The 72,089-nt window shown below is 36.7% G+C and overlaps 2 protein-coding genes and 1 long non-coding RNA gene across 6 annotated transcripts; all 3 read right to left on the bottom strand.

Moving 5' to 3' along the window:
* Positions 1-14,323: 14,323 nt before the first annotated feature.
* On the bottom strand, positions 14,324-63,305 carry aub (aubergine). 4 transcript variants are annotated; one of them, XM_014354516.2, is made up of 11 exons: positions 63,013-63,305; positions 19,021-19,372; positions 18,813-18,909; positions 18,114-18,215; positions 17,805-18,013; positions 17,495-17,680; positions 17,234-17,404; positions 16,872-17,148; positions 16,443-16,798; positions 15,887-16,295; positions 14,324-15,627 (listed from the first exon to the last, which is right to left on the bottom strand). In XM_014354516.2, the coding sequence occupies exons 2-11, from the start codon at positions 19,288-19,290 to the stop codon at positions 14,984-14,986; spliced, it is 2,721 nt and encodes a 906-aa protein (XP_014210002.2). In that variant the 5' UTR covers positions 19,291-19,372; positions 63,013-63,305; the 3' UTR covers positions 14,324-14,983. The 4 variants fall into 4 exon arrangements, with proteins under 4 accessions (XP_014210002.2, XP_089453718.1, XP_014210001.2 ...); XM_089597592.1 differs by having other exon boundaries at positions 63,018-63,305; XM_014354515.3 differs by lacking the exon at positions 63,013-63,305 and adding an exon at positions 23,136-23,450.
* Positions 63,306-67,112: 3,807 nt separating this feature from the next.
* On the bottom strand, positions 67,113-68,722 carry LOC149373272 (uncharacterized). The gene is made up of 3 exons (XM_089597586.1): positions 68,549-68,722; positions 67,247-67,592; positions 67,113-67,150 (listed from the first exon to the last, which is right to left on the bottom strand). The coding sequence occupies exons 1-3, from the start codon at positions 68,720-68,722 to the stop codon at positions 67,113-67,115; spliced, it is 558 nt and encodes a 185-aa protein (XP_089453712.1).
* On the bottom strand, positions 68,638-69,884 carry LOC149373271 (uncharacterized). Its single transcript, XR_016293424.1, has 2 exons — positions 69,486-69,884; positions 68,638-68,748 (listed from the first exon to the last, which is right to left on the bottom strand). It is a non-coding gene; the product is annotated as an uncharacterized LOC149373271 (long non-coding RNA).
* Between the last annotated feature and the right edge of the window lie 2,205 nt (positions 69,885-72,089).

Raw genomic sequence — 72,089 nt, 5'->3', positions numbered from 1 at the left:
ATGTCGTGGTATCAACGGCCATAGGTAGCAAACCAACGTGCGTAAGGAAACAGCTGTTTATTGAGATGAGTATAAGTGATATCAAGTTTGAATTCGCTTTCTTGGTTATTCCTTTGTTAACTTGTGACATGATTTTGGGAAATGATTTTCATTTAAAAAGCGGGATTATAATTGATTATTGGCACAAGAACATCTATTTTAAGGAGCAAAAGATCCCGATCGCGCTTACGTTGTTCGAGTCGGACGGGGCGGAGAGGCTGCTTCTCTCGAAAAGTAATGGCTTTACACACGTGTTTCTTCTCAAGAAAAATGAAATCTTAAATAATAACTATGATGATATAGAGCGACCCAATGACGTAATGAATAAAGTAGATAATGTAAATGACGATAAAATAGAGAAAAATTATGATGCAATGAGAAATAATGAGTTGATTAACGAATTTGAGAAAGAAATTTTAGGAAATAAGGTAGGGAACAAGTTTGATATGAAAGAAATACGTGTGAGCCTACCGCGCGAAATTAATAACAATAGCAAAGAGGGAGAGGTAAGCCTGTCCGAAAAGTTTGACTCGATCGTGAGTAATATCTCAACGTTAAGCCATGATCAAAAATCTATTTTCTCTGCCACACTTCGACAATTTAAAAAGTTGTTTTCTGATAAACCGGGCTGCGCCAAAGGTTACGTTCACGAAATAAGATTGACTAAAGCTAACCCAGTTATTAACAGAACGTACCCGGTGCCATTTTCAATTCGCGATGAAGTGGGAGAGTGTATCGCAGAGATGCTTGAGGCCGGAGTGATAGAGCGCGCCGTGAGTCCGTATTGCAATCCACTCAGAATAGTTCGTAAAGTTGACGGGGGTGTACGAGTGTGTTTAGACGCGAGATTTCTAAATCAATATGTAGAAGATGATCACGAGGCCCCCCCAATAATCTCAGACCTCATGCAAAAATTCTTTCAGTGCAGATTTTTTTCGAAGATAGATCTAACCAAGGGGTACTGGCAGATACTACTACATGAGAAGTCGCGCCCGTTAACAGCCTTTTTATTTAATACAACTATGTATCAGTTTGTCCGCGTTCCTTTCGGATTAAAAACAGCCGGTAGTGCTTTTATTCGCGCGTTAAAGTCGGCTTTCGAGTCCAAGGTAAAGATACTGAACATTTTCGAACAGCATCCGGAGTGGCGGAAGCAAGAATTCAAGGAAGTACAGGGTGACCGTGACACACAGGTCGAGATTAACAGAAATTCGTCCAATTATATAGATGATTCGGTAATAGGCACTCGGACTTTTGTCGAGCATATCACTGTACTTCAAATAATTTTTTCTAAATTAATGGCAAACAATTTTACTTTAAAGCTAAAAAAATGCGAATTTTTTAGAGATAAAGTGTTATTTTTGGGGTTTGTATTGTCTCAAAGGGGTATAGTACCCAATCCGGAGCGAATAAAAACGATATCTGAGTTTAAGTGCCCAAAAAATAAAAAACAACTGCAACAATTGTTGGGATTCTGTAACTATTACCGCCGGTTCGTGTGCCGATATAACAATTATGTTACCCCATTCCAGGATTTGTTAAAAAATGACGCGACTTGGAGCTGGACGGAGGCTCATGCACAGGCATTTAGTGAACTAAAAAATTGTTTTGTTAACACGGTTTGCTTGTCGCATGTGCTGCCGGGAGCACCATTTAAGGTCCAGACTGACGCCAGTAACCGCGGAATAGGGGGAGTGCTGTACCAAATGGATCATGAGAATAATCATAGGATTATTTCATTAGCGAGTCGGTGTCTGATACCGGCGGAAACCAGGTACATGACAACCGAGCTCGAATTGTTGGCGATCGTATATTGTGTCACGAAGTTTCGCGAGTACTTAGTAGGAGAACGTTTTGAAATCGTAACAGATCATAAAGCATTGACTTTTCTAAATTCAACTGTCTTTCATGGGTCGCGACTTATTCGATGGTGCCTAATAATGCAACAATACTCGTATACGGTGTCGTACTGCAGGGGCGCGGATAATAAGATCGCGGATTTTTTGAGCAGGAATCCTGAGGGTAAATTTTCTGAAGAAACACAGGAAAAGTTGATAATTTCGTCCTTACACCACGTTTGTTTTCCAGAGTATAGGAATGACGATATCGAAGCGAATGCATTGGTCGTGATGGCATTGTTCGGGGAACAAAGTTCATTGAAAGATATTTGCCGGAATTTGAGCCAAGAACAAGCGAATGATGAATTTTGCAAGGATGCTTATGAAATCTTGAAAGGGGATAAAAATAAATTTAAGGGAAAATTTCAAACACATAATAACGTATTGTTTCATAAAAATGACGAAGGTAATAATTGGCGTATCGTGATACCTGATAGTATGAAATGGCCGTTGATAAGTCAAATACATTCTAAGTTAGGTCACCCGGGAGTATATAAGACGCTGATGTATTTAAAAAAGTTTTACTATTGGAAACAGATGGCAAAGCATGTAAAGCAAAAAATAACCTCGTGTGACCTGTGTCAGCGTACCAAATACTTATCGATCGCGATGGAGGGGCCGTGGCGGCTTGTTGACTCTGATGCACCATGTGATTTGGTAACGGTCGATTTTTACGGCCCTCTCCCTCGCGGTCGGGGAGGGGTTGAGTACATATTCGTAGTCCTTGACGCGTTCTCGAAATTAGTCCGCTTGTACCCCTTAAAAAAGGCGACCACTCAGGCATCGTTAAGGAAGATATTCACCGAGTATATACCGGAGTGCGGAAAGCCGAAAAGAATTTTGAGCGATAACGGTAGTCAGTTCACCTCTGCCCTGTGGAAAAATCAGCTTGAAAGGGAGGGAATAAAGGTAATATTCAGCTCTGTAAGGCACCCCCAATCTAACCCTACAGAGCGAGTAATGAGGGAGTTGGGGCGTTTATTTAGGGCTTATTGCGAGAAGAAGCATACCAGCTGGGCTCAACATATTGGGGGGATTCAGGAGATGCTTAACATAACGACGCATTTTAGCACGAAATGCACGCCGATCGAGCTGCATTTTGGCACCTCTGCTGATGATGAGATAACAAAATTAATAGCTTTCCCAGAACCTCGGAAATTCGATCATGACAGAATGCTGATATTTGCGCGACAAAATATTAAGAGAAGTTTTGAAAACCGATCGAAAGGTCAGAGATGCTCACGAGTAGAATTAAAGGTCGGAGATTTAGCATTGTTGCGGGTGAGACATTTGTCCAACGCATTGGACAAAGTGACAAAAAAGTTTTTCCACCTGTTCGAAGGACCCTATAAAATCAGCAAAAGTCTGGGAAAGAACGCGTTTGTATTAGTTGCTAAAGATGACGAAAGAAAAGAAATTGGAATTTATAATCGATTGAACCTTCGTAAATATCATGTAGAGGCCGAATGATTCGTTGCCGAAGCGAAATAGTACTAATGGACACAACTATTGGGCTGTATGATATAAGCGTGCTTTTTTGAGACGATGATTAAATTCAGGGACAATCTGATAATGTGCTTATGACGAATTGTCAGCAAATATATTCATTCGGGAATAAATACAGTAAATTGACTTAGAGACGCGCTTACGGCAAGCAAAATAATTTAGTATTGTATTAACTTGTAAGGAGGCTCCATCTGTAATGTAAGATAGTTATTAAAGACTAAATATAGAGTAGAATTTATTTCGTGTAAGAAGCGAAAATGTGCGGCGAGTTTTATGTCTTAAGCGTGCGAATAATGCGGATAGTATACGTGTAATATTGCGGCGAGTTTTAGGTCTTAAGCGTGCGAATAATTTGGATAATATGTGTGTATGTATATTATATTGTTAAGTTGCGATTTTCTGTGTAATTGCGTAGAATGTAAGCTAGAATGTTTGATTTCGGGTGGTCGTTTTAGTTTGTAAGATCGTGATAAATTTGTAACAAATTGGTCATTAAGATGGTTAGCGTTGTTGGGTATGTTTGTCTTATATATATACTTGTGGAGATTCCTAGCGATCAAATCTTACAGCGCGTTTCGTTTGCTTTATCAACTTTGGACGAATTTAATCAGTCTGCTATAGCGTGCGGGCGATTTTGTTATTAAGGTGTATATGTTATCTAAGTACTTAAGTTTATGTTTGTCGCTGCGCGTTCTTCTCGTATCAGGTGCTCATGGATATTCTATAAATCTTTCATAGTTTTGTCACTTTTTTGAAAAAATGTACAAAAGGGGGAGGTAGTTGTAAGGTTTTGTGTGGTGTGCCGTGTGCCCTGTGCGGGGAAGGGGGTGGGGGCCAATAGCGAACCCCCACCTATCGTTAGAGCTACCGATAGTGGCTTGACGAAAGAGCCGCGTGGGTTCGGTCTGTCGCTCGGGGACTGCGAATGAAGGAGCATTGAAGAGGGCTGATACGCTAGCTCGACACCGTTCATATAGACTGGGCACCGACGGCTGAGTTCTGCCACGTCGTCCGGTGTATCGTCTGGAACACCACGCTGTCTCGAGATACCCTTTCATCGGGCTGAGCACCGACGGCCGAGTCCTGCTCTGTCGTTAGGTGCATCATTCTGAGGAAAAGAGGACAAAAACTGCAGCAGCGAGCGAACTACTTTGCCACTTCCCAGCCACGAGCTGCACTCTCCGACCTACAACGCTGCAACTCATCTGCCCCGAGCGCAGCAAGCCACGCACACCCGCACAAGACAAGCTAAGTAACAATAATCTCGCGGTTTGATTAAGTTTCGCCATAACTCGTCACTACCATCGAATATCGCTTTGATACGAGAACGCCGCGTGCGGCCCGATCTAATTTTTTATATTTTCTAATCCCGTGGCAAAATTATTATTGCGTCTAAATAGCGTAGCGATTTAATGTGTTCATTGGATGTAAGTTGAATGTTCATAATATACCGCTGATTTAACTATTAATTATTTAGTGTATTATTTCCATGCACGGTCCGTTTTTCACAGTCACCCGTGTCCGATCCCACTCGAAACTCACTCTGAGTATCACATCCTTAACATAAAGAAGTAAAGAATTTACAACATCTTATCCATTTTTCATCTATAAATAGTAATTTAATGAATTTTCAAGAAAGTAAGTGCTTCTGACAACTGGATAAATTATTATTTTTTTAATCAATGATTTTTAAATGCTTAAGCGAGCTAGTACCACAGAAAAAAAGCTAAATTCATTTTTAGTTCCAAAAAAATTTTATTTTTTTTTATTTTTCGGGGAGCAAGCAAAGGTGATAAAATGCTTGATGATTCTTCATAGATAAATGATAATTAAATTAATTTTTAAGAAATTGAGCGTTGGTGACGACTGAAAAACATTTTTCTAGTTACAACCAATAAATAAATTCACGCTTGGACGAGAAAGCACCGCAGAAGAAAAGCTTAAGTCTCTTTAAGATATGAATGACAACGAAATCAATTTCTGGAAAATAAGTGCAGGCGATAAGATGCTTCACTGATTTTTAATTATAAATCATAATTAACTGATTGTTTTTGCAAGTGCGTGCTTGGATGAATGAATAAACTTTTTATTTACTATAAATAATAAAAATTGAATGCTCTTTTTAATCAGTACCGCAGACGAATTTCTCAACTGTCTTTTTCTTATAAATGATACTAAATTAATTTTCCAGGTAACAAGCGCAGGCAATGAGGAACTTAACCGTTTTTTAATCATGAATAATGATAATAGCAATTCTTAAGCAATTAAGCGCTGGTAACGACTATATATTTTTTTTCTTATTATAAATACTTAACAAATTAAGCGATGTTAATCGTCTACCTCTTTTTTTCTTATAAATAATAACATCAATTTTTCGGATATCAAACACAGGTGATAAGAAACTATAAATAATAAACTAATAAACGTTCGGGCTAGCAAGCGCTGCAGAATAAGAACTCAACTGTTTTTGCGTTCTAAATATTAATTATTATAAGTAAATCAATTTTTAGGAAAACATGTGTAGGTGATAAGCAGATTTACTTGTATTTTGGTACGCATAATAAATTAACCATTTGTAACTTTATTGATGTCATTGTTATTGCATTTTTTTGTATAAAGTAATGCTTAGGTCAGCGAGGGCCTCGCTTGGAGAGCTCCACAATTTTTTAGGAATAATCATTAAACTAAAGTCATTTATCGGGAAACAAATGCAGGTGAGGAAAAGCTTAACTGTTTCTTAGTAAGAAAAGATAATTATTTTAATTTGTAGACAAATATGTGATTGGGATGACTGAATGAATTTTTTTTATTATAAATAGTAAAAAGTGTTTGAGCAAGTAAGCGCTGTAAACAAGGAGCTCAACTTCTTTTTAAGTTTTCAACAACTTAATTAATTTGTGAGGAAATAAGTGTCAGTGGTCAAAACCTTAACTTTTTTTTAGTTATAAAAAAATTAACAAATTAATTGTTATAAATGAAAACGCTATGGACGAATGGAAATTTATTTGTTTTATTATAAAGAATTGCCAAATGCATGATTCGGCGAGCAAGCGCCGTAGATGAGGTTTGAGTTATAAATAATAACTGAATTAATTTTTCGGAGAACAAGCGCAAATGAGGATAAGCTCACTGTTTTTTAGTCATCAATAGAAATGAATTAATTTTGATTTTTGCATGGTCGAGAAAGCGCTGTAGATAAGTAGCTTAATTCTCTTTTAGTTGTAAATAATAAATATATTAATTTTTCTTGCAGCAAGTGTCTGTAATGAGTAGTTGAACTCTCTTTTACTTATTAATAATAACTAAATTAATTTTTCGGTAAATACGCGCAGATAAGAAGAAGGTTAGTGTCTGTTAGTTCTGAATAAAAATTAACTAATTTTTATTCATGCTTGGGCTTGATAGTGCCGTAGATAAGAAGCTGAACTCTCTTTTATTTTTAAATAGTAACTAAATTCATTTTTCGGAAAGAAAGCGCAGGCAATAAGAAACTCAACTGATTTATAGTTATAAATGATAATTCAAAGAATTCTAGGACAAGCAAGTGCTGATGACGACTACATACATTTTTTTTGTAAATAGTAAATAAATTAATGTTTGGGTGAATAAGCTCTGTAGACGAGGTGCTCAACTCTCTTTTAGTTAGAAAAAAATAAATAAATTTTTTAAGGATTACACATAGGAAAACAGATGCTCAACTATGTTTCTTATTTATACGAAAAAATATGTCATTCTTAGAAAATAAGCACTTTGAATGACTGAATCAACTTTTTTTTATAACAATCAATGAACAATTTGATGCTTGGCGTGCAAGCGCTGTGTATGAGGTTTGGATTATAAATAATGACTAAATTAATTTTTCGGAAAGCAAGCATAGGGGATGAGAAGCTGAACTGTTTTTCAGTTATAAATAATAATAATAATAATAATAATAATAATAATAATAATAATAATAATAATAATAATAATAATAACAAATTTAGTTAGATATTTATAACGAAAACATGTATTTATAGCTAAAAATGCAATAATATCGATTAGAACCAAGATAAAATTAATTTGTTTATCATACATAACTGAAAAACAGTAAAATTTATTATCACCTCTGCCTGTATCTCTGAATATTGATTTTGTTCTTATAGTTATTATTTATGAATCAAAGAAAGTTGAGCTCTTTTCTTGTGGCGCTTGCTCACCCAAGCATTTATTAATTTGATATTTAACCCAAAAGAAAAATTTAATTCAGTCGTCACTGTCACTTACTTTTTAAAAAATTCGTTTATTTACTATTTATAAATAAAAAAACAGATGAGCTTCTCACTACCTGAGCTTGTTCCTCGAAAAATAAATTGAGATACTATTTATAACTCAAAAAAAGTTAGACTCCTTATCTATGGCGGCGCTTGCTTGCCAAAGCTTAAATTTGTTTATTATTTGTAAATAAAAAAAAATCTATGCAGTTGTCACCAGATCTGACTTTCTTAAGAATCAATTCAATTATTATTCATAATTAAAAAACCGTGAAGCTTCTCATTATCTGCGCTTGTTCTCCAAGAAATAAATTTAGTTATTATTTATAACTCAAAGAGAGTTAGACTTCTCATCCACGGCGCTTGCTCACCAAAGCATTAATTTTTTTAATATTTTCAATAAGAAAAATAATATGTGGTCGCCACCAGCGCTTACTTTCTTAAAAATTACTTTTATTATAATTTGTAACTGAAAAACAGTTCAGCTTCCACCGCATCTGCGCTTGTTCGTCAGTCAATAAATTCAACTTTTATTTATAAAAAAAAAATAGTTGAGATCCTCATCTGCGGTAGTAGCTTGTCTGAGCATTAAATATATATCATTTATAATAAATAAACAGATCATTTATTTATCCACGTACTTACTTGCATAAGCAATTAATTATTTAAATTATATAACTGATCTTCGTTTGCACTTATTTTCCAAAAACTAATTTAGTTATCATTTATGGCTATAACAGATTGGAGCACTTCTCATATGTCACTTGCTCCCTTCATTATTAATTTGTTAATTACTTATAATGAAAATTATTAAGTTGATTATTTAGTTGTCGCAAGCGCTTACTTTCTTAAAAATTCATTCAATTATTATTTATAAATAAAAAACAGTTAAGGTTCTTATCGCCTAAGCGCGTTCCCCGAAAAATTAATGTAGTTATTACTTATAACTCAAAGAGAGTTGAGATTCTCTTCTGCGGAGCTTGCTCACCCAAGCATTAATTTATTTATTATTTATCATTAGAAAAAGTTCATGTAGTCGTCATACTAGCGCGTTCTTGCTTAAAAATTCTTTTAATAGGTATTCATAAATGAAAGACAGTTAAGCTTCTTGTCACCTGCCCTTGTTTCCCAAAAAACTAATATAGTGATAAATCGATAGTAAAAGATTGTTAAGCTCCTCATCCACGGCGCTTGCTCGCCAAAGCATTAATTTATTAAATATTCATAATAAGAAAAATAAGTGTGTAGTCAACACCAGCGCTTACTGTCTTAAAAATTATTTTAATAATTATTCATAAATAAAAACAGTTAAGCTGCTCATCACCTGATCTTGTTTTCCGAAAAATTAAAGAAGTGATTATTCAAAAGTAAAAGAGAATTGAGCTCCTCCGCATCTACGGCACTATCTCGCCCATTCATTAATTTGTTTATTAATTATAATTAGGAAAAAATTTAGTTAATCATCACCAGCACTTGCTTTCGTAAAAATTTATTTAATAATTGTTTATAAATAAAACAAGTTAAGCTTCTTATCATTACCTAAGCTCGATCTTCGAAAAATGAATTTATTTATTACTTATAACTCAATAAAAGTTGAACATCATTTCTGCGACGCGTGCTTGCCTTAGCATTTATTAATTAATAATTTTTAACAAAACAAAATAATGTTTTTTTAGTCGTTACAAGCACTTACTTTCTTAAAAATTCATTGAATTAATATTAATAAATGAAAAATAGTTAAGCTTCTCATCACCTACCCTTGTTTCCCAAAAAACTAATATCGTTATTATTTATAAGAAAAAAAGAGTCAGACTCCTCATCTATGGCACTTGATTGCCCAAGCATTGATTTTTTTATTATTTATGACTAGAAAAAATTTATTCAGTCATCCCCAGCGCTTACTTTTTAAAAATAACTTTAGTTATTGGTCATGATAAAAAAACCGTAAAGCTTCTCATTATCTGCGCTTGTTCCCCAAAAAATAAATTTAGTTATTATTTATAACTCAAAGAGAGTTGGACTCCTCATCCACGGCGCTTGCTCGCCAAAGCATTCATTTGTTAAATATTCATAATAAGAAAAATAATTATGTAGTCATCATCAGCGCTTACTTTCTTAAAAATTATTTTAATAATTATTTATAAATGAAAAACAGTTAAGCTTCTTATTACCTGAGCTTGTTCCCATGAATTGAGTTATTATTTATAACTCAAAGAGAGTTAAGATTCTCTTGTGCGGAGCTTGCTCACCCAAGCATTAATTTATTTGTTATTTATCATTACAGAAAGTTTATTTAGTCGTCATAATACCGGTCACTTTCTTAAAAATTAATTTTGTTATTATTCATGATTGAAAAACAGTTAAGCTTCTTTATTACTGTTAGGAATAAGTACATTTGTGCTAGTGATGTACATGTGAACACATGATGTATGAGTAAGAGAGAGTGGAAAGGGAACTTCGGAATTATTGTTTAATATTTCTCCTTATTATAATAAATTACATTTATATAAGTACTTAATAGTGTATTTATTATTCACCATTTTAACAATTACCTGAGCTTGTTTTCGGAAAAATGAATTGAGTTGTTATTTATAACATAAGGAGAGTTCGCTTTTCATCTGCGGCGCTGGCTCGACCAACCATTAATTAAAATTAATTAAATTATGATTTATAACTGAAATATAATTAAGCTTTTGACTGTCTGCGCTTGTTTCCTAAAAATGAAGTTATTTTTTTTTACGCTAAAAGAGAGTAGAGCTCTTCAACTCTAGCGCTTGCAAACCCAAGCTTCAATGTATTGCAAAAAAAGCAATAACATCGACCACGAATTAAGTTCAAAGCTAGAAGATTCAACTAATATAAAAAGTTCTAAGTATTCCTGTAAAATAATAGAAGATCACAGCGTCCTAAATGTTATAAAGGCAAATGTTCTATGCTTGATGACATCTTGCATCTCGAAGTATTAAGCAGTCTCTCTGATCTCTTTCTCACTTCTTCCGATGAAATGGATACCTTGAATGCAGACCTGTCATATGAACTAAAAGTCATAAATCAAATTTCAGAATAAAATTAATGGAAAAAATAATTAGTTCTAATTAGTTGTAACTAGAAGCAGAACTAGTTCTAATATCAGATTAGTCAGCCAACGATAAAAAATAACTTATTCAATATCCATTCAAAAAAAAGCCAAAAATGTCTCTAGCCAGCCTAATTGTTTATGAACATTTTAAACTAGTAAATGTTTTTGATTTGATTGCTGTTCAAAATAAAAGCTAGTACAACTAAGAACTAATCATTCATTGTTATTTTGCTCAAGAATAAAAAAAAAATTTTTAAGTTTATTTCACTTTAAAATACTTTAATGCCGAATTGTGGAAAAAAATTGTCACAATTTTATAATTGATTATTTTCACCTGCATCCAGCTCTTGATGAACTAAAATGAGTCTAGAAGCTAGAAGCATTATTTATTCATCCACAGGTGACATCTTGCATTGTCAGGTTATTTAGAAGACCCTGTCACTGATGAAATTGATCCTCTGAATAAGTTGAATGCAGAATTTTAGCATTTACAAGAAATCACAAACCACATTGAAGGCTCAAGTGGATGAGGAAAAAAAAGAGCATTTCTAGTTGTAATTGCAGAGATTTATCAGTCAACAATTAAGAATATCACTATATTTAAAAATGGCCCAAAGATATTTATAGCCTGACTTAAAATTTAAGAAAACTTCTAACTTAATGTAGAACTTTTAGATTTGGTTGATATTCAGTACAACAGCTAGTGCAAAAAACTAATAAGCTTATTATTAATTGCACTTAAGCTTAAGTAAAGAGCAAGTTTTAATCCGTCCCACTAATAAATGCTTTGATGCATATTTCGAAAAAACCAAGTCATAATTTCATAGATGGTGTTGGTTCTTCTCCATGCAACTTATTATTCATTAGGATGACTCTAGAAGTTGTCATTAATCTTCGACAGATAATATCTCGCATCTCCAAGTGGGTAACCATCCTGGTCACTCCGATAAAATTGATCCTCTGAATTAACTGAATTCAGAAATTAAGTAGATGTCACGATCCTTGTTTAAGGCCTCAATGGATACAAACATGAGCATTCATAATTATGACGAAGATGAATCAGTTGATAATTTAAAAAAAATCAAAGATTGATCCAGCCTGCTTGCTTGTTTCTAAAAACACTTTATAATTCATCCCACTTAAAAATACTTTGATGCAGAATTGAGGAAAAAAGTCACAATTTTATAGATTTTTCTTCTCCATTCAACTAATGATTCATTAGAATCAGTCCAGAAGTTGCCAATACTCTTTGACAGGTGACATCTTGCATTTCCAAGTAGTTATCAGTTCCAGTCCTTCCGATAAAGTTGATCCTCTTAATAAACTGAATCCTGAATTGTAGTATACTGTAGTAGAAGTCAATATCAACATTTGAGGCCTAAGTGGGTAAACGAAATGAGCATTTTTTGGTACAATGATAGATAAATCAGTTAATAATTGAAAAGTGTCCAAATTAAAAGAAAAATAAGGTATTTATCCGGCCTGGTTGTTTGCTTACAAAAATACTTTATAATCCATTCCACTGAACATTACTTTGATGCAGGATTGAGGGAGAAAGTAACAGTTTCATAAGTCATATTTCTTTTCCAATCAACTTACGATTCATTAGAATCAGTCCAGAAGTTGCTAATACTCTTCGACAGATGACATCTTGCATCTCCAGGTGGTTAACATGCTCTGTCCCTCCGATAAAGTTGATCCTCTAAATAAACTTAATCCTGAGTTGTAGTATACAGTAGTAAAAGTCACTATCAACATTTGAGGCCTAAGTGGATGGAAAAAATAAGAATTTGTAGGTGCATAAAAGCTAGAGCAATTTATTAAACAGCCTTAATATCCATTGCACTTTTGCTCAAAAAAAGAGTATTTAGAATAATTAGCTTTACTGATGATGTTGTTTCTTTTTCAATCAGCTCTTGATTGATTAAGAAGCTGCAATTATCCTTCATTAGGTGACATTTTGGATTTTCTGGTATTGAACATTCTTTAATTCTTGCTTGGATGAAATTTACTTTTTAATTGAACAACTAAATCCACAATTTCAGTGCAAACAGTAGCCGTACTTGAGCACTCCCTTGAGAAAACTGCAGTTGATGTGGAAAGTACTGTTGCACATTACACCTGAAATGATTATTTTGAACAAAGTAAATAGATCTTAAAATGAAAAGATGACTTGTCTTTTAAGAGGATATAATGTTTATTGTGTAAAGCAATGTTTTTACTTATCTGAAATACATAGGTTAATCCATATTAACCCTGTCAAGCATCGAGTATACTAGGCACTAACTCTTCGATGACCGTATGAAACTAATTAGTTTTTATTCTCATATTATATTTAATATAAATGATTACAAATCAAAAAATTCGGTTTTAATACCGCAACACTTGCCGAAAACGTAAATAAACGTAAAGCGCGTTTTCCACTGCCCTATAGTTCAGCTGTCTGCTGGCTTGCGAGATGCTGCCAACTTTCGAGCAGCAAAATTGATGTATCACATATATAGATATACTCCAGTACATGTTTTGGATGAGCATGAAATCTTGCAATATAACATTAATTTATTAATAAATAAATCATACCTTTTATGATTTTAGAAACTTATTATAACTTTGCAAGGCCCGAGCTTATTGAAATATAGGGAAAATATTCGTTTACCTGAGGTAACATTAAATTGCCATTTATCGCTTAAATAATAGCTTAAAAATTATTTTATCACTGTAATTATGCTTATTCTAGTTTATTATAATTTTTAAATGCCTAAATTAAATTTTTTTTTAATATTACTTTTTTTCACTTTTTTGTAATTTTGAAATTCGCGGCTAATTTTCTGCGAATGCGTTCTCTCTCGCACCTTCTGACGTCCCCTCTGCCTCCCTCCCCGCTGACAGATGTTCCATTGTTCCGCCATGTTGAAGACCATAGACATATAAGAAGTTTAGACTGCTTGTTCTCATGTACGGCGGTGAAGCACAAACGTGGGTGTCCGTCTCTCTTGCACATTCCCGCGCATAGCAATTTGTTTCAGCGCCGTACATAAGAACAAGCAGTCTTTATTTTTTGTATGTCTATGATTAAACTTATTTCCGCTGTAATTCTTATTATTCCTGTTATTGACTTCCCTATCAAAAACTTCAATGCTGAATCAACGTTGATTTTAGCTTTGAATCAATGATAAATGGATGATCATAATAGTTACCCGTTTACTAAAATGTATGTATGTCCTTTCAAAATTAATAAATACTGTAAAAATATTTGCTGAAAGATCCGAAAACAGGTTATTACGCTTTGTTTTGATTGTGCTTTTTGGGCAACGCAAGTAGTTGCGTTGCCTATTTTGAAGAAAGCAAGCAGCTTGCCTGCATTGGAAAATAAAATCCATGCGGAAATGTGTATATGTATGAATTTAACTGAGTCCCTTTCCACCGCTTCTTTTACTTATATGCGGTCCCAGAAGTGGAGTCGTACGTAAATAAGAAACATGTTTGTCTTGATATTATCTAATTCATAATTTGTTTTTTTTTCTAATTTAATAGTGAAGTAGTCATGAACATCTTAGTATAAAAATTTATTTAACTTCAAATTTAATATACATATTTTTTTTCGTACAAATGTTACACCATTTTTAGTTTTTATAAATTTTATTTTAAAAAAATACTTAATAGACATGACTACATAAGAGAACAATTTTGTGATTGCCAAAGAAAAAAATTTAGCATCACCATAACCCATACTATCAGAAAAAAGTTGGCTCGTTGAATTTAATTAGTCATTCGTGTTTTTTAACAGTTATTTGTTGTATAAACATGTTATGCAATGGTATGGTACAGGTTCCTCAGAAAGCTTTTTTACTACTATGGAATTATGATTACTTAGAAATAAAAATGTAGAATGCGTAGGCATGAATGTTAAATACGTTATTACAAAAAAATAATAATAATAAAATGAAATAAATTAATAAAAAAAACACCATGGAAAAAAAGAAAACTGTTTAGACTAATTGATATAAAAAGAAGGCCACATCAGTGGATACTTTGACAATCTTACCCCAAAGTTTAAATAATTTGTGATAGAAATCTCACGTAACAAATTACAAGCTAACATATCCGCTCAAAAACATATTGAGAGCCACAAAAAATAAATGAAGCATGTTTTAAAAGTAATCTAATGATAATAATGAATGAAAAAATGGAGATCAACCAATAAGCATCAGTTACAAGAAATATAAAAGAGTTTCAAGGTAGGTACTAGGTTGTTGGTGAACAGCTTGAGACACCAAAAAAGCCAATTTATGGGCATATTGACATGGTGCAGGTACTCGTACAGTGCCACTCCAGTTAAAATACATATGACAAAGTTTATACGTCAATCTTTGAATTTTATCAACTTCCAGACCTAACGAATCTTCAATGACGTTGTAAGCTGTAGGGGTAACGGTACCTTGATTGACTTGTTGAGCTACTATAAAGAAATCATACTTTGAAGGGTCGGTTATTACATCATCCACTACTGTTCCAGGCTTCGGATTTTGTTCATTGTAAAATAGCCGCGTATTAATTTTTTTTGTTACAATGATGTAGGCCAATTTCAGATCGTCTGGATTCTCATAAATTGACTGAAGTTTAGCCTTGACTTCAGCAACTTCGTTTCTCACAACATAGTGGGTTTGTCCATCCCCAACACCATCTCTATAGATGACGATTCTTTTAGGTAGCGTATTGTTAACTTCTTTAAACTGTTTAATAGCTTTCAGCAAGTTAACAGACAAATCGTGGGACAGCTCCTCTCCAGATGTGTGACTGCTTACAGCACTAAAATACCTCCCATGGTTGGAATCCAAAGATGCTACCATTGCACCTAAAATTAATCAAATTTGAACTTATTTTTGATGAACTGAGTAATGAGCCCAAATGGTCAGACATTAAAATAATAATAAATTTACATACGGACACTGTGTCTGTATAGAGTTAGTATTAAATATATAACATAGTATTTGACAAATTTTTGTTTTTCCCCAAAATCCAAAACTGACAGTTTACATTAATCATAATTTATAGATATAAGAGCACAAGAACCATTGAAAAATGTGTAAAGTATTGTAATGAGCGGCAATTACCGAAGTCTTTGGTCTTCGAATTAGTATCATGACACACGTCGAATCCTACGACCATTAACCCATTGAGTGGTATCGCAACAGTCCATGGAATACCACCGATCTTACAATTGAGCTGTATAGCTACTTTTGTTGCAACAGACATAATCGATTTATTCTGTAAGCTCCTAGCCAGTAAAACTTGAGTGGGTACTGGCCTGTCTACGCAACATTTTTTTTTAATAGCTGCGTATCTATCCAGACGATTATTGCTTGCTATGCAAAAGATTAACAATGGCACTTTTTTACTCATGACGATTTCGAGCGTTTCAACGTAAGTGCTAGGATTATCATCCCTTAAATCAATGATTTTGGGATAGTTAATCCGAAAATTCATTCCACTAGCTGCTTTGATCAAAGAACTTATAAAATTCTGAAAGCACAAAAAAAAAAAAAAAAAAAAAAAAAAAAAAACAAATAATTATGATTAATCATACAAGAGTACTTGGTACGAAATATACATCGGCTACGTTTGGATCACAGACATCTACGTGTGATTTATAAGCAATTAGAGAATTACCTGAGCATCTCTCTTTAATCTGTTGGGTACTAATAACACCCACTCATCAAGAGAGCCGCTAACTCGCATCGAACGGTAACGTAAATCACCAGTCCAATTGGCATTGGTATTGACCGGTGTGGTACTATTGTCACCATATATTATTTTATCGCATGTCAGAACGCGAGCTGGCACATCAACCAACTTTCTGTCAAGCTCTAGGTTCCAGCTTTGAATTTCTGCAGCAATGGCTGGAACTCCATGAAGACGCTGATTAAAGTTCATAAGTTTTTTTATTCTATCAACAGGTGACACACGAGTGAACTTAGCTAATGCACTCATTAGCCTATTGTCGTTTCTCATACTGTCAGTCAACCCTAGTCAGAAAAATGTGAAATTTTTTTTAATTCAACGTGAAACAACTGACAATTACAGACAACTTTAACTTACCAGTGCATTTACAGAGCTCAGGTATAAGGTAAACCATTTCTGATTTTCCAGCTCGTCTATCTCTGGCTTTAGCTTTGGACACTAGCAATGGTTGTCTCATTTCTGTAATAGTAACATTGTACCTCGTTCTATAATACTCACTGTAGGATATTTCATCATTTTTTTTCATGAAAGTAGACTTGGGTGTTACTGAAAAGTCGACATCATCAACTTTATATGAATTATCATTGTAATACGTTAATACAACAGATCCAATGACCGTGTTTTTGTACACACGCTGAAATTTAATTTTTTTTTAATCAAAGTTAATACATCGAGAATTAATGTGCCTGTGTGTGTGTAACATAAAAGTTTGAGGGTACCTGATAATCATGGGGATTTGTTTGGTAACACTCTTTTAACAAGTGAAGAAGAGTGTCACTTCTCATCACTTTGTGAGTAATTTCGGCACACATCAGTATATCATTTTCGTGTTGTCTAATGGAGGTAAAGTATCCTGGCAACAGCTCAAGGCGATATTCTCTAACCTCAGTCTTAATAAATGCATGATAATATTTTATTCAATAAAAAAAATTATATTTAATGATTCATAGAGTTAAAACAATAACTTCAAGTTCTATTACCTTCTTATGTGGATCAAAATAGTTACGACCTAACAATTTCAATTCAAGAAGATCGAGACATTTTCGCATTATAATGTTGAAAAACGCAACATACTCGTAGTCACCTTTGTTCAACTGTCCAACATGACGAATTTTTATTGACATCAATTGATTATCAGATTCTCGCTGAGACGTCAATTCGAGGGGCTGTTTAAAAAATTAGACTAATGATAAATGTTTAAAATAATGACACACTGTACTGTTAACGAATACACAAATTATTGTTTGAAGTAATGATAAATTACGAATTCGAGATAAGAACATAATTTACCTTAGGTAGCATGCGTGTAGAATATAACAACGTTCCATCAAAGATGTAAGCTCCAAGAGTTTGTCTGTGAGCCCTTAACAACCCTTTACGTATGACATTACGATCCTCTTCTGGCTCAATATCCACGCGGTATTTTTGAAGGCACCAGTCTGGGGTACTCAACAATTTGAAGTAATTTGCCTTCAGTAATACTGGTTGTCCATGCGCACCTAAGAATTATATTTAAATATTAGTAAAACCAAAGTTTATCTTTTAAATACCATTATTATGCCCAATATACTATGTAATATATGTAGAATATAAAAATACCCTGCTTTGTGACGAGATGTCTTGGCCTGGTTACAATATCCATTGGCAGCATTCGACGTCCTCTAAATGATCCTCTAGCTGCTTCTGAGCCAGCCACAGAACCTAATGCATGAGCAAGTATGAATAAACGTACAAGTTAATTAATCAATAATCAAAATCATCAATTTAACACGCGCGCACACACATACACACAGGTGCGCGCGCGCACATACACACACACACACCACTTTAAATTTTTTTCCCAAATTCAAAATTGCTTTTCATAAAATGCTAACTTAGATTCGAATTTAATGTAAGCTAGCGTTTTTAACAATGATTTGGAATTAACATTTTTATTTTTTTAACTAAGGCATCCATTCACATAAACAAACGAGAAAAACATTAAATCAACTACTTTTTGGACCATACTTAATCATTTCACGTATCAACATATAATTTAATATAAATATACGTGAAAATACTAAATTAACATGTAGGTTACATATAGATGTACATGCACGTAAGTGTTGATAAAAATAAACGAAAGGTACAGATAGAAAACATATATTCAAGGTAAACATTTTTTTCCACATTCTTCAATAACTTGAACAACTTCTTAAAAAGGAAAAAGATGGCATTGATGTTTAAATAAATTATTTTATAACAAGGGAACGATGTAACAAAGCGTATAAAATCCAAGCATGAGCAAATATATGTTACCAGCAACCGAAGCAGTTTCCGACGCAGTTTCAGAATACGCTGTGATAGCCGGCCTGTGCTGCTCAGTTGAGCCCAAATGTTCACCACGTGCAGTAGTCTAAAGTACGTATATACAAGAAAATTACAGATTATTGTAAAATAAGCTTACATATATAGTCACAATAAAATAAAATAAGGCCAAGTTCATAAATTTCAGAGCTATACTGACCGGATAGTAAGATGATGGTCCAGCCGCTGCTGAAGTAGACGGTGCACCTGCGGTTACTGCTGCTTCATCAGAAGGCAGCGAGGGCCTTGCGTAAGACGGCCCAGATGAGTAAGAGACACTTGAATGGCTGTAAGGTTCTCCCCCAGGGCGTCGCGATTGAGATATTCCAGGCCTTGGCGACTGATAACCAGAGCTACTGCTGCTGGCTCGCGCCCGTTCATCTCTTCTGTCAGTTTCAGTCCTTGCACGAGCTCTTCTTTTGTCGCTCATCTCGTCACCCCTGTCTCTGTCTCGATCGCGGTCACGGTCACGATCCCGATCCCTTTCGTAGTAATCCAAATCGTAATATTGTCTAGAAAAAAAAAAAAAAAATCAGTTGTGTACTTAATTATTTAATAGAATTTTTTCCATTATTTCTTTCATAGCGTTATGCTTAATGCATTATTGTTCTTGTATTTGTAAGGAAATGTTGAGCTCAAACTTTCAACGAGTGAAAATTTCAACTCTAAATTTTTTTTTTCTCAAGTAGTCCACAATTAGTGCAAGAAGCCAGATAATTAAGTTTTAGAGTGACACACACAGAAATAACATAATGAAGTAATGAGGAATGTACATGGCGTAAAGCTCAATTCAGAGGGTGCTAGGACCCGCCAGTTCTGATTTATGGATACTGTTGACCACTTACTTATGACTTCTGTAATGATCATGGTGTAAAAAGTACATAAGGTGAGCTCTTCAGCCACCGAACCGATCAGTTAATCAGGAGGCTTGGAACAAGCGACCTTCCATACTGGATTTTCCACGAATGAGCGTAAAGAACGCGTTCTTTAACTACTGCTACAAGTAAACAAGAGTATAGGGTACAGAATTTCCTCGATAAATAATATGTTTAAAATTTGTTAGGTGCACTATTTTACGTATAAATATAATGATGTATAATCATCTAGTTATTTGTAAAATATACAATAAAGTTTATTAAATGTTTCAATAAACAAATTTTACAACTTTTTTTTAAACGATTTCAACATTAGAAGTCAGTTTTTTTGTTTATCTCTGGCAATCTAATTTACGTTATCGTACGTACGAAGCTTTTCATTTAATACTGCTTTTCGAGGTGAGTTGTATTTATTTCCAGCAATAAAGTGTAAGTAGTTAAACAACGCGCTCTCTACGCTCATTGGTGGAAAATCCAATATGGAAGACGTTTGTTCCAAGCCTCCTGATTGGTTGATCGGTTAGGTGGCTGAAGAGCCCACGTGATGTATTTATTACAGCATGGTAATGATCATCTCCTAAAAGAATGAGTGTCACGTGACTGTCGACAGATGGTCATGCAGACTGCCAGACTACATGTAATCTCACCCTTATGAAGCCAACTTTTTAAAGGGTGGGCTGAACCATGATGTAAAAATACAAGTTTAAAGTTGAAACTGAAACCTATCCCCTGCATCCACCTCAAAGTGACAGACATATATAGATTTCTTTTATTTATATTGTAGTACTCTACGTCCGGCTCCTTTAATAGAGGCACTACTATGGGCATTAAGTACTTGGGAAAGGGACAAGAAAAGGAATGGGAGGACTCCTGTTAAAGGAGGGGAGTAGGGCGAAATTAGGCAATTTTTGCTGCGAGAAGGTAAAACCCTCCTCGAAGGAGCATTGCGACGTGAAAAAGCACATGTCAAAAATCACAAAGGTACTTGCCCGAAAAGTCGCACTGGCCGAGAATCGAATCACGGCCTCCCGCGTGCCAATCCACGACCTAGCCAACTGAGCCACCGCGTGCTCGAGATATATATAGACATAGACATACATATACGTCAATTGATGAATGATTACCTATTAAGTCAGTTTTTTTTGAGTAAATATTCATGAATTGTGCGTTTGGTCACTGAAACAACTGGAATGAAAATATTGAAATAAAAAATATAAATTGTTTCACGAGTTTCTTGATGTTAATATGCTTTATATTTTTAAAGCTTTTGAAATTCGCAGACAGACATGGCAACATGATGGAAGCGTTCCTGATTGGTCAATCAAAATGGATACGTTTGTTTGGAAAAAAACTCCAGACAAGTTTAAATTACATGTAATACATAAATTAATTACATTGGTAATCTTTTTAGGCGAATGTGTAGTTCAGCCCATGATGTAAAAATACAAGGTGTGGCATTGCACAGTGGCTGGATATTTATTACAGAAAAATAATTATAAGAATTTTTCGTGGTAGAAAGAACCTAGTGAAACCACAATGGATGATTTTATTCGCTGATAGAATGATGGTCATGATTATATGCGTCAAAAATGTTTTTAACCCTCATTTTTTATTTCTAGTGATGGGGTCACTTAAACATAAAAAAATCTCACTAAGGTTTTTGACCCGTTAATTCACAAGCACTTGCAGGCCCAGTCATGGTCCTGGTCCCACATCTTAATATACATCTATAGAATATGAGTTAATTATCTTGCTGCATGGAAAGAACAGTTAATATCCTCTTGAAGGTTAAACAAGATTACGTGCATCATGGTTAAGGAACATAATATCTTAGACTACACAATGTTACTTTTTTTTCTGGCTTATATTTTGGGAATTATTGCTTGCTTGCTTGGCAAGGGATAGCCTTAGATCACTGAGGTGAGAATTGGTAATCATTGAGTAACCTGAGAGATTTCGCATAGACATGACTTCCAAAATGCATAATGGGTTGAATAATTGATGGAGACGAACAATTATACTTTTATCAGGATGTTCTAGTCACAGTTAATAACAGGCAACAATTGACCTTTTAACTTTTTTCTTATTAAAATTTTTTGTAACTTTAAACATAAACCGTAATTCTATACAAAATTATTGAGTTAAACTATTTGCCAGTCCCAGAATTCTTCTATTTAAAAAGTGTGAAATAATAACCACATAAATGTTGCTACTTGAAAATTGATTGAACAACTCTAATATTGGAATTGCGATAGTGGTGTGGAAATTTATAAATTTCAACTAGTTGGCTTTAGAAGGCTTATTTCTGTTTTTTCGATTTCAAGTTGCATCATTGGAATTATGGTTTTTCCGATTTATTATTCCTAAGACACTCTACACAGATATGACAATGTTGGAGGAAACAAATATGATTTTAGCTGCTTGATCTACAGCTTATGTATGTTAATATTTATATATATAATATATTATATTCCTCACAAATCTGACCAGGTTTACATGGATAACGTTATAAATGCTAAGAAAAATACGAGGAAAACGATGTTTGTTAGTAAACAGTAAACGGAAATACCGTAGGTTTGTTAAAATTTATTCTAGAAAAGAATTAGAGTAACGTGAACAAGTATTGTTCTCCGAGTGTCTCCCAAAGACTGTCTTTCAGAGAGTCTGGAAATAAGCTTGAATGAACCTTATATTAGGCATGCAGCTATGTCAATAAAGGAAGCAAAGACCAATATTATGTTAAAAACAAACGGGAAACAAAGTCAACTGCTTATGGTTCTGACGGTATTCTCAATTAATACATTACTAAAAATTTATATTAACCGCTTAACATTGCTGCATACTTGGATATATTTAAGTGCAGTGGGTTTACACATTAGCTATGTAGAACCCTTATTTTTTCTAGAAAAAACAAAATACCAACGACAAGAAGTATCTCTGTATATGCTGTATTCATAGTTTACCTCACGACTGTCGATTCGGGAATAAGGCAACAATTACGGATATAATGAATTTTCAGTTACACACATTCGTGATGGCTGATAATTATGAATCACAAGCCCATGGTATCCTAAAACGATCTATGCTCCATTGTACCTGGCAAAGGACACGAAGCACGAGGCTAATAGGAACAACATAGCAGTATAATCTTCGATTTCAAAACTATTCATGAGCAGGCCCTAAAGTCGGCTTGATGCTCATTACTGTACACGCTTGCCGCGTATTTCATTTCACTACATGCTCGAACAGACAGAAAGCATGAATGGAGGACAACGTGTTATTTCCAGCTCTGAACGATCTCCTAAATGGTTTACGCGCTATGCTTTCTAGACCTACGTGGTCACACTACCAAAAAGACATGCGTAAAAATTGGAAAAATCCTACTACTACTGGTACTAACCGTTTATCCGTTGGGTACTTGGGCATCTTGCCGGCTGATTTTACTACTGTGGGCTAGTCAATACACTTCAATTGAGGATTTTCTCTTAAGGTTGGAAACATCCGAAACGGTTGTGTACGCTTTGATGATAAGAGACTACTGTTAACAGTGTCAATAATCAAAGTATTCTAAAAGTATAATAACTAATAGATATTGTACTGTTTGGGTGAATACAGATAATAAGCGAATTTTAAGCAGGAATGAAGATTTATCAAGCTTAGATATATTCTAGTAACACGATGTTTTAAGGTGGAATCGACCAAACCAAACAGGCACACTAGCGATACTATATAGTGTCGATATGAAGGGCCTCTGCACGCAAATACAGCAAGAGCGAGGAATAAGGAAATAAGGGGAATAAGAGCAAGAAATAAGGAAACACGGGAATAAGAGGAATAACAGCGTAAATAATCCCAATAACGAGGCTAATACCATAGGCGCCACAGTTTCACATAGTCCCACTGAAAACTAGTGTCTATAGATTTGTTCAAGCCTCTTATAGTTCGGTTCGGTTCTCTTGACGAAATTTACCTATAAGTATCATACAGAAACAGTTTTGTTTGGTTCGCCATACACAGGTAAACTTTGCTAAGGCCGCAGTCACATGGAGCGTAATAGAGCGAGCAGGATAGGAATTTCTCCTTTAGCGGCTGGGTTAAGTCTATTGCGCTACGGGATAGCCCTATTGAGCGGCTGTGTTAAGTCTATTGCGCTGCAGGATAGCCCTATTGCGCGGCGCAATAGACTTAACACAGCCGCTTATGGAGAAATTCCTATCCTGCTCGCTATATTGCGCTCCATGAGACAGCAGCCTTAGCGCCGTACATAAAGACGAACAGTTTATTCTTCTTATGTCTATGATACAAGCAGGTAGTGAGACCATGATGTAAAAATACAAAGTGTGGCGTTCCAAGCCCTAAGGTCTCATTTTCGTGCCTTCTATCACGAAGCCATAATTGAGGGAGATGTGACTACAACAGCGCCGCAGAGCCTGTACATTGGAACGAAGTGGCTAAAGTTGAAACTAAAACCTATCCCGCGCATCTACCTCGAAGTGAGACATGTATATAGATATAGACATACGTATGAATATGTGGCGTCTCACATCTCTCGCGCTTCAGACTCTACTCGCTAGGTGGCCAAGCCCCTAATAATTCTCTCCCGTAAAGCGGCGAAATTCCCGCACGGTTACTACATAATCGCGATCGAGTCGGTTAAAGCCCACACCTCTCCTGTGTCTAAGGCAGGGAACACGTCATCAGCCTTACTGATGTGTCCTGGCGTGCTCTCGGGACGAAACACCTTTTTCTCTCTCTAGTAGATGACAAAGATACCTACATATAGGGGTAAATGACCCAATTACTGCGCACTGAAATTTTTGATTGTACTAAATTTCTCATTTCTCAATGTTTTTTAATGTAAATTGAACCAGTTTTACTTAATCTTTATCTGCAGCATCTTGTGCGATTAAAACAACAAACATTTATCTGTTAAGTAACTTTTTTTTTTTTTTTAAATGATTGTTTTAGTTCTGATATCACTTGCTGGTATTACTGCGCACGGTTATAAAATTAGCACCAGTCGCTGCGCCCCTAATTACTGCGCGGGTATCTCCCATAAGGTTTTCATGCAGAAGCCCTAGACTAAATTGCTGCGCACCAATCACTACGCACGACTACAAAGTTTTGTAGGTTAGATTCGTTTAGAGTTGTGGCGTCTCAGCCACAGCGACCAGTTTCGTGCTCAAGACGAAAGCAGGCCATCGTCCCAAGGAACATCTTTTCCTGCGCACGCGCGAGCCAACTCACACACCCACTGCCGGTGCCCTACAGCTGAGGGAGAAGAGTCGCGCGGCGCTATACATTCTTTCTTCTACTTAGAGCTCTCGACGTGAGCAGAGCGAAAAAGCCCTTTTGTACATAACTAAATAAAGTCTGTTGTATTCTTATGATTGAACCTGTCGCGTGTGCTTATTTCCCCTCGTGCTCCTTTTCTTGTGGAACAATAAATCCCACAAGTGGTGACCCCTCGAACTGTTTTATTTATCGTGAGTGCAAGTTCGCGATGAAAAGTTGAGCTGAGGCGAGAATAAACTCTTCGCGCACCGACATCTTTTAACGCTCTCCCGCTCGCCACGTGGGCAAGACGTCGTCGCCAAAAGGCTACGTTCCGCCGTCGAGAGGCCGGCGCTCGCCAGTGCCAACGTCTCGGGCAACAGGGCCAGTGAATAGGGCACGGCCCCGCCCTGGAACCGAACTACGACCACGCGGAAAGCCCAACGTCGTTACACGGGCCGCAACGTCACGTGCCCGCGTGAGTCCCTCTGTGCCCGCCTCGCCGCCATTACAAGAGTTGGGTGGCAGCCAACCACGCTCTCCATTAACAACGGAATTTACGTGGCAGGACACGGAAGCGACAGTCGAGCAGACGTCTCCTGTCGATCCACGGCTGCTGGGGTTCCACCTGCAGCCCGTTCCTGCCAACGAGAGCACCGCCTTGCAAGGTTTTAACCTGCTGCCAGTCCCCCACTCCTGGCAAGCGCTAGCACACACCACTCCAACGCGCCCGGCTGATGCGCGTGAACCACGAGACGTGCTGCGAAGCAGGCTTTTCGCTGACCTCTACCCGGACGCGTACGCTGCCGTTGCCCTCGCTGCCGCGGCGGCCGACAGGTCAAGCGACTCTCCCGAGTCATCCCCGGACGTACACAGAGACGAAAAGCACCACGCAGCAACCGTTGCCGTCGACCACGTTCCGGCTAACGACAACATTACACACAGCAACCCGCCCGCGCCCAGCCCAGTCCTTTCAGACTCCCGCGTCAACCCCAGCGCTGGACTCATGACCACCATGGAACTACTTCCGTTTTGGCCTAAACACCCTGCCACATGGTTCACGCAGGCCGAGCTCATCTTCGCGAACAACAACACCACCTCCGAAGATGTGAAGTACGCTCAGGTCGTCAAAGCGTTGGGGCCAATCATCGTCGACGGGCTGTCGGACATCCTCGCAGCACCACCAGCAGATAACAGGTACGAAGACCTTAAGAAACACGTCCTTGCGAGGTTCTCTGACTCCAAGGACCAACAGCTGCACAAGCTGTTTTCTGGACTGTCACTGGGCAACAAGAAGCCCTCACAGCTGTACCGCGAGATGAAAAGCCTCGCTGGCAACAGCCTCACAGACGACAGCTTGAGGGTCAAGTGGCTGGACCTGCTACCTGCAGAGGCGCAACCTTTCTTGCGCATCTTTAAATCCACGTCACTTGACGAACTACTACAGGCCGCAGATGAACTCGTCTGCAACTCTTCGTTCTTGCGAACAAATCACACCTTCGCAGGTGTCTCGCCTGTCTCCTCAGGATACGCCTCGCCTGTCCCGCCACACCAACTGCACAACGAGATACTGCTCCAGGAAATCGCCGCGCTCAAGGCGATGATCACGCAGCTCTCTACAACCAACAAACAACTACTCGAACTGCTCAAAAACAACAAGGGCAACGGAGGTGCCAGAGGCCGGGACAGGTCGCGCAGCGGAGGACGAAACCAGCCCCCAGGTGCTCACACCTGGTGCTACTTCCACAGGAAGTTCGGAGTCAAAGCCTACTCCTGCAAGAAGCCCTGCACCTTCGTGGTACAAACCACCCAACCAACGGGAAACGCTTAGGGCTGCCTCCGACGCAGACGGCGGAGGTCACCCTTCCAACAGGGGAAACCCGTCTGCTTATCAGGGACAACCACCTCAAGGTCGACTTCCTACTCGACTCCGGATCCGTAGTGTCGATCCTGCCCCGGCCGCCAAATTTCAGCCAGGCCCAACGAGAGGCATTGACCCTGTATGCGGCCAACCACTCGCCCATACACACTTACGGCAGCTGGAAGATCAACCTCAACCTGGGCCTACGTCGAAACTTCCAATGGGAGTTTATCATCGCCGACGTTGCCCAGGCTATCATCGGAGCCAACTTCCTGGCAGAACACGGTCTGCTCCCAGATCTCAAACACAAGCGGCTCATCGACCCGCTCACAGGTTTGGCTGTCCAGGGCATCCTGTGCGACACCAACCTGCACTCGATTGCGACAATCAAACAACTGGGACCAGACGACCCTGACGTTGCCAGCCTCTACTCGTCTTTGCTGCACGAATTCGCCGACGTCTTCGCGTGCAGCAGCGCACCAGCGGTTAGCGACCGCCTCCCAGTCCAACATCGGATCATCACCTGCGGCCAACCAGTCTTCGAGCGTCCCCGACGCCTCATCGGTGAGCGACTAGCAGCGGCCAAAGCTGCTATCGCCGAGCTCCAAGACCAAGGAGTCGTCAGGCCGTCCAGCAGCCAGTGGGCTAATCCACTGCACCTCGTGCCCAAGGCCAACAACTCCTGGCGCGTCACCGGCGATTATCGCCGCCTCAACAGCATAACAGTACCAGACAGGTACCCCCTCCCGATCATCGAGGACATGCTACAAGAGAGCCAAGGTCAGGTTTTTACGGTCATCGGCCTACACAAAGCTTTTTACCAGGTGCCCATCGCCAGCGGAGACGTAAAGAAGACGGCCGTCACAACCCCCTTCGGCCTCTTCGAGTTCCTCGGCACGTCACTCGGCCTCAGAAACGCCGCGCAAACAATGCAGCGCACGATGGACCAGCTGCTGCGCAAGCTTCCCTTCGTTAAGGCCTACATCGACGACATCCTCGTCGCGTCACAGACGCACGAGGAGCACCTTCAGCACCTCCGCCAGCTGTTCACCGTCTTGAAGCAGGCAGGCTTCAAGGTAAACCTGGCGAAATGCACTTTCGGCAAACCTCAGGTCATCTACTTGGGCTACCAGGTTTCGTCAGAAGGTTGTCGGCCACCAACAGCGAAGGTAGAAGCCATCAAAGTTTTTCCCAAGCCAACCACAGCGTCCGAACTTCGACGGTTCCTGGGAGTAATAAATTACTACCGCAGGTGTGTCCCCCACGCCGCGGAACTGCAGGCGCCTCTCAACGAGCTGCTCAAGGGCCTGCCCAAAAAAGCTAAGCTTAAATGGACCACACCAGCATCCCAGGCGTTCGACAAATGCAAGGCCAGCGTCATTGACGCCGCTTGCACAACATTCCTGGCCCCAGACGCCCCCTTGGCGCTCCGCACGGACGCCTCGAGCACAGCCATCGGCGCGGCTTTGGAGCAGCTTCAACCAGATGAGTCGTGGCGCCCTCTGGGATTCTTCTCACACAAGCTAGACCCCACGCAAGCCAGGTACAGCACGTACGACAGAGAGCTCCTAGCAATCTACGCCTCTGTCAAGCATTTCGAGAGAATACTAGAGGGCCGCCCATTCACCATCTTCACGGATCACCGGCCCATCACCTTCGCTGCCTTTCAACCAGCAACCAAGGCTTCACCTAGACAAGCGCGTTACCTTGAATATATTCTCAGGTTTAACTCACGCCTGGTCTACGCTAAAGGTGAAGACAATGTCGTGGCTGATGCTCTCTCCCGGCCGCAAGACGACCCCGAGACACCGCCCCCCGAAGCTTCAACACTAGCTGCGAAACCAATCGAAGTAGCGACCACCGACGTCGCCCCAACGACTCAGCTGCAGACACCAGTCGCCACCGTCGCAATGCCCTCGATCCTCAGCCCAGCCGTCATCGCCCAAGAGCAGGCGCACGATGCAGAGCTCCTCGACCTGCTAGGCAACCCAACGAACAACCTGGTACTCCAACAACTCAACATTGAGGGCCACTACGTCTACGGAGACATCACGCAAGGCGTGGTGCGGCCGTACCTACCGGCGTCTCTCCGGCGCACAGCCTTCGACGTTGTGCACGCTCTCGCACACCCCAGCGGCAAAGCCACGGCCCGCACCCTGAGTCAGAAATTTGTCTGGCCAGGAGTGCGCAAAAACGCCTTAGCCTGGGCTAAAACTTGCGAAACCTGCCAGCGCTCCAAAATTAGTCGCCACAACCGATCAGCGCTAGGCAGATTCACCGAGCCCGACAACCGCCTGGAACATGTCCACATTGACATCATCAAGATGCCTCTCGTCGCAGGCATGCAGTACTGCCTTACGATCCATGATCGGTTTACTCGCTGGCCACAAGCGATCCCGCTGTCCAACATCCAGGCACCCACCATCGCCAAAGCCTTTTTCGATCACTGGATCAGTTTCTTCGGAACCCCGCTCCTCATCACCTCAGACCGTGGCGCCCAATTTGAGTCGAGCCTCTTCAAGGAACTGGCCCAGATAATCGGCACAAAGCTGTGCCACACAACCTCGTATCACCCGCAGTCCAATGGCATGGTGGAGAGGTTCCACAGGACCCTCAAAGCAGCTCTGCGCTGCTGCCCGCAGTCTTGGCTAGACTGCCTCCCGACTGTGCTCCTGGGACTCCGCACAGCATACAAAGAGGACCTGCAAGCCTCCCCAGCGGAAATGCTCCTTGGATTCTCACCTAGAATCCCAGGGGAGTTCTTCACCACCGAGGCAGTCCAGGCCAACCAGTCTACGTTCGCGCGGAGCTTGCGACAACTCCTCAGAGCCATCAGACCAGTGCCTGCCTCGAATCACTCAGCCCAGCACCCGTTCTGCTTCAAAGATCTGTCTACCTGCTCGCATGTCTTCAAGCGTGTCGACAGAATCCGAAAGCCGCTGGAACCACCCTACACCGGCCCACATCGCGTTATTCGCCGTATCGATGAGCGCAACTACGTCCTCGACACCAATGGCAAAGAAGAGGTGGTGTCCACGGACACGCTCAAGCCGGCATACATGGAACAAGCTGACTCCTTCCTCGAGCAGCCCACAGCGCCAAGCACAGCTGCTCAGCCGTCACCGCAACCCCTGCCGCCTGCACCCAACACCGCAGCTCAGCTGGAAGCGCCCAGCGCCGCTGATCAGCCCTCGCCGCAACCGACGTCCACTCCAACTGCCCAAGCCGCCCAGTCTTCAGCAACTCGCCATGTCTCGTTCCCGGCTCTTACGCCGTTACTGGGGAGAAAGTGGATGTGGCGTCTCAGCCACAGCGACCAGTTTCGTGCTCAAGACGAAAGCAGGCCATCGTCCCAAGGAACATCTTTTCCTGCGCACGCGCGAGCCAACTCACACACCCACTGCCGGTGCCCTACAGCTGAGGGAGAAGAGTCGCGCGGCGCTATACATTCTTTCTTCTACTTAGAGCTCTCGACGTGAGCAGAGCGAAAAAGCCCTTTTGTACATAACTAAATAAAGTCTGTTGTATTCTTATGATTGAACCTGTCGCGTGTGCTTATTTCCCCTCGTGCTCCTTTTCTTGTGGAACAATAAATCCCACAGAGTCACTCAGTTAAACAATTATAAATGTCATGATGTGAAGTATGATTCTGGATTGAACGTTGTTAATGTCCGTACGTGTTACAATATCCAAGCACCCAAATTTTTCAGTCTGTTTTTCTTATTTTCAGTTACCGTTGTACGCAGTAGTTGATGCATGCGCAGTAATTGGGTCATTTACCCTTACATGTATGTCATTTGATGAATGATTACCTATTTAGTCAGTTTTTTCTGTGAAAATATTCACGAATTGTACGTTTGGTCACTGAAACAACTGGAATGAAAATATTGAAATAAAAAATATATTGTTTCACGAGTTTTTTTATGTTAATGTGCTTTACATTTTAAAAGCTTTTGAAATTCGCAGACAGACATGGCAGCGCGATGGAAACGTTCCTGATTAGTCAATCAAAATGGATACGCAACGCCACACCTTATATTTTTACATCGTGGAGTGAGACCAAGAGAGGTGTAATATAGTGAGAGTACATATATAGGGGTACCTTGTGTGTGTGTGTGCACTAGAGCATTGGGGGGTAAAATTAGAATGGGGATTGCGCGAGAATCGAATTTGTAAGGGACGCGCACCGGGACGGCGGCGCTTGACGGGGTCCGAGAGTAGGGTTTCGCTGGAGAGGAACTCGGAAAAGAGAGCTCGTGAGAGTAGTTAGATTGGCTCGCCTCCGAGGGGACGACGTAGGCAGCAGTACAAGGGGGCCCTGCGGAATCCACTCGTGCGTTTGATTGTCGCTGGGAATCGTTTGGCTACGTTGACGTTATTACAGATTGCGGCACAGTACACTCAGAGAGCTATTCACAACGGAGACGAGTGATGCGCAGTACGCATACAGTAGAGTACTCAAAACCACGTAAGATGGCGTGACGCCAGCTTTTGTATCGTTGCTGCCCCTCTCGTGTGCTGTGATATAGTCTCCGAACGCATAGAGTAGCTGTCCTACCGTATAGCAGTGGAGGCATGTGTTTTTTCAACGGTTCTGTCACTGCTATACGCCGTGACAAGTTATAACTGTGCAGCAAGGTGCTTTGTACTAAGTATATCGCACGTATTTCTTTTGTATTCGTTGCATTGTAATATACTTTTATATAATTAAACATTACGCTGACACACTGTAAATCTTTTCTCGTGTTATTGAAGTTTAATATTACAATTGGAAATTTTGATTAATGATCATTATAAGTTGTTCATTAAGTTTTTCGGTCATCTAAAACCAAGATTTCATATTTTAGTGCATTATCCCAGATTAATGAAAAGAAATGGCCCTTTAATAAAATTATCGACTATAAGATTTGAATCACACTATCAAATAATGAAAAAAGTGATTTAATAGTGACGAAAGTTACTTAATAATGACTAAATGTATACTATCAAGTATAATTATAATATAACAATGCTTTCTTTCTTTGAGAACACGTAATTTTAGAGGATCGCCAACGTTGAGAGAGCAGATGGTTGAAATATTATACTTCGAGTACTTAGTACAAAGCACCTTGCTGCACAGTTATAACTTGTCACGGCATATAGCAGTGACAGAACCGTTGAAAAAACACATGCCTCCACTGCTATACGGTAGGACAGCTACTCTATGCGTTGGGAGACTATATCACAGCACACGAGAGGGGCAGCAACGATACAATAGCTGGCGTCACGCCATCTTACGTGGTTTTGAGTACTCTGCTGTATGCGTACTGCGCATCACTCTTCTCCGTTGTGAATAGCTCTCTGAGTGTAAAAAGAGTAAGTGTTCCCTTCGATTCCCGGTATCGTCTTCTCACTAACTGTAGTTGGTGAGTTCAGACCAAAAAAGGCGGAAATTCCTGGTTGCTTAATTGATCAACCAAGTGGTGGCCTTAGGTTGGCGATCGGATGCGAAGGAGATCTTTTTTTTTGTGTGTGCTGAGTCTCCCGGTGTGCGTGATTTAGTTTGGAGGAGTTTTTCTCCGGTGTTTCCTTTGCCTTAGAAGCCATAGTTTTCTTTTAGCAGAGTGTTTATTGTGTTTGGGGAAGAATCGAATTTGTTTGTTTTTAAGCTAGATGACAAGCGTTGATCTCACTTTGAGGGATCATTTAGTTAGTCGGTAAAAAATCCCCGGGTGTTAAATTAACCGAGAGGTGACCTTCTGAGCGCTTTTTGTGTCATCCTTAAGGGTTTTAATTTATTTTTCATTTATAAGTTTTTGATTGAATCGGCGACGCGCTCGTGTAACGATCCGCACAGTAGAATAGACTGTATGTGTGGTCGAATTCTGTGCCTCTCTCTTGGTTAATTTTTGATTTTTGATTTTTGATTTTTACATTCATAAAGAATTGGAGGCATTCAACCGTGGTATGTTTTGATTTTACCCGTGATGATTTTATTCTAATATATAGCGATCTTATACATATACGTCTGACTATTATTGTTTGAACTTTGAAACTCTCCTGTTGAAGAGTCGTATTTTGAATTTTTATTATAACATAGTTTTTACGCCTAGACTTAAGGTAAATAAATCTGATGTACAAAGGTGAAATACTTGTGATGGGGAGATATAAGGGGGATCCTACAAAAACGAGTGTTCTGCGATAATGTAAGCTTTTTTACATGTTATCGGGTGATTTGATAGAATCTCGTCGATATTTTTTTTATTTGATTTCTGTTAATTTTGTGAAAAATTACGTTCTGTAATTAAGTCAGATTTCGCAGAAGTTCTGAGAATTATAAATAAAATTCTTTTTTTCTGTTTGTTTTTATAAAAAATGATTCAACGTGTAAGACAATCGATTTTGGTTCTTTAATTTCTTATGATTTTATTTGATTTATATCAAGAATCTTTTTTTTTCTTTTTTCTTGTCAATTAAGAAATTTGAATAAACACCGAGAATTAAATAAAATTTTTTTTTTAATTCGTTTCTTTTTAGTTGCGTGTCTCCTCAGCTCCTCTGTCTGCCGTTATACCACGATTCACTTTCCTTCATGAGTTACCCTTAACAAAGTGGACCGTTTCAATAGATACCTACACATATACACATCTTCGCTGGGATTGTATTTTCCCAATTAGTCCCGAAAATGGCAGAGCTAATCAGTGTCTTTCGGATACTTGAGCAACACTCTCATACCCATTATAGCTAGAAGATATACCTATACTCACTATGTATATAGATTTTATGGTTGCGTTCGAAATTAGAGAATATACTACTGGAGTGAGCATACAGGCGGCTGAGAGCGTGACACGGTAACAGTAGGTACAAGTACTACCTTTCTCTCTCTCTCTCTCTCTCTCTCTGAATAACCAAGCTATGATTGGTTGGCCCTGGCAAGTCGAGAACTCGACCGACCAGTCCGACTATAACTCGGTTAGAGAGAGAGAGAGGGAGAGAGAGAGAAGTAGTACCTATACACTCAGTCACCCTGTCACGCTCGCAGCCACCTGCATGCTCACTCCCGCTTTAAGCATTCGAATAAACTGTATTCAATCGTATTCTTGACTGTAACGCCATCTCTTCAAGTATCAGAAATTTAATATTATTTCATCCATTACATATCGGCATGTATACAATGTATGCACCTTAATCAAAGTTACAAAGAGGAAAACGCTTAACCTGCACAGTGTTTTGATTAAAACTTCTTTACATCAAAATAGCTCCTGTTTTTTGATCTTTTACACCATTTGTCACGTGGGAAAGAGAAACGTATTCCTTGCGTTACACCATTTAATTATCTACTGAAAAGTGCACAATTTAATAAGATAGGAGTTGAAATTTAAACTTGGACAGTAAATGCGAGTAATTTGTACTTTAGTAGAAAATAACGTTAACAAAACTAAAAACTAATCAGTTTGAATTTTATCTACAATTTTGATTTCGGTACTTACACATATTGTATAAATGTATACGTGCCGATAGATAAGATGATATTAAATATCTGATACTTGCAGAGATGGCGTTACAGTCGAGAATGCGATTGGGATACCAATACGGTTTATTCGAATGCCAACTTACACATGTAAGGATTTTACTCAGTGTGGCAGATGCGGGAGCTTCTCCTTATTGGCTCTGCCATATTTAGGACCAACACGCACACAAACTTAATCAATTAATCACTGGCCCAGAATCTTACGTCTTTGAGCTTCATATTTCGAGTGACATACATAGATTTTTATTTTTTTATTTTTTTATATTATAGTGCTCCACGTCCGGCTTCTTTTTAATAAGGGCACTACCATGGGAACTTAGCACTTGGGAAAGGGACAAGGAAAGGGATGGGAGGCCTTCCATTACTGGGAGGGGGGGTAGGGAGAAATTAGGCAATTTTTGCTGCGAGAAGGTAAAATCCTCCTCGAAGGAGCATTGCGTGGTGAAAAAGCACATGTCAAAAATCACAAAGGTACTTGCCCGAAAAGTCGCACTGGCCGAGAATCGAACCACGGCCTCCCGCGTGCCAATCCACGACCTAGCCGACTGAGCCACCGCGCGCTCTGACATACATAGATGTATAACTAGTGTGCGTAATATACATAGATATACAGTATCTCTGTTTAAGTCCTAAACATGTCGGCTCACCTGAAGCACTGTCCCTTGACCCTATGTATTAGTACTTTAGGAGATAGAAGGGAAGAGGGATGAGGAGTCATCTAAGTACTGGGAGGGGGTGGGGAGAAATTAAGTAATCTTGCTGCGAGGTCGTCTATCCTCTCCCTGAAGAGCATTGTCAGGTAAAAAGCTTATGTGAAAATTTAGAGGTTCTTGCCCGAAAGTCACACTGGCCGGGAATCTAACCGTGGTCTCGCGCGTGCCGACTCACGACCCAGTCGACAAGCCACCGTGCTGTACATGGATATACATGCCAGAAAAATCGGAATGACCGACAGATCGACTGACAGATCATAAAAACACTAACTTAAGACCTCACGTAATAGAAGTAGCCAATTAGAGCTATTGCACGTCTTTTTATCTGCTTGTCTTATAGAGCGTAATAGGGGTGTGGAATAGACTTCGCACATTTCAACGACCTAGTGAACTATTGAGGCTTCCTAATGAAATCTAACACGTGCTTTTTTCTGCTTGGACAAAGTTTATCCCGTTTCATGGATGGGAAGACAGATCCACGACTTATTATTTCCCGCGAGTACAAATAAGAAAAAAAAATACATCAATCCTATCGCTCACACTCACGAGCATAAATGGGTGATTAATCAGCTGAAGCCCGACGGTGGTCCAAATCTTAACCAGCCGCCCTTCTCACCAGCATTAAGGAACTTAAAGATTTACAGAGATTCGAAATATTTTGGTCATATTTTATTTTGGTGGAAAGTTTTATTGGTATTTAAGTAGTGTCATATGGGCTATTTAATAAATCAGTAGCAATTTAGACTAATGGATAGAAAATAAAAAGTTGACAACTAGAAGTGTTATTTGCGGCAAGATTAGAATGTATCTTTTGCCCAACAATTGATCTCCAAAAATATAGATATTGTAATCTTATTTATTGCCCTATCTATTATCTCAAACGAGTATTGTGGATAAGATAAGCGTTAGATGAGTATTAGATTATCAGCAAGGAAAGGTTACTTTCTCACTTTTATTGAATCCGAAAATTGCTAGAAAACTTATTTGGAAAATAAATTATTGTAAATAAAATCAACTAGCAAAGTTATAGCTTGGTTTTGCTATTTGTAGGGGGTCTATTTTTTTCAAGGTCGATTTTCGGGTAGAAGATGCATTTTGAAGATCCCACCCTTGGCAATGTGCGAGAGAGACAGACACCAACATTTGACGTCGTGTCTCTTTCTACTCGTGCTTCAGCGCCCTACTTAAGAACGAGCCGTCTTTATTTCTTGTATATCTATGCTTCTCTCACTACGCAGTCACTAAAATGGCGTCTTCAGCCACCCTCCCTTATACCTACTCTACTAGAAACAGCTAACCAGAGCTATTTAAGGTGGTTCTTTTATGACTCCCGAGTCAAAAGTGCGACTGTCAAGTTAATATTTTTTGATGCTGCAGTGACTGTAGGTTAGTCCAGTCATTCCCCTTCAAATCCTCTCTATGTTGAAGTAACAAGTGGCGCTATAATAGTAGGCTCATAGCGACGCAGAGAAAAGAAAAATGCTTACGTTCTAGGTAAATAATCACATTTACTACTGGGAAAAAAGCATTTTGCTATTCTCTGCATTTGACTCTTTAATCTTCGGCTCAGGCAGAAATTCCCACGCCAAGAATGCTAATATACTTTTATAACAAGTAGCATATGCGATGTTTAATAGCAATTGCAGATTACCAACCGTCAAGTAATCAATTGCAATTTGACTGCAACAACTACAGCATTAAATTCGATCAAACGGAATCATTAACTTTTTTTTCTGTTTCCGTCGTTTACGTAGCAATTGGCATTTCTCACGAACTTCAAATGAATCAATTACTGAATCTAGATCTCTGATTTTTTTTTTTTCAGAATTCTTAGCTGCTATTTTCGTTACAAAAATAATTATTGAAAAAGCAAAAAAATAAGCTGTATTTCGTGGTCCTACAACGCTAATTATTGATCGAGACCCTCGTGACGTCACACATACTTGAACAGGCTTTTTTAGGCTTGAAGGGACACAAAACATGTAGTTAATTTTTTTTTTTTTTTATTAATTTCGTGGTATTTCTGAATGTTTTTTATTCAAGTCACCGTAAATCGAAAATACTTGTCAGGTATACATCACTCTTTTTGATGTGAAACATCTAATGGCGCGCTTGTGGGTTCAACCGACGCAATGAAGCGACCGTGCGATGGCACGAGCTTCGGTTCAACTCGGTTCGGCTCGGCTCTGTCTCTTTCTTCACGCGTTAACTGTCAACCCTCTCTCGGTTGTAAAATGTAATAACCGTACATATATAGAGCGCGCGGTGGCTCAGTCGGCTAGGTCGTGGATTGGCTCGCGGGAGACCGTGGTTTAATTCCCGGCCAGTGCGGCTTTTCGGGCAAGTACCTCTGTGGGTCTCACATGTGCTTTTTCACCACGCAATGCTCTTCGAGGAGGGTTTTAGGCGACCTTCTCGCAGCAACAATTGCCTAATTTCCCCCGACCCCCCTCCCAGTAATGGGAGGCGTCCCATCCCTTTTTTTGTCCCTTTCCCAAGTGCTAAGTGCCCATAGTAGTGCCCTTATTAAAAAGGAGCAGGACGTAAAGCACTATAATTAAAAAAAAAAAAAAAAAACCGTATATATAGTTGTATAGAAGGGTATATAATAATCAAATATTATACATACCTAATTACATGTATATATATATATATATATATATATATATATATATATGACGTCTGTGTGTGCTATATATATTGGTAGCATACCCATGCGTCCACATACATATTATATTTAAGTGTGTTCAGGATTGAAGTGAATTTAGTCCGCGTTTATACATTAAACCTATTCTTAGAAATTCACCTTGACTTGTACATCTTTATTTCTCTGCGAGCAGTCACACTGCAAATGTAAACAAAGACTTTCACCCATGTTACAGACAATTTTTATCTTTTCTCAAGTTCTCTTTCTCTTTCTATTATTTTCCAATATTTTAGTTTCACACGAGCCACTGCTCTGCGTAGCAGTACACATAAATATATGCTAACAAATACATATCTGTTCGCGCACTGCTCTGCGAAGCAGCCTAATGAGTCAGTCTGCTTTCGGCGCGTACAGCTAAAGCAACTCACAGTACTCGCTTGCTATATGTAAGGAGGCTCGAGACTCGACGCCTTGCATATACATAAAGACCGCGTTTTCCAATCTGTAAAATAGTCTGTAAATAAATAGTTCCAACAGTTTTATTACATCTCAGTCTTCCTCCATATTTTTGCTGCTTCTTCGTGTGCTTTCGAGTGCACGAAGAGCATCTATTCACAAACCTTACCCAGATCACTGTAATGAGCTTTTTCAAGCTCAGCCACGCCAACCGCAATATAGTCCACTACAGTCAATATCCAACAAAGTGCGTAAATAAAATTTTCAAATTTTATTGACTCCGAGAATTGAACCACATCCTTTGGATTGGTGGGTAGGGACCTTACTGATTGTGCTACGCAGCACGCCGATCTGATTTTTCTTTTTATTGCATATGGATACCAACCGAGAAACTCTGAATTGGAAAATTGATCGGTAATTGGGCGTTTTTTATATTATACATAATTTAGTCTACCAATTTCAAAAGAAATATATTCAATTATTTTTTAGTGGTCAAAATTGTGTAAGATTGTGTTTTCAAGTTCGTTTTGCTTAAAATTTTTAACGGTTTGATACACAGAAAAAAAAAAAAAAAAAATACCAGCGTGTAGGGTTGTTAAATGATAAATCATAATTATTTAACTTCATCATCCAATGAAATCTGGATGTTTGTTAACTTAAGTCTCACGCTCCCTGACGGGACGAGGGACTAGCAGTATGTCTAAATGTTTTGAGAGCGCTAAGAGAGACAGAGAAAACAATACACACGAACGTTTGTTAAACTAATGTTTGAACCTATGTGTAGGTAGGTAGTAGTATATACACTCTTTTGCCATGTATTGTTGTTCTTTCTCGTTCTTATATTATATATATTAATGAAAAAAAAATATGATTTGCTTTTTTCTAATCTGTTATATTCACTGGGAAAAAATTATATTCATAATTGTCATAACTGTTTTTTTAACATAAAAATATGAAATGAAGATTATTTAGAGTAAAAAAAATAATTACTTTTTCTACCTTATGCGTTTAAAAGAGGCTAGTGTGCGCTTTATAGAAAAAATAGGATTCACCGCGTAATCGCCATTGCTCCGTGGCTGCCGTACGTTCCCTTGGGCCGTAAAACAGCTCTGGAGACAATGGTATTTATCGATGAAAACTACAGTTTTATTACAATCAAATACTACCGAGTTCAATAACATATTTTTTAATGTTTCACATCTTTCAGGGGTCCCGAGACCCACGCCTGTTTTTCTTTTATCAAGTCGTTAAGTGAAAAAATGGAGATCTTAATAGTTGCTTAACTTTACCTCTATACTTATATCCAGATTTAGATTCGTTCTGAAACTGCTTCACTACCACCCAGATATTTTTCGCGTTAAAAGCAATTTTTAAAATCGAAAGCTTAATTCTATCCAACTAAATGCACTCATTCCTCACCGAGGACGTTTTTCGGGGGTCTGGTGTGCCCTCAGTAAGAACAACAGTGTTAGAGACACAAGTGCCATTCATCTGAGATTAAGGTAAAATGCCCAATACTTGGATAAAACTAAAATTCAGACCGATACTTGGACAGTGAAAAATTAGTCATTGTAACAAATAAAAAAGAGATATTTTAAAAAACGTAATAGAATAGTAGTGCTATGATTATTATTGATGATATGTTTGAATTTTTTAATGAATTTTAGCAAAACTTAATACAAGCGAATGATTCTAAATTTCACCTTAGGCGCCATACGAGTGTCAGTTTTGTTGTTAAGGGGTGCACCGCTTTAAGAAAATTGTTTTTTCAACATTTTGAAAAGTTAACCTCCAATTCACTGTAAATACAGATGAAGTATTGGGTTCTGAGAAGAGGAAAAATGTTTTTAAAAAAGAGTAAAACAATGAAAAAGAACAAAAGTGGAGGTCATACAACAAAAACAAAAAAAGAGAAGTAAGAAAAATTATGATCTTATTAAAAATAAATCTTAAATAACTCTAAAATCAGTAAAAATCAGTAAAATTGATTTTACACTATCTCACTGATGGAACAATTGAAAAAACTGACTGAGAACCGAGGTGAGAACTTAATTGAGTTGGATAATTCGTTTGCAATTGAAGAGATGCAGTTCCTGCAAAAGAAAATTCGAATCAAGAAGGAGAAGTGTGATTCCACACAATTAAAAATGTTGAAAATCAAAATGCACCCTGGAGGATTCATCTAGTATTTAATAAATTATTTTTGGAAAAAAGATTAAAAATTTTGCTTACGAATCTGAAGTATTAAATTTGTTATTATTAATCACCTTCGTTAACTTTTTTTCGTTATAAGATTTTTATCTAAATACATACTTTAGTTTTAATAAGTACTTGCGCCTTATCACGATTTATACAACTGTAAAATCGTTCAAGTTAATATTGTCCAAGTACTGCTTTCCAACTTGTCCAAGTATTGCAGCATTGTCCAACTTTTGGTTTTCAAGGTACTGTACAACTACTACGACAGTCGAGAATGATTGTCCAACTTATTCGATAAGTTGACATGTTTTAAAATGTACTATTATTCAAGAGCTGTTTTACAACATTTTGTGTGTGTTATATAACCCTAAGGCATCCCAATTACAAGTTACTACTTAAGAAATGTGGAAGTGTTGCACATTAACTTTGAAATATGAGTGTTAAAATTAGTTTCGGAAAATCTGTCCAAGTATTGGGCATTTTACCTTACCTTATATTTAGAGCAATGACGCGTAATTTTAGTGTCGAGGAAGAAACCGGATAACGTTTGGTATTGGAGTTCTTGAGCAAAAAATATAGAAACACGTTCTTTTATATTCTCCGTCTCGAGGTAGTTTTAAAACTGTTTTGTCATTGCACCATAGCCTCAAAATTGGGATGGATTAGAGATAGAGGGGGGGAAGGTGTTAAAAAGTGAAAAAAATCGTCAAGTAACCGAATGAAAATGCTGTAGTATTTTAGAATACCTACTAACTAATGTACCAAAAATCATTATCCGAAATCTACGGGCGGTTAGCACGTAACGATTTTTTAAACAAGGAAAAAAAAATTGCTACAAAACCTATCAGAATTTGGTAATTTTTCAATTTTTTTTTTCTGCTGGTAACACAAAAAGTACTGTCATCCGTTTCTGTTGGGCAGTTAATAAGAAATTTGAGCTTAAAATTTGATTTTTTACGTCATTTTTGTTGAAAAACGTTTAAAAAATTGATAATATTGTTTCGACGTGACGTGATTGATGACGTTTCTTTGACATATTTTGGTAGATCCAACATATTAAAACCGGATGACATTGTTACATGTACTAGTTGGTACATGTATTAATGTAATCCGTTTTTATCATGTTTAATCATATTTTTTAACCTCTACAGAGGGTGAAATTACTGACCGTCTTTTGTATCCTTTCAAAACCGCTTTTACGCTTAATATCATACGAAAATAAGTAAGTTAAAGTAGAAATGTCAGTTTGCATATACTGGTAGATATTTGAGGCCGATTGCAATATTTAATTTTATGTGCAGTCCTTTCTTTACGGGGTTTATATTTAGAATATTTCGTAATGCTTCACTCTACTGCTACTATTTCTGTTCTGCACTACGTCACATAACTACAAGAGAAATATCAAATAATTAGCTGTTTTCTGACAAATAAATGTTATTGTTTTTAATAATTCTACTTATTAAAGACTTATTTCACTTTCATTAGTAACGGATCTCACTCGAATAGTCCGGCTCTGGTCAATAGCTTGTGATCGGAGAGGGAAAAAGCCGGGCGTGGGGAGCGACTCTCTCGGCATGAAGATGTCGATTAAGGCTGTGTCTAAAATAGAGATAGTAAAATCCGCGAAGGGACAAGTCACGAAGTCACTCCCTTCGGCCAACAAAGAAAAGTATAAAAGAATTGGACTGGTTGAAGAGGAGAGATAGCCTGCCCTTTCCCCGAACCAAGTCTGGGCTGAGAATTCGAGGGCGGATTCCTTTGTTCTAGACCCACTGAATTCCCAGGAGAAGGCAGAGAAAAAGCAACAATACCGGAAGATGAGCGTCCCTCAACCAGCGTTAATCTTCAGGTCTGATTTGGCAGGTAAACTTCTCTAGCAAACACTGAAACCGTTTTCACTAGTGTTAATGTCGGGATCAAAGTAACTTTATGCGTACGTGCAGAGATAAATACGTTCTTGAGCGGACTTTCGAAACAATAATTAAATTGACGATGTAATTTAAGTTATTTAGCGAAACAATAAAAATACAATACACGTGTATAAAAAGAAAAGCAGGAATATCAATGTTAAAATAAATTACACAATTTACTTAACGTTCTGGTTGTGGTCTTATTTATTAATAATAAAAAATATACCTTACCGCATAGGTGATATCCCATGCATGCTTTCATAATACGTAGGATTTATACTTAACAATGAGGTCTTATTGTTTGTTGCAAGCTTAGATTTTCTTAAAATTAATAAAAGTCCAGAGGTAGAAAAAAGGTTTTTTCACATTTTAATAAATATATTTTTGGGTCTGTCGCTTTATTAGTCTGTAAACCAATCACATCGAGGAAAAAAAAGGCTTTATCTCGTTACCCATCCGGTTTTAAAGCTAGGATAACATGTACATCAATATTATCTGTAATACAATTTAATTTTACATTAAAATGAAGTTAGTGAGTTATTGACATGATTTCTATGTAATTTCTATATATTTGTACGGAGAATCGGATGAACCGATCACGTCTTTAAAAATGTGTATATAATTAAGTAACTACTGCAGACAGATTTTGATTGCGAAGTTTTTTAAAAATTACCAAGTTTCTCCTTGCAGCAGAAAAATATTGTTTTTTTAACTGTTGAATGGATAGAATGTCATGCAGAAAAAGAATGATAGCACTGAAGTATTTTAAAACATTTTTAATATCAGCCCCATAAATAAAGGACTGCATATAAATTTAAATATTGCAATTGACCTTAAATACTTACCAATGCATGCAAACTGACATTTCTACTTTAACTTACTAATTTCCGTGTGATATTAAGCGTAAAAAGCGAGGTTTGAAGCGGTTTTGAAAGAATACGAAAGCTGTTCACTAATGTCACCCCTATAGAAGTGAAAAATGGGGTTCAACATAATCAAAACTGATGATATTGAAACATGTCATCGTAGGAACACTCAAGAACATGTATAAAAAAACATTATCTGTTTGAAACAATATTATCCATTTTTTAACGTTTTTTTTTTGGATTTAAAAAAAATCGGTATGCGCAAACCAGCCGTCCATTTCGAATGACGATTTTTTTGAAACATTGGTAGGTGTACTAAAATGCTACCATATTTTTATTCAGTTACTTGACAATCATTTTTACGTTTTACACACCCCCCTCCCTTTATCACTGAACCTTTTCATTTTAAGGTTATGGTGCAATGACAAAAACGTTATTAAACTACCTAAGAAACTTAAATACCAAGCGTTATCCAGTTTCTTTCTTGACACTAATATTATGCGTCATTGCTTCAACTATTATGATCACTCTAGATTACTTCGCAGTACCCTTAGGCCACAAAATAGCCCCAAAGGAGCGGCATTTTTGTGACGAAAATTTGTATTTTTAGCTCCAGCCCCGAAAGGCCACATTGTACGTTGTTTTTCTTTGGTGAAGCAGGAATGCTATTAGATCTAGCACACCTTGGATACCCTGCAAATTTAGAGCTATCTCTTGTCAATAAAGGGGGAACAATATACGATATTATCATTGAGGACAAGTGCCTGAAAATAATTCCTGTCGCTTGAGAGTACATACACTACCTTTTTAAGATTTGATTCGCAGACTATAAAATAAAAATTTTAGATTGTTGAATAAAAAATAAAAACAAAAATGATTTCAACTTTGTTTAGTGGTTATTAATGTGAGGATTGTTTATTTCATTTTTATTTTATGGATGAGATTGTTCCTTGTGTTTTGATGCGAAAAAGAATTTGAGAATTGAAATTACGCGGTTTCAGACTTATGTTCTGTCAAGCGAACAAGATACATAATGACTACATTTTTTCTGTTGATAGTATAGGGGACGCTGTACCAGTATCAGTATTGTGTAACTTTAATTCAATCAAGAAATGTATGTTGTACAATAAGCTCGTACATTGAAAAAGACACGAAATACCACCCCAGCCTACGTTAATCTAACTTGCCTACTATGAATGTTATATACGTTAAGTGTACTTTTGATAACCACAATTTTTTTTGAACAGTGCAGCAGTCATTTAAGTGCCGTTATGATTAGCTGCAATATTGGTGAAACCGTTTTACTGTGTGTATAGATATTATGAGTAACACATATTAAAAACTCCATATTGTATACACGTTCATACTTAGCGCAAGTTTTGAATAGCCACAAGTACGCTTATAATTTTTTATAAGCCGCCAATATCACTATGTAGTGCCTCGCGCCGTGATTACGCACAAACGGAAACAAAAGCTTGTTCCACGCCCAGTTTTCTCAGCATCGGGTATGGCTATAGAGTGATGCCATGAAAAGAGAGAAAAGATTGTTTGATCTTTCGTCCCAGGAGCACGCCAGGACTTATCAGTAAGGCTGATGACGTGCTCCTTGCCTTAGACACCTATATTGTGGGGATACCCTAGCTCAATCTTAAACGCCCTTATATATTAACCAACATGAAATCCGGGCACTTGCGAGAAGGTCAAGTTGAATGGTTAGACACCTAGCGGATGGTTGGAGAAGGACGGAGAGCCGAAGTGTACATGTGTGTGAGAGGGTCCCTACACGGGACCGTACAGTGCCTCTATCTCTGGGCAGCTTGTCCAAGCAGTGCCCTTTCTTCTCACAGCAGCCACCTAGTGTGGCGACGCCGCCGCTGCATGCACGATACTTTAGCCCTAGGTCTCATCCTGGCAGCACGCGCTACGCCTTAAACTATGACCGCGAAAAACTTCATTAAATCTTGTATTTTTTCGATATTCATTAAAGTTATTACAGTTGTAGCTATTGACTTTCGTATGCGTTCGCCCACTTATTTTTTTTACCGGCCTTCCAGGTACGGAAAAGCCCGCCATTGTTTTCCCATAACTATATGCATATAGAATAGAACGGCTCAAACATGGCAGCTATTTAATCAACTGTTACTTGGTCTACTGTACTCGAAGCTAATCGACTGACAAATGCACAAATTAGGATTTGCACAACAAGTGTTCACGCTTTAACTCTTAGATTTTTCGTTGGCTCAAGGGCTAAACTTTATTTTCTTTCGGAATTTATTGCAAAAATAAATCCACTAACTTTCTTGTAATTGCAACATTACGATGTGGCCCGACTTGTTGCAATCAACCAGCTGATTTCTGACTTTGCAGGTAGCCGTACGGATACTAGAGACGCTGAAGCTGACCGAGCAATGCGGAATTATCCGGAAATCTATTTGTTTATCGTTAAGTAGATAATGTAATTTACTAAACATTTTCATGCTTAACGTTATGTCTCTTATTATTATTCGTTTCTTCACAATTATTCAAGGGTATAGAAAAATTAAAACTTACATGTCTTATTTTCCTGCTTAATCTTTTTTATTATTTCAAAATACTTATTAAAAAGTAATATATATATTCTTAATTGTATTACATAGAATATTTTCTGAAAATAGAGAACGCGTGAAAAACTTTTGTAAAAAAATGGTATCGTAACAGTAACTGCTTCTTTAAAAATCTTAATTTTAAAATCGCGCTTTACTGAACCCTCAGCAACAGCAATTTAAAAAATACCTTTTTACGTATTTTTTGATCCCTTCAGCTTTAGGCATTTTTATTTATTTCATATTAATGTTAATGTTATTATCCAATAGTCGTATACACTGCTGTTTTAAATGACGGAGTTTTGAAACTAATAAAAGAAAATACGACAACTTATTATAGTACAGACGACGCCACGTACAAATGTGTCGATAGATCGGATCGTAATATTTACATTAATTTTCTTACTTGAATACTTCACAATATTCGTGAAGGTTTACCACCCCAACTAAATTCGAAAGTTGGAGCAATAGTTATGGTGATAAGAAATTTAAGTATACCTGATGGTTTGTGCTACGGCACACGATTAAAAATAAGAAAATTATTTCAGTATAATATTAAAGCTGAAATAATGACAGAAGAAATACTTGGAAATAGTCTTTATACCAGAAATCACTCCAAATACAGGACAATTACATTGTCGTTACCTTTTATACTTTACAGAGAGCAATTTTCTTTACTTTTAGCATTTGCTATGACAACTATAACAAATCTCAAGGGCTAAGGTTAAATAAAGTAAGTTTATACTTTAAAAGAGCCTATATTTTCTTCAAGACAACTGCACGGATTGTTACGCAGATTTTAAACTTAAGAAAGGATATTTAAGCCTATTAAACGTGAAATTAATTCGGAATCAGAAAATGTTTTGGAAGAAATTTTTGATTATTCTCCATTATTAGGCGTCTGAAATAATTGATTGAGTATGGAATACATACACCAAAAAGTTAACAAAAATGTCCCTATTACGAAACAGTCGATACAAACATTACCTTGTTGGTTAAAATTATTGTAGAAATTGCACATAGTGTTCTTCAACATTCACAAACCACTTCAGGGTGTCAAGTTTAGCATGTAAACAATACAAACGTAATATATATAGTGTTAGCAATAATGTATATCAAAAGTAGAATTTCTGAATCAAGTAGTGAAACACAGTACATTGTTCTCATGGCATTAACAGTAAAAACGACATGTACCATGGTAATATTTAATTGAACTGCGTGTAGGTAGTACAGTTTTTGATATAAAATTCGTAATAGCATAATAAAATATCACAGTAATCCTTAAGGACTCTTGAGTAGAAAGATGTTAAAAGAAATGGATGATTAGATCCAGACTTAAACCATTATATTGGACAAGCCCTGGATACATTGTGTTCGCAGTTTTGGATTTGTACGAGGCGTATGCGTTAGCACACACTAGGCTCGGATAGGGTGATTGGGAAAACACAATAAAACACAATAAAATTAAACAGCATAAAAATAACTATAATTTTGTGAATATTAACTGTGTTTTCTTGGCCTGTGAGTGACATTAAAAGTTGTTATGTTTAAAAGTTGTTAGTACTTGGATGGGTGATCGTCTAGTCATCATTCAGGTCTCGCCCTTTCGCCTGTGCTCTTAATTCTTAAAAGTAGATTAACTGTTTTTCTGACGCTTCGTCTACGTGATCATAGATGTAACTGAGTTGGTCCAGATGTTTAAATAGGTATATAAACATCTGGTCATAACTCAGGTGCACCAATGGCTAATTACCACTGTGCTTGTGTAAAAAAATGCCACGTCTGAGCCTACGGGCGATGATGAATAATAATATACATATATATATATATATATATATACACACTAGTGGAGCTAACGCCCCCCTGCGCGCTCTGCGCGCCAACCCCCCACTAACAGATTGTGTAGACAAAATAACGACATTACTCGTGTACTTATCAATGTAAGCTGATAATTAGTTCACAACAGCAGAATACGTGACTCAAAAAGGAGTTTATAAAATAAATGATAACATAAATATTAATTTTTAAATAGAATTTTTTAATAATATCAGAGAAGGTCTTCCACAACACGAATAAAAATTAAAAATCAATGCTACAGTAATGTTAATAAGAACTTTAAGTATATCAGAAGGTCAAATTTATGCCGGAGAAAATAAATACTGTCTATAGTCTTAAAGCAACGAACTATTGAAATATATGAAGGTGAAGAATGTAGAAAGAAAAGAGTCAAGTTGAATAACACGATATGTAAACACGCACTGGCCTTGAGCTCGCAAGAGATTTTGAAAGTTACTCGAAATAAATGTGAAACTGAAAGCACTGATAGAATATAACTGATTGAAATATTAAATAACTATAAACCACTGTCTGTAAAAAATGCACAATTACTGTCTGTGAAAATACACAAGAGTTTCACTGAGTGTTGCTGTTGATAATCACTGGTAGTTCGATAAGATTAACTATTTGAGCTGGTTTGCAAATTATGCAATGAGCAACTTAAACAAAACACTAAGTGCACTGCACTGCACAACTGAGTTTTGTCCACTGTATAGCGAGAGTTATTCAGAAGATTTACACTAGCATTTAAGGTGATGTATGCACCTTTGAATGCTAGAGTTTGGCAACGTAACTTAAGAGAGTCTTTCTTCGACGAGAGCTGAGTATAATCTGGCGCTTACAGTGTACAAAGCTTGCCGCGTGAATACGCACACACACACCTGCAGCGTGCCAAGTCGACTAAGCGCACACGCACAGAGCGTTGAGCCGACAGAGACTACAAGTGTACACAGTGTACACAAAAGCCGGGCCTACTGTCAGTCGCTCTCATTTCCAACAGGATTCATAATGGGTCCATTTTAGCTAAAGTACTGGATAATGAGATCACGTGATACGTACACACACACCATATATTGGCTGACTGGCTGCCTTACGAATGATGTGTACATATATTCTTGCATGCACAATTAATGTATGAAGCCATGACTTAATTAATAAATTAACCATTGAAAATGTCACCCCGTTAACGCACTACAGTTGACACTGTTCATATTAAGTATCATCGGAAAGTCAAAATAATAAAAATCCTGTGATTGTAAATGAAAGTAATAAGGTTATGTTGATAAGCATGTTGATAAGCAAGTTGAGTAAAAATAGCAAAAACCAAGCTGGCTGTATGTATTGAATGATTGAAGTTTTGGAGTGTACAAAATTAACTATTTGTTTAACCAGGATTTACTGGAAGAATAAAGAGAAAAATAAAATTGACAATCGACTCAAGTCGATAGACGAAAACTTGTTTTGTTTTATTACAGATGTTCTTATCTACTTTTAAATATGAAAGGATAAAACAATTTAATATTAATATTTATATATTAATTCGTTTAATAAGTTCTATTTTCACGTACGGTTTTAAGTTACAATCATTGTCAATTAGTTATTTTATGACATAATTTCTACAATATGAACGACAAAATTAGTTATTTTGTGACACAATTTGTATAATATGAATGACAATACTTTTTTTTACAATAAATAACATGCTGAATAATACAGCATCTGGATCAAGGCTTGATCCATTTTTTATCAATTATCTGTAAGTCCAGCTGCTTAGATCCATTATTGATTTAACACTGCGAACACAATTGATTCAGCCTTTATCTTTATAATGGATCCATGCTGGATCCAAAGCTACAGTAGATGGATCTAGACTGGATCTAAACTGTAGGTTCATTTCCACTTGGGCTAACTACCCGAACATAAATCTATCGAGGATACCTTCTTAGTTCGTGAGGACCTAGATAGGTATTCTACAGCGGACCTACTGAGGCAAAGTAACGCGGCGTACAGTTGGTCCTCTTTAGGTATCCTAAATAACCGTGTACATAACCAAAATTAAAGCATTTTTTCAGTCAATAACTGTACGTGTGAATTCAATAAAAGCGAGGGACAGAAATAGAGTTGATCTGTCAGAGTAAGAGAGATGCTAGATTCAGTAAACGAATTATGATGACAATCGTCTAATAAATGAAAAACAATCTACCCAATATATATATATGTAAATTATTGATTAAATGAGATATTTTGTTTCTCAAAAGTACTTACATTGCTTATACTTTTAATACTTAATGTAGTTATTCAACATATAAGTATATATTAAGTATTGAAAGTATAAGCGATGTTAGTACTTTTGAGATGCAATATCTCAAAACTATACATAATAGGCTTAAGTACAACGTCAAAAGTTTACATTTTTCATTACTCGGCACATTTCTGTTAAATAATGATTATAATTGCGGCGTTAAAGTAGTCGCAATTTTTTAAATTATTGTACAGCATGTAAAAGTCATTTAAACAAGTATCCATTTTTTGCACCAATCTCTTTTTTATTCTATAATTAAACACCTGTAGGTATAATAGTGTATACATTATAATTCTATCTCACTCTCTCACATTGAATTTGTACATTTAATTCAACTCTAGAGACTCTTCAAGTTTGGTTTGGTACACAGTTCTTTAGGATACCTAAAGAGGACCAACTGTACGCCGCGTTACTTTGTCTCAGTAGGTCCTCCATAGGCTATCTAGGTATCCTCTAGAGGGCCTCTCGTTCGCGTCAACAAGATTTCTGTTTGGATATGACTATTCACATGACATAAAAGGTAGATAAAGGTAAGGTACTGTACGAAGTAAATATGTGTAGAGTATATACATATAAAGCAGTAATGTACTTAGTGTTGCGAGTCCTATGAGTATAAATATGCTTGCGTGCTCATAATTACAAAATGCTATGCTAATATGCTTATAATTACTATGTTTTAAGCTTATGTAGAAGAAGACTGTATACATTATGTAAATCTTTTGCGTCTTCTTTCTTGTTAATGGACCTTTTCTGTAAATTAATATGTACCATTTCAGAAATTCTTTTTTTGTTCCAATTACTTTCTTTATGTAAAATATTCATCTGTTCAAAATCAAATTGGTGACCGAATTGCAAAATATGTTCGTTAACGACAAAATCTTTTTCCGTCTTTTTTGTATTTTTTTTGTGTTTATCAACTATTGTGGAGATTTTGCATTTAGTTTCACTAACATAAGAGGCATCACAATCAAGACAATTAATCTGGTACACGACATTAGTTGGATCATCCCTCTTTGTAGGATCTTTGCCTCTTTTTATAATTTTTTAAAATGAATTCGTAATTCTTGGAACAGTTAATACATTTAATTTAAGTAATTTTTTTCAATTGAAACTAATGTTGATTCAGAAATTCTACTTTTGATGTACACCATTGCTAACACAATAAATATTACGTTTGTATTATCTACATACTAGACTTCACACCCTTAAGTAGTTTGTGAATGTTAATGAGCACTATGTGCAATTTTTACAGTAATTTTAACTAACAAGGTAATGTTTATATAGACTGTTTCATAATAGGGACGTTTTTGTAAACTTTGTGGTGTATGTATTTTATACTTAATAAATTAATTCAGACGCCTGATGAAGCTGACAAATAGCCACCAAAACGTTGCGTATAGTTAGTTACCACAAACTATTGACTACCACTACAAAATTAAACATATACAAGTGATCACAACGTCATTATCATTCTTTTTATGTTTTTTTTATAAAAAAACTGATTTATTTATGTGGTTACTTCGTAAACATATCATAAAACAATAATTTAAAAGAAGCCCATTAAAGATTTCAAACTAAAAATCTTGTCTCGTAAAAGTTTTAGTTGTACATAGAGTAGTACGTAACCTTTACGTATTAAATAGTTGTTTCTTTAGAGCGTATACATAAAAAGAAATAGATTTGAGAAAAACGGAGTTTTCAAGGAGCAACTGCATAGCACTGTGAATCAACTATTTTAACTTATAAAAATTATATTAAGTTAACAGACTACTACATCAATTAAGTATTATTTATTTTTCATTGAAACGAGGCGTCACGGTATTCTGTCTCTTCGTGGTTGTATAGGGCTTTTGGCGATGACTAACACGGTTTCTATTACTTTTTTATAATCTGAGTTCAAATGAATATGTATGATCAGATTATGTCATACGATTACACGTCATTATTTAAAACTGAAAAAGAGTAATTGCACTTCAGATTTTATACTTATTAAAATTTCGTTAAGGTAAGTACTATATTCGATGTTTTTAGTACTCGTTAATACGTTTAAAATCGATATATTTGCCTCCTGGACCGGATTAAAAAAAAAGATATTTATATACAGTTAAGAGATCATTCACTATGAGTGGGAGGAGCTGCCACTTGCGACTGCTGGCTACAGCTAGTTGCATCTAATCACAGGAGATAGTAGCTAGTTGCAATCTTATGTATAGTTTGTGTATACAATAACCTATTGAGATACTATAGACTGAGTTGCTATTGGCCGCAGCCATCCTTTGCCTCCTTTGATTTGCTAATGCTTGCTGCTGCTAGCTGTAGTCAATGGTAGCCTTAACTGCTAATTATAAGATATTCCTGAAAGGATAACAGAGTTTGAAATATATTGCAGAGGGTGAAACAAACAAGAATACAGAACTTAATTGAGTTAAATTAACGGACAAATCTGTGAAAATGTTTATTATATTGCGAGGGGTGCTGAGACGGTAACATTGTTATAAATATTGTGGGAAGGGGCTGGGGTGTCACTTAAAAACGTGCGAGGGCACTACGGGAGGGGAGACACATTGGGGAGGGTGATAAAAAAAAAGATTTTTAATGAGTTAAAATAACGGCAAAATCAACACTTTGAAAATTATGCGGGGACTACGGGGAGCTTAGTGGCTTTTAGGTATTATTTTGTTGTGATGAACTAACATGGAAACAGTTGAATTTTTCCTAATCAGGCAAGGTCCGTAAGGGAGAGTGGGAAGTCCTGCCATTGCAAGTAAAGAATATTATATAAATGCATATACACGCACACATTTATATCTTTATGTAAGGTGACTTGTGAGGACTTGACGTGCTTTTAGAATGCATACTGATAAAATTGAAAAGTTATGAGGACAGTCCACATAAGTACGATTTTGTCCTCGTAATGACTTTTTTAACTTAATAACGTCCGCAAAAGTCACCATTGATAGAGACCCACACACAAACGTATTCTTTGTGAGCGACTGACCCCCCTTCTCTAAAATTGGTTAAAATTATTTAAGTTACATAGGAAGTCAAAAGAAAGGTCTGAGCATTTAGTTTTTGATGCCTTAACATTCCTGATCCAATATGGCTGCCTGAACCACATGACCTACTGATTTTCTTCTACAAAACTACTATAAATCTCGTGGCATATACTTTGCAGGGGTAAAAAAAGGCTTAAATTTTGACTCTTGAGCTCCATTATCAAAATAATTATAGAAAAAATTTTTGTTTGGTATAAAATTAAAAATGGCGGCAATAACACGTGACCAACAGCTTTTTTTTAAGAAAACTACTACAAATCTCGCAGCATGAATCCTACAGAGGTCTATAAAGGCTTGAATAAAGTCTTGAACTCTTCTATCAAAAGACATATCAAAGAAATTGTGTGTCTGCTATAACATCCAAAATGGTGGCAATAACACGTGACCAACAGCTTTTTTTTAAAGAAAACTACTGTAAATCTCGTAGCATACACCCTACAGAGATCTAAAAAGGCTTTAATTAAAAGGTTTCAACTCTCCTATTATATAAAGTATAAAGAAAATGTAGTGCCTGCTGTAAAATTTAAAATGGCGGTAAAAACATGTGACCTGCGGGTTTTTTCAATCAAACTACTAAGAAACTCACGGTATAAACCCTACAGCTGTCTAAAGAGGCGTATTTGAAAAGTCTTGAGCTCTTCTATCGAAGGATGTATAAAAAAATTTTCTGTCTGCTATGAAATGCAAAATGGCGACAATAACACGTGACCTACAGCTTTTTTACAACAAAGCTAAGAATCTCATAGCATAAACCCTACAGGGGTCTAAAAAGGCTTAAATGTCAAGTCTCAAGCTCTTCCATCAGAAGATGTATAAAGAAAATTTTCTGTCTGCTATACAATCCAAAATAGCGGCAGAACGACGTAACCTACAGATTTTTTACATTAAAGCTATTATAAGTCTTGCGGCATAAGCTCTACAGGGGTTCACGAAGGCTTGAATAAAAGGTCTTGAGCATATCTATCAAACATCGTATGGAAAATTTTTATTGTCCAATATGAAATCTAAAATAATTTTAAAAAACGTGAGTTACATCTTTTTTTCACGTAACTAACTGTAAATCTCGGGGCATGAACCCTACAGGGGTTTACAAAAATTGTTAATAAACCATGCTTTTATTGTTTAACAAAACAAAGTGATTATTAAAAGATATTCGGTAACGCGTGAAAGCACCGACCTATTGTATAAATAAAATAATATTCCTTAAAATTTACTAATCATCGTTCCTAATTTCATGATTCAAAACATAAGTACTGTTTTGTAATATTATAAAAATATGTGACTAAATTTATTGGGTTGGTCAAGGAATTTTAAATTTTACTTGTTTTTGGCTACGATTTTGTTCGAAAGATTAAATAATACTTCTTATTTTGAATAATATGGTACATTTCTCTCCTGCTACTATACATCCTAATAAACCTTGAGAAAATGATTGATGGAATGCGTTTCGTACCAATAATACTAGTAAAAGGTGGTTAATACAGCCATATTGACAATGAATAATATATAAAATCACAAAACTAGTCTGCAATATTTCGATTTGTTCGTATTATAGCTTTAATACGCCAGTGCAGAACTAATAACGACATGTCAAGTTTGAAACCACAGCAATTATGTATTTTTTAAGTTTACATTGTCATTATATATAATGAGTGATTATTTTAGCTTTATTAGGACCAGAGTAGAATAAAAAAAAATTTTTTATTCCACAATTTTTTAAAAAGACGCATGTCACATGTTTTTGACGCCACTTTTAATTTTAAGTTTAACAAAGACTTTTTTTAGACTGACTTCTGAGAATGAAACAAAAAATTGTCACAAATCTCTGTAGACCCCAGTCGGGTAAATGCAGCACGCTCATGATAGTTTTAGTAAAAATCAAGTGTGGGTCATGTGTTTTGTCGCCATTTTGCGTTGTACAGCTAACAAGAAATACAGTTTTTTGTATAAGAGCTTAAGACCTTTTTCAAGCATTTGTAGACCCCTGTAGGGTTTAAGCCAAAAGACTTATAGTAACTTAAATGTAAAAAAACTGTAGGTCACCTTTTTTTGCCGCCATTTTGAATTGAATAGCAGACAAAAAATTTTCTTTATACATCTTTTCATAGACGAGCTCAAAACCTTACATTCAAACCCCTGTAGGTTTTATACTGTGGATTCCATTTTGGATTTTATGGCAGACAAAAGAATCTCTGTTATACATCTTTTGGTAGAAGAGCTCAAGACTTTGTGTTCAGGCCTTTATAGACCCCTGTAGAGTTCATACCGCGAGATTTATAGTAGTTTTCTTGAAAAAAGCTGTTGGTCACGTGTTGTTGCCGCCATTTTGTATTTTATTGGGATGTAATATGGGCCACTGGAGGGGGTAATAAATTCAACATCGCGCGGAAGAGTCAACGCATATGCATGCGCAGCATAGGACTCGGAGGCTATTTTTTCTCCGTGTTTAAATTTTTGATGACAATGAGGCCCGTGCGTTTTTCTAAACTATATTTACTTCAGGAAGCAGCTCCCGCTGCCCTTTTTTTATACTCTAGAGCTATGTAACTCACGGAAATCTGAAATAAAATACGCAGCTATTGATAACTTTCCCACGTATACATCTATCGACAGCAGTACTCGTATACATCGACAGCACTCTATCAGCAGCTGCGTATTTTACTTAATGTATAAGCCACACGGTGTCTATTAATAAAGATTACAACGAAGCAAATACTCGTAATACTTTCATTAACACTCAATGTTTTAACTATTCTTTTTCAACAGTATTTGTCAAAAATAATTTGTTTTTTAAATTTGCGTTCACTTTGTTGAAGCCTACTTAATTATCAGTACACATAATACACAATACCTGCCAAGCAAATGAAATGTAACCAAATTTGGACAAATGAGGTTAAATTTTTATTTTTGTGGCTTGAGTATGGGCAGTGAATTCACCTTCATACTTTTTTGCAGTTCATGGTTAAAGTATACTGCCCATATAATCGCCTGGTAACACGCCTTAGTGGCATGCTGACAGTGTTGACTTTCTGGCAAAGTACACGGCTTATTGTTGCGCCATACAGTTGTAATCTTGTTTTTTTTTTAACTACACAGTTTCGTAGATGATAGATATCCAAAACACCGAGCAGATACCCGTTTGAATAGATAAATAAATAATACAATAAGCACGACGTCGAGCACGACGTAAAAATACAAGGTGTGGCGTTTTAAGGTCTCATTTTCGTGCTGTTCTGCGCCTTCCATGACGACACCATATTTGAGGGAAATGTGAGTACTACAGCGCTAAAGAGCTTATGCAGTGGAACGAAGTGGCTAAAGTTGAAACTAAAACCTATCCCGCGCATTAACCTCGAAGTGAGACATATATATAGATATAGACATACGTATACATTTATACATGTACGTTAATTGATGAATGATTACTTATTTAGTCTGAGGAGGCCTCCCATTAAAGGAGGGGAGTAGGGGGAAATTGGGCAATTTTTGCTGAGAGAAGGTTGCCTAAAACCCTCCTCGAAGGAGCATTGCGTGGTGAAAAAGCACATGTCAAAAATCACAAAGGTACTTGCCCGAAAAGTCGCACTGGTCGAGAATCGAATCACGGCCTCCCGCGTGCCAATCCACGACCTAGCAGACTGAGCCACCGCGTGCTCGAGATATATATATATATATATATAGAGACATACATATACGTCAATTGATGAATGATTACCTATTAAGTCAGTTTTTCCTGTGAAAATATTTACGAATTGTACGTTTGGTCACTGAAACAACTGGAATGAAAATATTGAAATAAAAAACATATATTGTTTCACAAGTTTCTTAATGTTAATATGCTTTATATTTTAAAAGCTTTTGAAATTCGCAGACAGACATGGCGGCGCGATAAAAGCGTTCCTGATTGGTCAATCAAAATGGATGCGCAACGCCACACCTTCTATTTGTACATCATGACGATAAGTATACATCTATATTTCGCAAGCTTCATAATTTCAACGGCTGCAATGTGCAAACGCCTGCTTTGATTTACATAAAATTGGGATTTCAAAAGATCACGTGACTCGCGATATAATATATCGCCATTTGAAGGAAACATAAGACAGGCCTTGTGGGTGCACTTTTTTTTTTTTAAACACGTTTAACGATTGTAATAAAATAAAAGATTTTAATGACATGTTTTTGAGGAGATGACAATACCTTAGCTATTTTTTTTCCAACGCAATTGGTCTTTTGCATCTTAAAACTTTCTTTTGAACGGGCGAAAACGCACATTCAAGTTGTACAAAGTTATCCCGTTCCCGACTTTATAGAGGAAAATAAGCAGGGTTTTAGGTAAGGTTAAACGTGCGTTTTGGCACTTCTAATAGTCCGGGTCGTAATCCGGAATTCGTGGGAGAAATTATTTGGATAGGTTTTTTTTTCATGATCTTACGCAAAATGATCACCTAAAAACGAATTTGCATGTTGCCAGGCTTCAAAGTTGTAGGAAAAATGTTTTAACAACATTTTTTAAACAAATTAAAAATATTGTTTATTTTGCCCTCAAAAACTTTTTTTTAGCTTTTTTGGACAATTCTAAAAAAAAAAAAATGTCTCGCAAATTTTCTCTAAAATCAATACTTTACATACATACACAATTACGATAGAAGAATAATGTACTTACCATTAAAATCGAATATGAGCGCCAGTAAATTCCGTGTACTCCTCGTGAGTGGGAAAGAGACGGAGCATGAGAGCCGCGGCCAGCAGCGGCCGACCGTAACGATGCACACGCTTGATTGTAAATTAAAAATGATGGGTTTGCAATAAAATAACATCCCGAAACGCCTTAGGATTTTGTCAAGGGATGTTTGAAGAATATTTGAGAACTTTGGCAACATCAAAGTTTTTAATTTTTGTTGTTGTTTTTCATACTTGAAAGTGGCGATTTTCACGGTTTTTTAAACTTTGTACAATTAATATCTCGAAAAGTATTGATTTTAGAGAAAATTTGCAAGACATTTTTTTTGTTTAGAATTGTCCAAAAAAGCTAACACAAATTTTTCAGGGCAAAATAAACAATATTTTTAATTTGTTTAAAAAAATTTGTTCAAACATTTTTCCTACAACTTTGAAGCATGGCAACATGCGAATTCGTTTTTAGGTAATCATTTTGCGTAAGATCATGCAAAAAAATCTTATCCAAATAATTTCTCACACGAATTCCAGATTACGACCCGGACTATAAAAGAAATTTTTATGCAGCCAAAGACATATTGATAGACGTGTGAACTATGGTCGCGGCGCTTGTGCGGAATAAGGCCGTGGTTACATGGGGGTTAGGCTGCAGTTCCCTGGAGCCAGCGATGTTATATAGTTCCGGCCAAATTTGGGAATTCTCTAGGACCCAACCTCTCTGACGTGGGAAATCACGAGATCAAAAAAAAAATAGTACCGAAGGTGAAGCGCGAGATTCAAATAAGGTCCAATAACACAAGCATCCATCACCTGATGACCCGGGGCGCTTCCTGGCCACTCTTTTAAATAAAAAATTATTAATAACACAAGCGCCTATCACCTGATGACCCGGGGCGCTTACTGGCCACTCTGTTAAATAAATAATTATTAATAACACAAGCGCCTATCACCTAATAACCCGGGGCGCTTACTGGCCACTCTTTTAAATAAAAAATTATTAATAACACAAGCGCCTATCACCTGATGACCCGTGGCGCTTACTGGCCACTTTGTTAAAAAAATAATTATTAATAACACAAGCGCCTATCACCTAATAACCCGGGGCGCTTACTGGCCACTCTTTTAAATAAAGAATTATTAATAACACAAGCGTCTATCACCTAATAACCAGGGGCGCTTGCTGGCCACTCTTTTAAATAAATAATTATTAGTAACACAAGCGCCTATCACCGGATGACCCGGGGCGCTTACTGGCCACTCTTTTAAATAAATGATTATTATTAACACAAGCGCTTATCACCCAATAACCCGGGGCGCTTACTGGCCACTCTTTTAATTTAATAATTATTAGTAACACAAGCGCCTATCACCTAATAACCCGGGGCGCTTACTGGCCACTCTTTTACATAAATAATTATAAATAACACAAGCGCCTATCACCTAATAACCCGGGGCGCTTACTGGCCACTCTTTTAAATAAATAATTATTAATAACACAAGCGCCTATCACCTGATGACCCGGGGCGCTTACTGGCCACTCTTTTAAATAAATAATTATTAGTAACACAAGCGTCTATCACCTGATGACCCGGGGCGCTTACTGGCCCCTCTGTTAAATAAATAATTATTAATAACACAAGCGCCTATCACCTAATAACCCGGGGCGCTTACTGACCACTCTTTTAAATAAAAAATTATTAATAACACAAGCGCCTATCACCTGATGACCGAGGGCGCTTACTGGCCACTTTTTTAAATAAATAAGTATTAATTAATAACACAAGCGCCTATCACCGTATTACCTAGGGCGATAATTGCAAATTTAGTTAATAAATAATTATTCATAAATATGTCAAGCACCTTCTTCCTGATGATCCAGGACACTTATTTGCAACACTATTAAATGATAAAAAGTTGATCGATAACATATTAAACATATCACAATTTTGATTGCCTATCTAGTACGATAAAGATCTTTTTAATTGGCGCTCTTGTAATTACTTGATAATTTAGTATTCAATAGTAGCCAGTAAGCGCCCCGGGTTATTAGGTGATAGGCGCTTGTGTTATTAATAATTTTTTATTTAAAAGAGTGGCCATTAAGCGCCCCTGGTTATTAGGTGATAGGCGCTTGTGTTATTAATAATTATTTATTCAACAGAGTGGCCAGTAAGCGCCCCGGGTCATCAGGCGATGGATGCTTGGGTTATTGGACCTTATTTGAATCTCGCGCGTCACCTTTGATACTATTTTTTTTTTGATCTAGTGATTTCTCACGTCAGAGAGGTTGAGTCCTAGAGAATTCATAAATCTGGCCGGAACTATATCCCATCGCTGCCTGGAGCGCAATAGAGCGAGCAGGGTAGAATTGTCCCCATAAGCGACTGTGTTAAGTCTATTGCGCCGCACAGTAGGGCTATCCTGCAGCGCAATAAACTTAACACAGCCGCTTACCTATGGGGACAATTCTATCCTACTCGCTCTATTACGCTGCATGTGACTGCAGCCTTACGAAAGTCATCGGAACGTCACAGCAGTAAGAATAGAAAGCCCGCGTCATGACATCAGCCAATGAGGGCGTAGCTTTCCAGTGGCAAACATGCGATGTTAAGCATTTGATATTAATTATTAATGCTTACTAATGACTCATTACAATAGAAACATCTGAAAACTTTAATAAAAGAAAAAATTTGTATGATTATTCAGTCGGCTTTTACCATAAGATACGCTTTGTTGCGCTCCATATGCACGATGGATAAACTTTTTTTTTCTTTCTGCTGTGACGTTTTGCGGCCTTAAATTCCTAAGATAGTGTGGTCGACTCTGTTGAAATTGACGTTTATTGAATACTGATTTTATTTATGAATTATTAACAGAGAAATAGACACCTTTTTCATAATAAAACTATAATACATGATTACTTTGTGACATTGAAAAGTTATCACGCAACGAAATCTGAAAGTTGTAATTAACAATTAGTCGATAAAAAGGTGATTATGTTAAAAATATAGTATGGACATAAATTGTAAGATCATTATATTATATATAAGTATTGATTTTTCTGTTTTCAATTTCAAATTATATTAGTATTCAATATATGTGGGTTTGGTATCCATCACAATGTTAGCTTAAAATTTTTTAATTTTAATTCCAGGAACAGGCAACTGTAATAGTACTCAAGAAATAGATGGTTTTTGTTAGTGCATATAAAACTTATAAGAAATTTAAAAATGTCTAAAATTCGCAGGGTAAGTCTTAATACATAAAAGCAAAATATGTAAGGCAACGTCAAACCGCAAATTTTTTTTTTTTTTTTTCAATGGGTATTAGACATCAACAATCATAGTAAACAAAATTTTTCTAATAAAAGTGTTTCCGTACATATTGAAGTTTTTTGCCTACTAATAGAAAAAAAAATTGTGTAGTTAACTAAATTAAAAATTTACAAGGCTTTCTGTTTGAAACCTTTGCATTAACATACTGAAAAATCATCTATACCACTTTGAACTCACACAGGTTTCAATAGTCTATTCAAATTTTTGTTTCAATTTTTATAAATCTATCTAAACACTATTTTATACTTATTGCATGGAACTTCTGATTATGATCCTAGATAACTATATTTTAAACGTCACACATTCAATACTTTCCACATACTATTTACACAAAGGAATTTCTATCATTTCAAAGAGATGTTGTATCATCTGACAATAAAATCTTCTGATTGGATAACTCATTAAACACTAGTCAAAAATTGATTTTCTGTATACTTACGTTTTTTATAAACCTTGTCAAATTTTCGATGAGTAAATTTCACATAAAAAATTGTTAACTAATTGTGCGCTGAGTTTAAGGCAATGAAATTGTTTTTGGTAATTCATTTTTTCATGGTGTCTTAATGATGAAATGTAACACTACAATAAAAATTTTTTTTAACGAAGACTGAAATGTACACTTCCATGGATAGACATAACTATTGCAGTTACAATAAGAGAAATCACTATATTACAAGTAGCTTATTAACATAAATTGGCAACATCCTTACCATACTATTACATATAACTGTATCGGGCAAACACAATAAGTTTCGATTTACTATAAGTTGCTCATAAATATGACTTACAAAACTAAAATTAACAAGGTTCGCTACAACATGTTGTAAAAAAAACTAATAAGTGTTCACTTCAAAATGCTTGTTAAGAGGTTTAATAAACAAGAAAAAACTGAAAATGTTTTACTAAGTTATAAATCTTGGTCATGAACTTGGCTCATTTTAACACACTGATGCGTTTTTGTGTACATCCTTGGAAGATTCTTGAGTTAGTAAGAGGTATAGTTAGAAAAAACTGCTAGATCTTTGAAAATGAATGATTGTACAAATGAGGTAAAGGTAGATATTATATGTACGGTCATGGATGCCTTAACGCACCTGGAAACTGTTACCCCTAGAAAATCTACATGCTCTGAAACTACTTATTCTGTGTTTTTGAAAATACTTCAAGTACATTAACACACCGTCACTTGTACGCAGACGCACAAGATTTAACTTGAAAAAATACTAGGTATAAAATTTAGCGCAGAATATCGCTATTCACTACTAGCTACGAGAGAACAAATACAACCGCACGACATTTACTACCTGGGCTCTGACACTCGAATAACACTAGGTATTTTGTTACTGTTGGGAAAAAAATTAGTAAATTGAGCTTCTAAAATAGCAACTATGATCTGAGCATTGTGTAAAAAAATACGCGTCCGTACAAGAAAAAACGAATGCTCACGTACGCATCGTGTATAAGTTTTCTCAGGCTAGAGACAAATGGACGTGCTTAGCGCGTGAGTATACAGAGAACAAGTATTTCCACGGGGTTTTAAAAGTTTAATCTTCATCGAAAACTTTAGTTTAATCAGAAGTTGTATATAAATGAGAAATTTCTGAAAGAATGACTTTAAGTAGGGCAGTGAATAAAGGAACAATAGATACAAAACCGATTGAGAGCAAATATTTCGTAACACTCCTAAAAACCGGTAAATTACGAGAGGTTTCAAAAAACACGGTGTAGTGGGTCGAAGGTGTCTCAGATGACATATATATTAAAGATATTGCAATACCGTAGCACGAAATGTTTTCATTGGTACAAAATAACATTCTGCAGAAATAAAAATATTGGCATTTCAAAAACTTTTAGAATATTACCGGCAATGGAAAATAGCAGTAGCATGAGTAACGGCGTGCTCCACTTAATGGCATGCTGCCACAAACTGAACATTACAATGATTGATCTAATTTTAATAATTGATGTATCATGCAAATTACGCACATTTAAATATATAACCATAGCGGTTACAATAAAGAATACGTGGGCCTTATCTAAATACTCTTACCTTACCCTGCAATCACTTCAGATTAAAAAATCGTTCTGTCAGCGTTCTTTGAGGTTCAAGTTTTTGATGCTTGTCTGAACTAGTACTCTAGAGTCATTTAATCAAGGCGAGCCAAATCGATCGATTTTCGTCAAGAAGATCAGTTGCTCCAGGTAGTACTGAATTTACAAAAACTTGTCTTTTGCGTTATCTAATAATCTGGTCGTAGTTCGTTATGATACTATGTTACTAAAATTTATTGTAATTTCATGTAACAAGTACTGTACAATTAGAAATATGATAAACGAGTACGCTCAGTACAACGATCTATTCACTATAGTTACTTGCGATAGAGTGACTGCATTAGTGGACTCCCTCAAATGGGCGATGGTTCACGTTCGTAGTCTATGGCCCAACATCATTAAAATCATACACATTTAAGCATAGACATGTAAGAAAAATAGACTGCTCGTTATTGTGTACGGCGCTAAAGTACAAGTAGAAGGAGACACAATATCGAACGTGGTTGTCTGACTCTCTTGCATAAGGCCAACGGTGGGGTCAGTGAGGGCCGTGGAGGGTCAGTAAACTAAGTCAGCCTGATGCAACCTTCCCACCGTTGGTAATGTGCAAGAGATACAAATACCCATGCTCAATGTTGTATCTCTTTCTCCTCGTGCTTCAGTGCCATACCGTACACAAGAACGAAAAGTCCATATATCATATAATGTCTATGATTAAAATAGCCAAATTGGAAAATAAATGTGCCTCTAGCTCTAGGCCCTCTACTCTGCACGCAAATGTGGGGCATGAAGGGTATTTCAAAAGATACGGCGCACACTTTTAGAGCGTTTCAAAAGCTGAAATTGCGTGCGCCTGAACCAGGTATGTAAACAAACATTGCTTTTCAGATTCAGACGGCATGAAATATTTCAGATGTTCCCTACATCTGATGATCTGATTCGAAGTGAGCTATACGCTGTCATTAGGGTCCCATTACAGTACTCTATTTTAGTGACACATTAAAAGGAACATAGACGTACAAAGGATAGACTGCTTATTAATAAACCCAAACTAGTGAAGTATATATATCTGAGCGGGTCGGCGACAATTTCCATAAAAAAAAAAAGTAATGGTAAGGCGTTAGGTTGGTACTGACTATATATATATGGATAGACCATGCAGACACTGACTAAAAGATATAGAGAGACATGCAGAGATGCAGGAGACAAACGTGATGTCCGCCACAGCCAACAGCTGGCGCTAAAGTTACATGACTGAATTGTGGCTATCGCGTACGCGAAATACAACTCTCATACAGGTGGACCGTTGCATCCGCTACTTCTCGCGTACGCGATTCTAGTAGCCTCATGTGCTCCTTTTCGCGTGCGCTACCACAGTACCTTCGCGTGCGCTAATTTTCGTGTGCACGACTCAAGTAGCCTCGCGTGCGCTACCACCACAATACCTTCGCGGACGCTGCTTTTCGCGTGCGCTACCACCACAATACCTTCGCGGACGCTACTTTTCGCGTGCGCTACTTTTCGTGTGCACGACTCGAGTAGCCTCGCGTGCGCTACCACCACAATACCTTCGCGGACGCTACTTTTCGCGTGCGCTACTTTTCTTGTGCACGACTCGAGTAGCCTCGCGTGCGCTACCACCACAATACTTTCGCGGACGCTACTTTTCGCGTGCGCTATCACAATACCTTCGCGTGCGCTACTTTTCGTGTACGCGACTCCAACAATAAGTATCGCACTCCTTTCTCGAACTTTTTTCTGCTTATGCGATTCTTGTATAGAGTATAATAAATATTAAACTATATTTCTAAGTATTAAAAATATTAATCTATTCTAACTACGTTTTATCATTATTATTATTATTATTATTATTATTATAGTTATTATTGTTATTATTAATATTATTGAGGCATATTCTGAGAGGGGGTGCAAAAAATAACAAAGTGACAAAAAACAGAGCTATGAAGATGAATGTTATTGGTGTCACAAGGCAAAATTTTATTTAATATATTTGTATAACTACACCCTCTTTGCTCAACACATACCAACGTCGCAAATATACAATTAGGTTCAAAAACGGTTCAGTATCGCTAGGATCTATATTAACGCAAACTGTATTTTTGCAGCTACTCATAGCACGTTGAAATTCATCACCCGCCTTGACCATCATATTATGAATCGATTTTTCAACAATTTCCTTTTCTTGTGCTAACAGTTCCTTGATACGTGGAAGTTCATTAATATATTGTAATGCACTTACATGTCCATGGTTAATATAATCTAAATCTACAGATAGCATATCCCAAAAGCCTTCAAAATCTTCATTGTTTTAGCGTGTTTCCAATTTAGCTTGCCTTGATTTTTAAATTCCTTTTTCGATGGATAATCTTTCCGTCCTTGCAGTAATGAGGACAAGTTTTATGTGCGCTGCAAGAATGAAGTATACTTTTAAAAGTTAAGCCAATACGTTCAGACTTTGTTATATTTGACAATATGATTTAAGCTTCTTAAGCGGAAATTATTTTGATCAATTTTGATAATAAAATGATCAAAACTTTTAATGTTTCTGTGCTGCAACAGGTTGCAAATAAAGAACGGAATCTTATTTTAAAATAAAACAGAAACTCATAAATTAATAATATTAATAATAATGGCTGATTACTTATTATGTACAGTCTTACTAATGGCTCGCAATACACAATATCCAATAAATAATAAATATTAAAATATTAAATTTGTACTTCATGATTTTTTATTAATTGTTACTTTTTTTTTTTTTTTTACTGATAATACTAATGAAGTCAATAAGATGGTTTTTGCTTCGGCTACAACCACAAGTTAAGTGCGGTTTAAATGATTTTGAAAATCTTTATTATACATTAGGCTATATCGTATATGAAAATTCTTTTAACGCAAACCACAGGATATCTTTTTGCATACTTCATATGTTTCGATGTTGATGATTTTACGTAAACATGAAGTAAAACCATGTATGCAACAATAACGCAGCTTTTCACATGTATACTTTTCTAACTTCAAGTATAGGTGTAAGTCCGTTTGATCATTAACTTTGAACCATAAAGTTGGTGTGCGCATAATCTCCTTAAACTGCCATTGCATTAGATATACTTCATATTCATTAGAGTGGGGGGTAACTTAATTACACCTAGATGCAGGAAGCTTTATATCGGCAAAAAATAAGTTTTACTAAAACAATTTTTTTGTAATTGTGTTATGAATTTGAATGTAATTTTTGAAAAATCTCTGTCACTCTCTCTCTCTCTCTCTATGCGCGTGTGTGTGTGTGTACGGACGCACGCGTGCATATTGTATCAGTCAGTCATTTGTCAGAAACCTGTCGACCAATTTAAATGATCCAGGGCTTGAAATTTTTTTCCGTACAACGGCTCAAAAGAAAAATCCCAAGTTTGTAAATTACGTAAAGGTTATTACATTGATTTCTTTATTTTTCTTCAGATCAGATTTTAATAATCCAGAGCTCAGAAATTTTTTTATTTACTGTAACACAAAGTTTTTTATTTACTTAAAAAAACATCGAACGTTTTAGATTTTGTAATGATTGTTAATCTATCTTTTCTATGTTCAAAAACTATTTTTGCTATTTTGAGGATGAAAAACGTCTAATCTGTTTGCACACATAGGTTTATCATACAAATTATTATTAAAACTTTACTTCTCATTGAAAATTCTCGATTTTTTTTTTTTTTTTTTTTTAACATGAATTTTTTTATGGAGTAAGATACATATCAGATTTTTATGGACATATTTTGATAAGGTAGGGCTCAAATTTTTTTTCTTCTAGTATTGGTTGAAAGAAACAATTAAAGTTCAATCCATATTAAGGTTGTTATATTTATTTTGCTATTTTTAAAAGTATTTTTTGCTGATTCAAGGAAAATAAAACAAATCTGATTAACTTCCTAGTAACTTTTCTTGTAAAATATTAACAAAAATGATGTTTTACTTTTAAACATAATGTTACGCTTTCGTCTTTTTTATATTATAAAATATCAAGATTTTCGTTAAAAACAGGACGAATGTCAGACGTGCATTGAGAGATTGTAGTAGCCAAGGCCTTTAGACGATGAAATTTTTAATATAAGTGTTTTCAGTTCCTGAATACCAAAGATCGTTTACAATCATATAATATCCTGCTAAAGGGTTTTACCTCGCCATTTTTGAAAAAAAATTATAGATCCAATAGTACTTACTTAAAAAATTATTTATGTGAGGATGCGTAGGCAATGCGGCATTCAAATCACGATGATAAGCCTCAATGTAATTATTGCTGCGATCTTCATGCAATCCATGAACAAAAAAATATTGAGGTCCACACCGTTGCAACCATTCACTTTCAAAGTATGCTAAATATTCATCGAAATAATTTCCATAGTTTTCGCAGTTACTCTTGATTTCCAAAAATGTCGCATAAATTGTGCTTTCCGGCAATAATCCCAAGGCCATGAGTTGCCTTAACACGATATAAATTTCTGGATTTCTTGACACACTTTTGTTCTGAGAAATCATCTTTAATTTTTGAGCTTTTTGAATAAGGGCCTGAAAATACATCAAGAAATCTTTTAACTGAATTATACAAAAATAAAACAAATTTTGAGATCAATTCTTTTGAAGTAGGCTGTAACATAATTTTGAACAATGTCTGTTCAATTTAAGTTTTAATAGCACATAAAATTTAAATGATAAAGTAACCGTTGCACCGACGTTTTGAGAAAAAAAAGTACTTTGTACTGGACTCATCATTTTAATCAGTCGGTCATTTATATTGTATGACAAGTAAACGATGCTCGACGGCCGAATTTAATAACACGTTCCCTGGTTGATTGACCGTAAATTTAATATGCAGTTACATACAATTTTTAAACCACAATTATTTAACATTCCACAATGAATAGTTTGATGAGTAAAAGGGTGTTAACAGATTGTCAGTTTTTATCCAAACTGCTTTTTAAAAAATGGAATAGTAATTTTCGTCACAAATGGGAATTTCTCCTTAGTGATTCCTGGGTCCGTCGGCACTTGCAAAGCAACGCTCGAGGGATGGTTGGAACCGCCCTGGTCGGATGAATACGAATGACGAGCAGTACTTTTTTTTCTGAGGGCACAGAAACTACTCAAACATGCCCAAAGTAGAAAAAAAAAAGATTTTCAGGCTTTTCGTACACAAAAACCAATTTCCAATCCAACACTATTTCATTAAAATTTAACTCGAATTATTTTAATAATTAATTTTACATACATTACAATGCTGGTATCTGCTTGGATACAGGAGCGAGAGATGACTAGACAAAGAGACACCAAGAGAGAGAGAGAGAGAGAGAGAGAGAGAGCGTAAAATTGACTAAATTATACGATGTAGAATTTTTAAACTATTAATAATAAAAATAACAATCACAGACACACAATACAGAGAGAGAGAGAGAGACAGAGAGAGACAGAGAGAGAGAGAGAGAGACAGACAGGTAATACATGCTCTTTAACAATTAAATACTTACATGTGTTAGATGGAAGTAACAACATTTAACCACTATGCCAGGAAACACTGCTTGAACTGCATTCCTAATAGCTGGTTCAAAGTCACACATACAAAATACTGGCGAAAATTTGGGAAATTTCTTTTTTACATATAGAAATAGTTGCTCGTAACATTCGGTGTACTTGTTCGACATTATGCAAAACATGGCAGAGGTACGGCCTAAAAAATTATAAGGAAACATTTACTCACGTTGACAGTAATATTGTTTTGGTATGTGTGCGTGTGAGTGTGTGCGACCTGCGACAAAACATTATTGTCTTCAATATTTGTTTTCTATATCATACCAAAAACAAGTAGCAAAAATAATTTATTACAAGTGTGGTTTTTTTTTTTTTTTTTTTTTTTTATATACAACATTTTCAGCTGATTACAAACTTCAGCAAATTACAAAAAAAAATATGACTAATGCGTACAACTTACTGCTCGTGAATTTTATTAATTTTATTGTTCTAGCCATACTCACACGAAATCTGAGATTCAATGTTATCGATTGGCCTGAAAAAAGTTTAATTTGCTACTGCCGATTCAGAGACGTATTAGTTTCGAAGATTAACTATAGCAATCAATAAAAATGTGATATAATGCATAGTAACCGTAAATCAGTAAGTATTCAAATCAAAGTTATAATTTAATTGATTTTCGTTTGCAGACCTAAGAGTCTATCCATAAACTACGTAGACCCATTTTTTATAATTTGAACCCCCCCCCCCAAAGTCCTCCGCACCGTTTTCCTAAACCCTTGTCTCCCACCCCGAAAAATTGTAATTTTCATGTTTTTTTATCAGTTATTTAGCACTACATCCAATCATAACAAATTTTTGTTACTAATTACTTTTTACGGATATCCCCCCAGTAACATTTCAATGCATTGAAGCACGTACGTGAAAATAACTTACCTTTTGAGATTGGTTGTTCTTCACTTTAATCATAACTGTCAGGAGCTGGTATGATCCTTGGACATTGGGAACTGACATGAAAGTCCCATCCACAAACATTTTTCCCGCGTATGGAATCAAGCTCTCAAAGTACTCGCTGTCATATATGTATACGTTAGTGGCTTCAACGACTTTTCCTTTTACTTGTATTTCAATACTCTCCAAATCGGCAGACAAGAGGAATTGTTGATTGTTTCCGTACGTCATATTAATCGTTTCTCCTTTGAATAAGGCGGTACCAAGATCAATCAAATTTCTCAGTGGACATATGTTATTTTACTCTTATTTGGATTTTCTTGAAGTATATAACGTTGGATGGTACGCCGCGCTGTACCGTACGGGACTTCTGAAGCAACTTCCATATCTCTGAAAAAAGAAAAACATTTTTTTTTTTATCAGTAAGACATGGTTCTGAGGGCATTCCTAATTTTTCAAGCAAACAGCAAATGCAAAATAATTTTTAATAATGAAACAGGGTTAGTGCGAGTAACCGCCGTTGCCGAACTGTTATTGTATATAGTGTAATGGTAGTTTTCGCACCTGGTGGCGCATGTCAGCACCAAGCCCAAGGGACCTGCGAAGCAGGGCCCAAGGGACTCCTTGTGCTCGTCCTGGTGACATGCGCCACCAGGTACGAAAACTACCATTGCATCGATAATCATGTTATTTATCCATAAATACGGAAATACATAGACTTAGTTTATATGTGCGTGCGATTTTGTACGTGAGAATAAAAGTCCTGAAGAAGTCTAAAAATGAGAGTCGAAACATAGACCAATGCAAAATAAAACAGTTTCGCTCATAAATATAGTAACGAAGTTATTTACCTTTTTTAGAAAAATTTTAAATTGTCAATACTCAAAATTGTATATGCATCGTGTGTATGAAGATTTATATATGTATATATATATATATATATTTAGAGCGCGCGGTGGCTCAGTCGGCTAGGTCGTGGATTGGCACGCGGAAGACCGTGGTTCGATTCCCGGCCAGTGCGACTTATCGGGCAAGTACCTCTGTGTATTTTTCACATGTGCTTTTTCACCACGCAATGCTCCTCGAGGAGGGTTTAGGCGACCTCCTCGCAGCAAAAACTGCCTAACTTCCCCCTACCCCCCTCTCAGTAATGGGAGGCCTCCCATCCCTCTTCCCTTCCTTCTCCCAAGTGCTAAGTGCCCATAGTAGTGCCTTATTACAGGAGCCGGACGTAGATCACTATGATATTATATATATATATATATATATATATATATATATATATATATATATATATATATATATATATATACTGATAACTCGTGATTCTCTTATTATATGTCGATAGAACACAGTGTTTTTTTTTCTTTTGACTGTCTTATTACATTTGCAACAAGAATTGTCGAATTTCCATATTTTTTTTTAATTTTGGAAAATCAATGTTTTTTAAAAAAGTTGAACGAAAAATAAAAGCGCGACTGCACTAAAAAAATCTATAAAAGAAATTAAATAAAGGTACATTTCGTCAATCTAAAATATTTTACAAATTTTTATTGACTTAGCATTATACTACTTTTAAAAATTTAAAGAATCGTATAAAACAACCGTAATACAGTACAAAACTTGAGTAGTTGAGCCACGGTAAAGAAAAAAAAAATAAAAAAAAAAAAAGAAAAACACCGTACAGAGACACACAAACGGAAGCAGAAATTTTTTGAAAGTTACATATTACCATTCCAGTTGCCAGAAAAATCATTTGCTTCAAAGTTTTTGAGATCTTTTTATTTTGCCGACACAAAGCTTAATCTATAGAGACGTACACTATTATCATCCAAATGAATGTAGCAATAGATAGAATACAGATTTCCCCGAATAGAGGTATGATTATTGCGCTGAAACAGTTTCTGAAGCCCTAAACTCGTTCTAGTATGTGAATCGCTGTTTTTTCGTCGCGTACGCAAAAAGTAGCGTACGTGGTTCGGCGCTTTCTAAATTTTTTAAACTTCTTTCACTTTAATCACCGCATCAAACCGCAAATTTAAAGTTTTGAGGTGCATGTATAAACAATTATGTGTGTAGAAATTCGATTCATACTTTATCATAGCCGTCGTATACACGTTTTTTGGTTTAATGCCATGTACAGCACTGTATCTCCACATATTTCGATAAAATTCGTCCTTTTTCTCTCTTAGAAGATCTGGAGGGTGATTATGAACATCAACCGTTGGAAGAAAGTCACCATTCATAAACTTTCCTCGAGCTGAACATCTCTGCGAATCTGACTTACCGTTTCGTTGGTCGTCCGCGGAGACTTTGTACTTGATACACTTTAAGTAACTGACGGGAAAAAATATTTGTGTTATACAATGAGGATGAAATACATTGCGTGTGGGAACGTAAATGTTAACGTAAGAACTTCTCGTATGCGATTGTATGTTCATAGAACTACGTAAATAAATATATATATATATATGTTTTTTTACTCGCATTAAGGTGATACTTTTTTTAGTTGTTTCTATAAACCCACAATAATGACCGATCCCTCATCAGCCATGTACTCAGAATACACCATTTTTAATTAAAAGAAGC

The sequence above is a fragment of the Copidosoma floridanum genome, unplaced genomic scaffold, assembly GCF_036245765.1.
Source record: "Copidosoma floridanum isolate Cflo_tuat_1 unplaced genomic scaffold, Cflo_Japanese_pri ptg000034l, whole genome shotgun sequence".
Lineage (NCBI taxonomy): Eukaryota > Metazoa > Arthropoda > Insecta > Hymenoptera > Encyrtidae > Copidosoma > Copidosoma floridanum.
The sequence above is the reverse complement of the archived record's forward strand: the minus strand, read 5'-3'. Positions and strand labels throughout refer to the sequence as shown.

What these genes read in the sequence shown, in the direction of transcription:
- aub (XM_014354515.3), bottom strand. Translation starts at nt 23,161, where the DNA reads ATGCCCAAGTACCCAACGGATAAACG. An exon ending in CTACACGCATGCTACCTAAG is followed by an intron (nt 17,681 to 17,804) that starts GTAAATTATGTT and finishes TTTTTTAAACAG; the next exon opens with CCCCTCGAATTGACGTCTCA. An exon ending in ATTTTGATCCACATAAGAAG is followed by an intron (nt 17,405 to 17,494) that starts GTAATAGAACTT and finishes GCATTTATTAAG; the next exon opens with ACTGAGGTTAGAGAATATCG.
- LOC149373272 (XM_089597586.1), bottom strand. Translation starts at nt 68,722, where the DNA reads ATGTCGAACAAGTACACCGAATGTTACGAGCAACTATTTCTATATGTA. An exon ending in GTTACTTCCATCTAACACAT is followed by an intron (nt 67,593 to 68,548) that starts GTAAGTATTTAA and finishes ATGTATTTTCAG; the next exon opens with GCCCTTATTCAAAAAGCTCA. An exon ending in TCACATAAATAATTTTTTAA is followed by an intron (nt 67,151 to 67,246) that starts GTAAGTACTATT and finishes TTTGGTATTCAG; the next exon opens with GAACTGAAAACACTTATATT.